The 72,089-nt window shown below is 37.3% G+C and overlaps 3 protein-coding genes across 3 annotated transcripts; 1 reads left to right on the plus strand and 2 right to left on the minus strand.

Moving 5' to 3' along the window:
* Positions 1-10,398: 10,398 nt before the first annotated feature.
* Positions 10,399-17,194, plus strand: LOC126690011 (TMV resistance protein N-like). The gene is made up of 6 exons (XM_050385159.1): positions 10,399-11,184; positions 14,133-15,231; positions 15,336-15,644; positions 15,736-16,749; positions 16,825-17,059; positions 17,148-17,194. Exons 1-6 carry the CDS (start codon positions 10,667-10,669, stop codon positions 17,192-17,194), a joined length of 3,222 nt encoding a protein of 1,073 aa, XP_050241116.1. The 5' UTR covers positions 10,399-10,666.
* A 37,173-nt stretch (positions 17,195-54,367) lies between these two features.
* LOC126733313 (probable serine/threonine-protein kinase WNK7) lies at positions 54,368-58,052 on the minus strand. The gene is made up of 8 exons (XM_050436551.1): positions 57,873-58,052; positions 57,427-57,541; positions 57,127-57,164; positions 56,693-56,920; positions 56,375-56,595; positions 56,004-56,161; positions 55,488-55,911; positions 54,368-55,392 (listed from the first exon to the last, which is right to left on the minus strand). The coding sequence occupies exons 2-8, from the start codon at positions 57,520-57,522 to the stop codon at positions 54,599-54,601; spliced, it is 1,959 nt and encodes a 652-aa protein (XP_050292508.1). The 5' UTR covers positions 57,523-57,541; positions 57,873-58,052; the 3' UTR covers positions 54,368-54,598.
* An 8,404-nt stretch (positions 58,053-66,456) lies between these two features.
* Positions 66,457-68,480, minus strand: LOC126689683 (uncharacterized). Its single transcript, XM_050384891.1, has 3 exons — positions 67,659-68,480; positions 67,096-67,574; positions 66,457-67,018 (listed from the first exon to the last, which is right to left on the minus strand). The coding sequence occupies exons 2-3, from the start codon at positions 67,561-67,563 to the stop codon at positions 66,503-66,505; spliced, it is 984 nt and encodes a 327-aa protein (XP_050240848.1). The 5' UTR covers positions 67,564-67,574; positions 67,659-68,480; the 3' UTR covers positions 66,457-66,502.
* Between the last annotated feature and the right edge of the window lie 3,609 nt (positions 68,481-72,089).

Below are 72,089 nucleotides of genomic sequence, written 5' to 3' on the forward strand. Positions count from 1 at the left end.
TCATGGGTTAACGAATTGACCCTTTTTTTCAAGGATTTTTTTCTATTGCTTTTTGTTTTTTTTTTTTTTTTCCTTCTCTTTTTTACCTAACTACTTGTAATTATTTAAAGAATTAGAGTATTATTATAATAATTCAAATAGTGTCCACCAACAACAACAAAAATTCCCAACATCACTTGCATTTGGAAGGGCCTAGACTTGGACGCGTCTTCATTGTATATTAAAATTTTGTATTTTAGATGAAAAAACTAACATAATTATTGACCAATTTTTCTATACCTAACACAAGAGATGAGACTACGGCTTCAACAAAAGGAGAACCGGTCTAGGTCCAATCAGGAGGACGATGGAGACAGTCATAGAAGGAGTGACCGTCGAAAGCCAACCACTCTAGATGGACCAAACTCGGATCTTCTCCAGGAAATGAGAAAAGAGATGGACGAGCTAAGGAGTGCCATTAAAGGGAAAACGGATCGAAGCCTGGATAGAATGGTCAGGATGACGGATTCACCTTTCATGGTAGCAGTCCTGGAATGCCCAGTGCCGTCTAAATTTCGCCTGCCTTAGCTTGAATCATTTGACGGGCTGAAGGACCCCCTAAATCACCTCAACACTTTCAAGACAACCTTAGGCCTTCAACAGCCTCCCAATGAAATACTGTGCCATTCATTCCCCCACCACTCTCAAAGGAGCTGCAAAGGAGTGGTTTACAAAGTTACCAACATCGTCCATCGATAGCTTCAAGTAGTTGGGCAGTTCCTTCGTACGCCACTTTGTCGGGGGACAACGCACGAGGAGGCCAACTGACCACTTACTTACCATCAGACAAGGAAAAAATAAGACCTTGAGGTCGTACATAAAGCGTTTCACTCGAGAAATGTTAGAAGTCGACGAAGTTGATGACAAGGTGCAGTTGACAACCTTTAAAGCTGAATTGAAATTCAGGGAGTTCGTGGTCTCACTCACAAAGAATCCTCCAAAGGCGATGGCAAAGTTGCTCCTAAAGGCGCAGAAGTACATGAACATCGAAGACACCTTAGCAACGATAAAAGACAGAGAGAAGGCCAATGAAAAGGGAAGGAAGGAGGACGATCAGAGAGGACAAAAAAGGGAACGTTCAGATCGTTAGAACAACGATGGGGGCAAAAGGAAGGACAATAAAGCTCCTCGAACGGTAAAATTCACTCCTTTAATTATGCCTCTTGACAAAATTTTGGCGCAAATTAAGGATGAGCATTACCTCAAATGGCCAAGGCCATTACATACGTCACCCGATGTACGTGACAAAAAGAAATATTGCTGTTTCCATAAGGATCACGACCACTACATAGAGGATTGCAAGGATTTGAAGGAGTAGATAGAGAAACTCATACGAAAAGGGAAATTGCAGAGGTTTGTAAAGAAGGGAGAACCTAGTAGGTCTGGGGATGATAACAAGGGCAAGTGTGAAGCCTCACCAAAGGACGAAGACCTCACTTCCCAACGTCCACCAAGTGTGATCAGGGAGATAAAGACAATCACAAATGGACCGTCCACAAATGGGTCGTTCAAATCCCTCAATAAATCATATCAGAGGTAGGTAAACAGCATCCATAGTATACCACCCTTGAAGCAAAGATGAACGAATAAGGACATGTTTTTCTCAGAAGAGGACGCCAAAGGAGTAAAGTAGCCTCATGACGACCTCTTGGTCATAATGCTCATGATAGAAGGGTTCAATACCAGAAGAATCCTCATGGATAATGGCAGCTCCACAGACATCATCTACCTCTCCGTTTTTCAACAACTAAAGTTAGATCCAGGGAGGCTACACCCTTTTGAGTCCCCTCTCGTTAGCTTCAGTGGCTGGAAGGTAGTCACATCCACCTATTGCCTGAAGGTAAAGTTTCCAACGAAAAATGGTGTAGGTGAAGTAAAAGGAAATCAAGTACTGGCTAGGGGTGCTACCAAGCAGTGTTGGTAGTAAAGAAAAACCATACGTGGATGATCGAGGAAAAAGAAGAGGAGAAGGTGGAAGCCCTAGAAACTTTGGAGCCGGTAGACGGAGAGCCAATGAAGACTACAAGAGTAAGGACAACCATGAGTACAGAAATGAAGAAGAAACTAATCCAATTCCTTAAGGAGAACTTGGACATCTTCGCCTGGAGCCACGAGGACATGCCAGGCATATCCACAGAGATCATTCAGCATAAGTTAAAAGTGGACCCTAAGAAAAAGCTCGTCTAGTAGAGACGACGAGTGTTTGCTCTAGAACGAAACCAGGCGATCATGGATGAAGTAAATAAACTACTAGTAGTAGGCTTCATCTGCGAGGTCTATTACCCGGACTAGCTGGCCAATGTCGTCCTTATAAAAATGGCAAATGGGAAATGGAGGATGTGTGTGGACTTCACAGACTTGAACAAGGCCTGCCCAAAGGATAGCTTCCCTCTGCTGAGGATAGATTAGCCGGTGGATTCCACAACAGGACACAAGTTCCTGACTTTTATGGACGCATTTTCAGGGTAGAACCAGATAAAAATGGCAGAGGAAGACCCAGAGAAAACTGCCTTTATCACAAGCCAAGGGCTCTATTGCTACAAGGTGATGCCCTTTCGGGTTGAAAAATGCAGGAGCTACCTACTAGAGGTTGGTAAAAAAAATGTTCAGTAAATAGATTGGGAGGAACATGGAAGTGTACGTGGATGACATGCTCGTCAAGAGTAAAGAAGAGTCTGCTTACCTGGATGATCTCCAAGAGACGTTTGCAACTTTTAGACAATATCAGATGAAGTTAAACCCCAGCAAGTGCGCCTTTGAGGTGGCATCCGGGAAGTTCTTAGGGTTCATGGTGTCCCAGAAAGGAATAGAAGCGAACCTAGAGAAGGTACGAGCCATACTAGAAATGGTGTCGCCCAAGACCGTGAAAGAAATCCAAAAGCTCACAAGGAGGATAGTAGCGCTCAACAAATTCGTCTCGAAAGCAACGGAAAAATGCTTGCCCTTCTTCAAGACACTAAAGCAGGCATTCGCTTAGACGGACGAGTGTGAGAAAGCTTTCCAGGAACTCAATTGTTACCTGAGCAATCCACCCCTCTTTAGCCCATCCAAGGAGGGAGAAAACCTGTATTTATACTTAGCAGTGTTAACTACAGCTGTGAGTGCTGCCTTGATTTGAGAAGAGGACAGAAGGTAGCTCCCAGGATATTATGTCAGATAGGCCTTCCAAGGGGCAGAAGCTAAATACCCATGCATAGAGAAGATTGCATTCGCTTTGATTGTAGCTTCACGCAAGCTATGCCCTTACTTCCAGGTGAACCCCATCTTGGTGATGATAGACCAACCTATAAAGAAGTTAATGAATAAGCCCGAGGCTGCAGGAAAGATGATCTAGTGGGCTATCGAGCTCAGCCAATTCAACATTAAGTACCACCCCAAGACAGCTATTAAGGTATAGGCATTGGCAAATTTCATCGCCAAATTTACAATCTCTGATGAGGAGGGAGCTACAGATGAAGTGGAAAGATGGACGATTCAGACTGACGGTTCGTTAGTCCGAAAGAGGGGCGGAGTAGGGGTCATTATCATCACCCCAGAAAAAGAGACGCTTAAATACAGAGTTCAGTTAGCATTCTCAGCCACCAATAATGAAACTGAATACGAGGGAGTACTAACAGGACTAAGGGTCGGGAAGGCCCTAGGAGTTAAGAACTTGCTCCTCCAGAGCGATTCAAAGCTCGTTGTAGGTCAGATAAAAAGGGAATTCAAAGCAAAGGAGGAAAGGATGCAAAAATACCTAAAGTTGACGAAACTTTTGACATAGGAGTTTGATTAGGTGAAGTTCACACAGATCCCCATAAGCTAGAATATGAGGGTAGACGAGCCAGCGAAAGAGTTGTCATCAGAAGCAAGACCAACGAGCACAGACCTGAAGATTGAAGTCTAGAAATGCCCCAGTATCAAAGAGGTCCACACCTTCACAATCCAGAGCGAAAGCAGCTGGATGACCCCAATCCTATCCTTCCTTCAAGACGGACGGCTTCCACAAGACGTCGAAGAGCCCAGGAAGGTCCGGATGAGAGTAGCAAGGTTCATGATCCTAAATGACACCCTGTACAAAAGAGGTTTCTCCATGCCTTACCTGAAGTGCGTCAACAAGGAGGAAGCCAAATATATTTTGAAGGAGATCCATGAAGGAATTTGCGGAGACCATGTAGGCCTGAAATCCTTGGTTAGCAAAGTTATCCGAATGGGTTACTTTTGGCCTACCTTGTAGAAGGATGCAAAGGAGTTCGTCAAGAAATGCGACAAATGCCAAAGGTTTGGGAACATCCAACGCATCCCATCTGAGAAACTGACGACAATAACCTCCCCATGGCTGTTTGCCTAGTGGGGACTTGACATCGTCGGCCCATTACCCTAAGGTAAAAGATAGGTAAAATTTTTACTAGTTGCCATTGATTATTTCACAAAATGGGTTGAAGCAGAAGCACTATCAACCATAACAAAGGCGAAGGTCCAGAACTTCGTGTGGAAGAATACAGTTTACCGATTTGGGATACCACAGATGATTATATTAGACAACGGGTTGCAGTTTAATAGTCAAGGTTTCAGGGACTTCTGCTCGGGGCTAGGAATCAAGAACCAATTCTTATCCCCTGGTCACCCCTAAGCTAATGGCCAGACAGAAGTGACGAACAAAACTCTGCTCAAGATCATCAAGGCTCGGTTAGACGAGGCAAAGGGCGCATGGCTAGAAGAGTTTCCCAACATTCTGTGGGCATATAGGACTACAGCGAGGACCCCGACAGGAGAGACCCCTTTCAGTCTCACTTATGGCACCAAAGCAGTAATCCCAATCGAAGTAGGGATCACCAGCACGAAACAAGAAGTTTCCCACGAAGGCAACAATGATGATCAACTAAGAATCAACTTGGATTGCTTGGACGAATCCAGAGACGAAGCATCCCATAAAATGGTAGAGTACCAGCAGAAGATGGCCGAGTACTACAACAAAAGAATGAAGCTCATACGACTTAACATAGGAGATCTTGTCCTACACAAAGTCACACTGACTACCAAGGACCTAACCCAGGGGAAGCTTGGCCCAACCTAGGAAGGACCCTACAAAGTAACCCATTATTCCAAGCAAGGCAGCTATCACCTGGAAACACTAGATGGAAAGAGATTGCCACGACCAAGGAATTTCGAGCATTTGAAACAATACCATCAGCAAATGTAATGGACAATTGTATTCATATTTGAAATAAGGCAATAAAAGAATTATTTAGCTAGTGTGATGCGTGTAAAGCTATAAAAAAATATTGGCTAAGTAACAAGATTCCACCTAGACGGATGTAAGTTACTGACGAAGCCAAATATGACAAGATCCCTTCAATGGGTAGAGTACCAGCAGAAGATGGCCGAGTACTACAACAAAAGAATGAAGCTCATACGACTTAACATAGGAGATCTTGTCCTACACAAAGTCACACTGGCTACCAAGGACCTAACCCAGGGGAAGCTTGGCCCAACCTAGGAAGGACCCTACAAAGTAACCCATTATTCCAAGCAAGGCAGCTATCACCTAGAAACACTAGATGGAAAGAGATTGCCACGACCAAGGAATTTCGAGCATTTGAAACAATACCATCAGCAAATGTAATGGACAATTGTATTCATATTTGAAATAAGGCAATAAAAGAATTATTTAGCTAGTGTGATGCGTGTAAAGCTATAAAAAAATATTGGCTAAGTAACAAGATTCCACCTAGACGGATGTAAGTTACTGACGAAGCCAAATATGACAAGATCCCTTCAATGGGTGTTAGTCACAAAGAATTTGGCTAAGTAACAAGATTCTGCCTAGATGAATGTAAGTTACTGACAAAGCCAAAAATGACAAGATCCCTTCAATGGGTGTAAGTCACAAAGAATTTGAATAAGTAACAAAATTCCACCTAGATGGATGTAGGTTAATGACGAAGCCAAAAATGACAAGATAGTCACAAAAGATTGGCTAAGTGAGAGATAAGTCACAAGAAAATTGGCCCACTATTGACAAATGTCGATCATTTCCTAAACAGACAAACCCCTGAACTACGGGCAAACAAACAACGAAGTAGATAGAGATCACATACAGTCAAAAAGTATCAAGCACGACAAGGCAGGAAAGTAAATAGGTAAACATAAAATAGTCAATAGAATTAAATGCCCAAAAACACTGGGCAAGAGACATTGTTCTTAAATTAGAATAAAAATATTGTTCTAAAAGTAGAATCAAAAAGCCCAAAAACACATTGGGCACCCAAAAACAAAAAAAGAGTAGGCAAACATAAAATAGGAACATGAGCAGGATCAGGCGATGGCTGCGTCATCACCATCAGGAGGAGGCAGAGGAGCATCTTCGGGAGCATCACCAACAGGAGCAGTGGACTGAGAGGCCTCATTTTACCTAGAAAAAAACATAATTGTATGTTTATTTTTAAAAATATGAAAAGCACAATACCATTTAATATTTTTTTATTTGAGGTGAGAGAAGTTAGTTTCTATTTTGTCTAATCAAGTGGGCTCCATGGTTTTTAACATATTTACAAAAGTGTTATTGAGCAACGTTATTTAAAAACTAAAAACTGGTAAGATGAATTTTCTAAATTTTGTGTTTAAATACCTTAAAATGAGCAATGTAACTCAAACACTCTAGTAAAAAAACACCCTTACCAAACGTGGTTTTTTTTTTTAGCTCACAGTTTTTAGTATTTAAACACTGAAAAACTATTGTTCAAACACCCTAATCAAATAGGGCCTAAGTCCTTACAAACCAACTCAAAAGAGCATTAGAGTTTCCAAACTCTATAAAAAAAAAAAAAAGAAAAAAAAAGAAAAGAAAGAAAGATGAGGATGTGGTTCCTCATACAAAATTGTGTGCTTTCCTCTTTCTTTCTTTCTTTTTTTTTTTTTTTTTGATAGCATCTAGGTATTTTCTTATACATATAGAGGTTTGCACATATGGCGTCAACGTGGAAAAAGCAGCTAAAGTTAGGCTCGATGGTCAAAGAAAACGGAAGAAGAAGAAGAAAAAGTGACTAATCTTACAAATTACCGATCACCAAAAAAAATATATATATATATTTATTATCTTATTGAACTAATATTTTAGTAATAACTTTTTTTAATAAAATTTGTCAATTAAAGTATCCCCAGATTTTAATGAATATGATATTGAGCGAGTGCATTTTGTATTAGATTTCGTGTGCAAAGTGGCCCTTACCTTCCAGCTGTTTTCCTAGCATTTTCCGTTTTCCCTTTATTTTGTTTTGGATAGCTTCCAAGTACTTTATTGTGCATATGTAGGTTTGCGCAGATAGAGCACACATCCACGTGAAAAAAGCAAGATAGTCAATACTGGAAAAAGTTTTTTTTTTAATTTTTTTTTTAATTTTTTTTAATTTTTTATTTTATTTAAGTTTTGTAATTTTTAAATTTTTGTTAGGGCTGAATGGTAACTTATTTGCATTAACTTATTAGCATTATTTATTTTCTTAGTATGCAATGGTAACTTTTAAGCTTTCTATTTTTTATATTGTGTTTTTTTTTTAATTGATATTAAATTCTAAAACCATGAATAATTAGTTCTGAATTGAGGAAATATTTTATGGTAAACTTTTATATTTATTATAATACACACACACATATATATATATATATATATATTTATTTATAAATATAAAAATAGCGGTAAACCCGAAACAGTACACTGGTATTGACCAGTATCCAAAATATATTGTATCACTGGCCAAATCGGTACAGTCTCCGGTACGATATTGACTCCCTTAAAAAAAAGCAAAAGTTGGTTTGACAATAAATAAAGAAAAAAGACTTTATGCGAAAATTTTTAATGGGATGCCCACCGTCTCTAATAAAAAATCAATTGATTGGTGATAGAAAATGAACTTTTGACCCATCTTTCACGTGAGGATGAGGTTCCTCATACAATTTATTTTTTATTTTTTTTGGAAAAGAAAAAATTATGGCCTGTTTGGATGGTCTGTTTCCATAACTCAATTCTCAATTTCCATAACTCATAACTCAAAAATGGTGGGACCCATAGCAAAAATGTTGTTTAGGAAGTCCATAACTCTGTTTTCATCATTCAATTCTCTGATTTTTGAATTATGAGTTATGGAAACTGAAAACACATTTTGGCTGTTTTCAGTTTCCATTACTCATAACTCAATGACAATATTGTAATTAAATACACATAGGAACCCACAAACAGTACTCAGCCGCACCTTTTGACCACCTTTTGATTTTTTTTTTCCTTTCTTCTCTTAGGTTGGCTGTTCGGTTCTTTTTTTTTTTCACTAGTTTGGTCTGTTCTTAGGTTGGATAGCTTCCGTGTATTTCCCTAAGCATACAGAGCTTTGAATGGAGCCCGCGCGGGGTAAAAAGCTGCTAAAATTGGGTTTGATAGTCAAAGAAAAAAAAAGAAGAAGAAGAAGACGAAGAAAGAAAAATGAAAAAACAGTGAAGCATAAGAAGATATATAGAAATACTTCGTTAATAATTTCTTTTCTACGAGGTATTATCTTATTAAGATCACCTCACTTATTGGCATAATAGCATTACTATATTATTGTATTGAAGAAATTATAGCTACAGAGTGGATGGCCACTTGATTAATAGAGAAGTACATATATCATTTCATCTTTATAGTTTTGTCTTGCTAACCATTTCCTTTTATTTTAGGACAAAGTTTGCCAAAGGCTCTAACTTTACTATTTTTTTTTTTATTAAATGTGAATTTTGAGTTATATGCCATTGTATAATATTTTCTTCTTGTATCTTTCATATTTGCAAAATTTTCAAAAGATTAAAAATCAATAACTATATCATCAATCAAATGTTTAAATTTCAAGTTTTTATAATCTAAAATTATGCATTAAAAATAAATTTATAAATCGAATAGTAAATAATTTCTGATCAACATGAAATTTAATATGCATATTAAGAACATAAAGAACAAGCACTCCATCAAATAGATTTTCAAAATATATAAACATGTTAATTTTTTTAGTAGAAGTTGTAGCCATTGACTACAAATAAACTTTGTCTTTTATTATTAGTTTTTTTTAAAGAGTATTATTTAGCAAAAATAACCTAGAGAGGGAGTGGCATTGACAAATAATCCATTCAAATAAATATAAGTAAAAATTCAATTTTATACTCAATTTTACAATACGTTTAACTGGTTGATAAGGTAGAAACTAGTTCACCATTTTTTACATCAACTTATCACCCTTTTTTTCATGACTCACGGTAGACCATTTTGATAAATTGTGAAAGTGGCCCTTGTCTTCCTCTTCCATATGTGTAAGTGTTTTCTTTTTCTTTTATTTTGGATAGCACATGGAAGTCTACACAAATGGAGCCCACGTGAAAATAGCTACAAAAGTTGCTGGTTTGATAGTAAAAATTGATAGTTTTTAGACCCCTTAAAAACACAATTGGATTAACCTAGGTAATTAGCCAAGTTGTTACTTAGTCCAAATTAACAAATCTAGGTTATCACAATCAAAACAATCATATCATGCAAAGCAGTGGAAAGATAAATAACACAAACATCCTCAAGGTAAACCTGAATCCATTATGAAAGAATCGAAGTTGTTCAACAGGACTTAGATCACTAACATCCTATTGCTACCCACCAGTAGAAACTTACTGATACGACCACGTGCAAGCTCCAAAACCACGGACTCCTTCTTTCTTGGATTCTTCAGCAAGTACAAGCACACCCGCTTGTGTTTCTTTAAGTTCTTATGGCAGCAACTGAATGATCATCAAGCTCTTGAAGAAATCTCCTTCTTGATAGTCCTAAGCTTGTGTAAAGGAAAGCTCCTCACAAATCTCACAAGAGATTTACACAAACAGCAATATGAGCAACACTAAAACGTGGCTAGGGTTTGCCTTATATACCTAGGGCAAATTACAAAACCCTAAACGTTTTAAAACAAACTAGGGCTAAGTTGGAATTCTGCAGAAAATGCATCTGACCCGATTTTCGATTGATCGAGCCTAAGCTTCGATCGATCGAACCAGTCCGAGAAGCATAATTAATTTCTACATCAGCTTGTTCCAACTTCACATAAATGAACCAACTTTGAGCAAGTCTAAACATGACTAAACATCTTGTTTTGATCATGGTTTGCCAACAATACACATTAGAGTTCTAAATACATAAAATCCTAAGACTTTAGAACCTAACAAAAATAAAATAAAGAAGAAACAAAAGGTAGTGGAGCCCAAGTGAAAATACACCAAATTTAGTTGGGTTTGAAAGTCCAAAAAACAGTGACAAGGTCACTAACTTAACTTGTCCGGCATGATTAGAACAAGAACAAAAAAGCCAGACTATGAAAATGGCCAACTTGATAGACAAAACAAAAGCAAGTGGGAAATTTCATAGCTGGTCTTCAACATAAAAAAAAGTTCGTAGCTGGTCACCTGGAAATTCACTCATTTTGACTACTTTTTCAAGACGTGGAAAGCAGGGAAACGATTGCATATATCACCAACCAAAGCCTTGCTAGAGAAACTTAGAGTCTCTTATTGTTGCTCCCATTCTCTAAGTCTACAACACTCTCTACTACATATCGCTTAACACGCTAGTAAGTTACCAATTGCTTCCATGGCCACTCAAGCAACTTCCTCCTCCCCTTCTTCAACTTCATCATCTTCTTCTTCTTCTTGCCCTCGATGGAAATATGATGTGTTCCTCAGTTTTTACGGTGTTGACACCCGCATGAATTTTACAGATCATCTCTATACTGCTTTGAAACAAAAGAGTATTATCACCTTCAGGGATGATGAAAAACTTGAGCGAGGAAAGTATATTTCTCCAAAGCTCTTGAAAGCAATAGAAGAGTCCAAGTATACTATCATCATTCTTTCAACAAATTATGCTTCTTCAAGGTGGTGCTTGATTGAACTAGCAAAAATTGTTGAATGCATGAAAAAGACCAGATTGACAGTTTTGCCTGTCTTTTATCATGTGGATCCCTCTGACATTAGGAATCGGAGAGGCACTCTTGCTGAAGCCTTTGCTAAACATGAGAAAGATACCAAAGTTAACACAAAGGATGTGCAAGCATGGAAAGCTGCTTTGAGAGATGTGGGTCATATAGCTGGATGGCATGTGCATGACAGGTAACATTTGTCTTTTTTAGAGTAATTTTGTTCATACTAATATCAATAGGGTTATAAATGAACTAAGCCGTTCATAAATAGTTTGGCCTTGATTTGATAAAAAGATCGTTTATGTTTGTTTGTTTATAAACAATCCAAACTTAAACTTTAGTTTTAGGCTTGTTTAATAAACGAGCCAAGCCTGAGTAAAAAATATTGTTCATGAACAAGCTCGTGAACACCGAGACTCGATACAAAAGTAACAAAACAAGTTAAGCCTAAGCTTATTTATGAGTTTGGTAATAAAATTGATACGAGCTTAACATATAAACTCACATCCTTCTAAGACTTTAATTAATTATAAGTTGAGACCACTCATCCAAACCAAATAAGCTAGATAATAAACCGGATATATATTTGATAATATACTTGTGTTGGATCTCAATCTCAAAAACATGATATTGAGCTTGATATAGAGCTTGGGTTTGGCTTGATTAATGAACCAAGTCAATCCAAGTAGAGCTCAAGCATTTATACTTTATAACAAGCTCAAGCTTGAACATTATTTATAGGCTCGTATCAAGCTCAATCTAAGCTTGAACATTCTACTTTTATTGTCGAGCCGAACTTAAACAGTCACTACTCGACAAAGCTTGGCTCATTTACCGCCCTAAATATCAAAATCATAATTTTCTACACTAAAAATTTGCCGACTTTCACATGGATTATCATGACAAATTTTATTTACTTTTTCTAGCCCAATCAAATCAGAGAAAATTTTGTCAGTGCCTTCTTTCCTGCGATACAACTCTTTCTTCAAGCATATAATCGATTTGTCAATGACTAAACATATATACTTTCCACAACTTTTTCCAAAATGCTTGGGGGAAAGGTCTCATTTAACATGCTAGACTTTATCTAAGGGGTAAGATATGATTACATGAACAAATAGTTTTTTCTCCTTTCATCTCAATATCTTCCCATTTATCATCTGTTTGGCTACTTTGACTTTCCATACAACGCCTTAATCAATTCTCGTGCCCCAAGATGTCTTTCACAGTACTTTGCCACAAATTAAAATTATTTTTCCCATAAAAAAGCTCCAGCTCAAACTTTATGCTCACTATGCAAAACTTAGCCGTTGTCTCTTTCACAAGACAAAACTTTTCTTCTAACTATTACACACACTCAACAAAGTTACATCACCACTCTATTTATAGGGACTAACACCTTCCTACTTCTTTTAATTTCAATGTAGGATTACTTCTTTTAATATAACTAGTCGCTTTCAATGTAGGATTACTTCTTTTAATATAACTAGTCGCAAATTCATGGATGTGTAAGAATAGATAATTATTTTGTAATTGTTATATAATGTACTATTATGTTTTTTAAAATTTGTTGAAAATAATTTTTTCTCCTTAAAAATTAAATAATTTCTAAAATTATTTTTCATCTTTCTATCTCTACCAATATATCATTATATTATTTTTGGTGTGTTTAATTAATATTATTCCTTTATGAGCTGATCCATATTCTTTGAAATTATGTTATAGTGTCTATGTTTTTTTTTTTTTTTTTTTTTTTTTTCCTATACAACTAAAGTTTTTAAGATTCAAATAAATTATTTAAATTCCTCATTCTCTTAAAGGAGATTATCATGATAATCATAACTCATAACAAAATTACTTTTTAATATTACTCATATAATTGATAGGCACATTCAAATATGTAGTCAATATTATGTTTTGATATAAATTCAAACTCTCACTTCCAAAATAACTAAGTATTAACTCAAACCAAAGATATAAAAGGAAGAAAGACTACTTGTGATGGGGAACTCAAAAATACAATACCAAAATGTATTAACCCAAAATAGAGTTATAAAAAAAAAACACAATGATTCGTCAACCTAAATTAAAGTTACAAGAAAGAATATAAAATTGAGAGAGAGAGAGAGAGAGACTTGGGCCTTACAACAAATTTGGCCCCTAATATCTCTAAAATTGCCCCCATAACACATCTTGCAATGAATTTCTTTGTCCCATGTATATTACAAACTTTGGAAATTATAATCTCAAATTGGACTGTCGGACCGTGTGCCTTACCAATCCATCCAACGACCAATTGATGAAGGATGAGGGGGCACAAATCTTTTATAGCATTCGATCGCAGACCAAGCCCATTGGTATTGGGGCAAATTGTGAAAATCCCTCACAATCCCTCCCTCACAATGCGGCTCCAACAACTCGAACCTATGATTGGGCTTTGATACCACTTGTCAGACCGTGTGCCTTACCAATCCATCCAACGACCAATTGGTGAAGGATGAAGGGGCACAAATCTTTTATAGCATTTGATCGCAGACCAAGCCCATTAGTATTGGAGCGAATTGTGAAAATCCCTCACTTTGGATTTGCATAGTTTGACATGGTAGTCCCTAAATTACCCAATATGAGCAAAAAGTCACGAACTTGGTAATCCTCATTTTACATGTGACTTATGGAGTCTACATAGCTTTGCTTTATATAAGCTACCCGCCCACCCGTAATGTTTTCATTCGAATTGCTACTTTATGTTTTTGGCAGAATTGTCTTGATAAGCAAGTAAAAATATCAAAAGCAAGTGGTTAGGTGAAAAGTAGAATTATACAGTTAAAGTTAATACATCATTTTTTTTATCTGAAGAAAAAAAATAAGCAAGTAAAAATGTCCAAAGCAAGTGGTTAGGATAAAAGTATAATTATACAGTTAAAATACTTCAATTGTTTTATTTATTTATTTTTTTTTATGAAAAAAGGGCTCTGAAAATAGCATTCAAGAAATGTAAAACAAAGAGGACTAAATATAATTAGGCATTCTCAATGTGGCTGAACGAATCTAAGATTATGATTATATGCTGAATGTTTTATCTTAAAATGTGGCTAGCTTTGCCTCATCAAAATTATTGTTTTGCAATTTTCTTTACAGGTATGAATCAAAAGTTATCCAAGAAATCATTGGAAGGATATGCATTGAGTTGTATCATAAATTCTCAAGTGTTTGTGAGGACCTTGTTGGAATGGACTCACGTGTGGAGGAAATGTTGGGTTCATACTTAGGTGAAGGGTTGGGTGATGTTCACTTTGTTGGGATATGCGGGATGGGTGGAATGGGCAAAACAACTCTTGCACAAGAAATTTATAGAAGAATTTCAAGTAACTTTGAAGTTAGTAAGTTTATTGCTAATGTAAGAGAAGAAACTAAAAATCAAGGTTTAGTTTCTTTACAAAAACAACTTCTTTCTAAGACCCTCATGGAAAGTGAAATAAATATATCGAATGTTTATGAGGGAATCAATGTTATAAGGAATACATTATGTAATAAAAAGGTTTTTATTGTTCTTGATGATGTGGATGGAGAAGAACAATTAGAAGCATTAGCAGGGAAACATGATTGGTTTGGTGCGGGGAGTAGAATTATTCTAACAAGTAGAGATAGTCATTTCTTGCAAAGAAATGAAGTGGATGGTGTATATAAAATTAAAGGGTTGAATGATTATGAAGCTTTGAAGCTTTTTAGTTGGAGCGCTTTTAAGAAACCCCATCCTAAAGAAAATTATGTGGATTTGTGTAAGTACTTTGTGAACTATGCTAAAGGCCTTTCTTTAGCTCTTAAAGTTGTAGGTTCTTTGTTGTATGCTAAAGGAAGGAATGAATGGAAAAGTGCCCTAGATAGACTAAAAGAAGAACCTAATAGAACCATTTTGGATATACTTCAAATAAGTTTTGATGGGCTTACAAATTCTGAAAAAGGACTATTTCTAGATATTGCATGTTTTTTCAAAGGAGAAAAAAAGGATTGCTTAAGTGATATACTGGAGAGTTTTGGTTATTATCCAGACTACAATATTGGTGTTCTTAAGGACAAATCTCTCATAACCATTGATGACTATGGAATTTTGTGGATGCATGATTTGCTGCAAGATATGGGTCAAGAAATCATTTGTCGCGAATCCCCTAGAGAGCCTGGTAGACGTAGTAGGTTGTGGATTTATAAGGATGTCATTCATGTATTGAAGAATAATATTGTAAGTTGACTAGTATAAATTTGAGCTTTAAGAAGTATATATGTTACTATAAAATTTTCTAAGAATTTACCAATTATTCTAAATTCATTGTTTTTATTTATTAGGGAACTGAGGCAGTTGAAGGCATAATGATAAAAGTTCCTATTCAAAAAATGCAACACTTACATGCTGAAACCTTCTCAAAGATGAAAAATTTGAGATTTCTCAAAATTGGTGATGAGAAATTTCCACAAGACTTCATAAATGGTACTATGCAACTTCCAAAAAGTCTTAATTATCTTTCTGACGAGTTACGCATTATAGAATGGCTCAGATATCCTTTTAAATCTATGCCAACTAGTTTTCAACCAAACAGACTTGTTGAACTTAGAATGCGTTGCAGCTACATCAAACAACTGTGGAAAGGAATTATGGTAAGATTTTCACTCAAGCAAATGTGTATTTTCTTCCTTTTCATTAATACTTGAGTTTATCTAATAATTTTTTTTTTTTGGTTTATAATAGAATTTAGATGAGTTAAGACTCATTGACCTAAGTGACTCCCAAAACTTGATTGAGATGCCAGACCTTAGTGGAGCCCCAAAGCTTAAGCAATTGATTCTTCAACGTTGTATAAGACTATCCAAGATTCATGCATCTCTTGGAAATCTCAAATGTCTTATTCGATTGGATCTAAATGGTTGCAAGAGCCTTGAGAGCCTTACACCTAAGATCAGCTTGGAGGCACTAGAAATTCTTGATCTTGTTGGTTGTTCAAGACTGAAGAAGTTTCCAGAAATTGTTGGAAATATGCCACGTTTGTCAGAACTTTGTTTGAGCGGGAGTGCTATAAAAGATTTATCAATATCAACAAAGTATTTAACTGGACTTATTAAATTGGATCTAAGAGACTGTAAAAACCTTTCAAGTCTTTCAAATGCCTGTTGTTGTTCGATGTCTCTAAAAATTCTCACTTTATCTGGGTGCTCAAAACTTAATGAACTGCCAGAAGATTTGGGGAATATCAAAGGTCTCAAAGTACTATCTCTTGATGGATGTAAAGGCTTATCATCTACATCATCAAATAAACTCATCAGTTTTCTTTTAATGAAAAAAAGAAGAGTAGACCCCAAGGGCATGTTAGAGCGTTCTCTTTCTAATTTATGGTCTTTGACCAAATTGAATCTAAGTTATTGCAATCTTCAGGCAATCCCTGATGGTCTTGGTTGTTTGTCCTCTTTAATAGAATTAGATCTTAGGGGAAATAATTTTGTTTGCTTTCCTGAGAGTACCGCTCGACTATCTAATATGAAGGTTCTTTTTCTGAATGGTTGCACACATCTTCGATCTTTGCCAAAGCTTCCATTTGATGTTAGGCTTATTTATGTAGACGGTTGTACCTCACTGGAAATATTACCATTAAGACCTGAAGATGGTCCTCATCCGTTCCTCTTTCTTCTCAATTGTGGTAAATTTTTTAACAATGAAGACAACGGTGATGTGTTATTAAAATCACTAAGACATCACACTCAATTTAAGGTCTCTCTCTCTCTCTCTCTTTCTCTTGCTTGTGAGGTTCTAAATATAATGATTTTGTAATTTTGTATGTTTCAGGGAGATGAAGACATTTATCGTATTATAATTCCTAGAAGAGAAATTCCAAAATGGTTTAGGCATCAAAGTGTGGGGACTTCAGTGAATTTGCAAGTGCCTTCAAATAAATTATGGTCTTTGACCAAATTGAATCTAAGTTATTGCAATCTTCAGGCAATCCCTGATGGTCTTGGTTGTTTGGCCTCTTTAACAGAATTAGATCTTAGGGGAAATAATTTTGTTTGCCTTCCTGAGAGTACCGCTCGACTATCTAATATGAAGTTTCTTTTTTTGAATGGTTGCACACATCTTCAATCTTTGCCAAAGCTTCCATTTGATGTTAGGCTTATTTATGCAGATGGTTGTACCACACTGGAAATATTACCATTAAGACCTCAAAATGGTCTTTCTTTGGCCCTCCGTCTTCTCAATTGTGTTAAATTGATTAACAATGAAGACTACAATGAAATGTTATTAATAGCGCTAAGACATCACATTCAATTTAAGGTCTCTCTCTCTCTCTCTTGTGAGGTTCTAAATATAATCATTTTGTAATTTTGTATGTTTCAGGGAGATGAACCCATTTCTAATATTATAATTCCTGGAAGAGAAATTCCGAAATGGTTTAGGCATCAAAGTGTGGGGACTTCAGTGAATTTGCAAGTGCCTTTAGATAAATTGAAGGGAGTCGCTGTGTGTGCACTTTTTGTACTCCGCCAACAACATCCACGTTACCTACTTCATGAGCTTCATTGTTACTTGAAAGCCAACAGAGATGAAAGCCATATGTGCTGCATTTTTGTTTGGGAGATATATGGTAAGATTGAATCATATCATCTTTACTTGGGTTACTATCCCTATAAATCATTCAATCATAAATTGAAAAGTCAAGTAGATGCTAATGGATTGGGTCAAATTGAGATTGCATTTAAAACTGACAGTCCAAGATTAGAGGTTACAAAATGTGGGGCCCATTTGATATTTGAACAGGAAATTGAAGATCTGAACTAAACCATGCGTGGGTGCAGCAGTAGCAGCAGGTGTAGCATCACTCCTTATGAGGATGATTTGGAAGATTCAGTAAAATATACCAAAACTGAGTGAAAGCCATGATGAGTATGATAGGGATGAGAATGGAACCAGTGGAGAAGGTATCTCTAATCTAATTGAAAGATTCATTCCACGTTTGGGAAATTGGATTGTGAATTTAAGCACACAAGGACAATGTAACTTTGATTGAGAGGAAGAGAAATCCTAGTGAAAGTGGTGGCTTTGATGAATCTGTATAGCTGATAATCTTTTTCCTCTGAATTTTTTGTAAGTCACTGATATCTTTCTCCCTTTTATGGATCTTTTTTGTTAGCTATATATTTCCTTTTTAAATTCATTAGCATATGCTTTCATTTGAGTTCAACCATCTGCATTTTTTGATTTCAACCATCTGCATTTTTTTTATTTTTTGTTCACTTATGTTGTGGGAAAAAGAAATCACATGGCTGGCCTGAGAAAAGGTGACCTCTTTGGTGAAAAATGGCCCAAATTTACTTCTTTCCATTTGATTTTACAATAATACTGGAATTGGAAAAATGTAGTAAATGCCATAAAGAGAAAACTCACCCCATTTAATTCATTTTTATTTTTTATTTTTTAATGAATAAGAATAATGTTACAATGCAAATGCTCTTAACTCTTAAGCCATATTAGTGGAAATATTTTGTGGACGAGGGTGTTCTTGTATGAGGAAGAGGAAGTGGACGAACACATAGACTGAAGTTGGAGACAGTAAGAGGGACGAGGTGGCCATAGAGGCCAAGAATGAGGCAGCCTAAGAGGAAGGATTCAGTGTAGAGAGGAGTGGAGGGGTCAAGGGAGAGAGTTGGGTTGGTGTTGGGGAGGAAAGTGGTGGGGCAGAGGCTGAAGTCCATGAAGATACGGTCGGTGATAGTGGTGTCAAGTGGAGGAGAGGCTAGTGAGGGTGGTGGCGGAGTGGTGGTGGTGAGGGAGAGTGAAGTGGTGGAGAGGAGGAGGGTGCAACGGGTGATTATGGGGTTGAGGTGGAGAGGAGGAGGAGGGTGGTGGTTGTAGGAGAGGAGGAGTTGGGGTTGGGGTGTTAAAGAGCGGGCCATGATGGTGGAGTGAACATGTTTTTTGTTTGTGGATGGGAATCATGATGGGAGGCAGGGAGGGAGGGAGAGAGGAAGAGTGAGATTGGTTTTTGCTGGAGGCTTGGGGTCTACTCATTTATAATTTGCATAGAATGTGAGCTATTCTAAACTTCTAAAAATTACACTTTTTTTCTATTCAAGTGTGGCATTGTTTTAATTTTTGTCTATAAAATCTGTTTCTGTTTTCAAAATATTCTTTTTGTCCATATCAATAACTAATATGGCTTAAGAGTTAAGAGCATTTGCATTGTGGTTCCAAAATTTTTTGTCCATCTAAAGAACCCTTGTTTTATTTTCATGTTTGTTGTATTAAGAAATATAGAGCCTAAGGTATTTCTTGTTGACAATTTGGAATTAGAAACTTTTCATCGTCTTACTTGTCTGTCACTAGCAAACTGATGTCATGCTGTTCCATCTAGGTGAATGGATGTGGGTGTCCTATATATCATATATATGGTGTGCATCACTTTCAGATTGGTTGAATCAATGCAGTTGCATTGAAGCTTTCAATTGCCAGCATTTGCCCAAGCTTTGCAGTAAAGAAGTGTGCACTTTGTCTCATAAGTCATAACAACATGATGATATGCAGAGTTCTAGCAAACAGTAAGGCACTGCATGGCTTCTTTATCTTACAAATGGGGTCTCATTTATTATTTTATAATTCATATTAGGGAAAGAAATAAGCAAAACTGTAATGGTGTAATAAGACCCAATAGAACTATAAGTTGTAATCGAGAATTATAACCTGAAAGACTGAAGATATCCGTTGATCCCATGCTTAGGGAAAATGGGAAAACAAGAATAATTTTTCCTCTACTTTCACTGCTTCCTTTGTGACTTTTGAGGTATTCTTAAGTTAATGGTATGTCATCCACCTCCTAGTCTTCTGTCAATAGACTTATTTAAAAGAGTTTTTTTTTTTAAGTAGAATGGTAAGATTTTACAGCTCTTTGTGACATGCTACAAACAAAAAGCTGGTTGTTGTGGCTTTTCCAAAAAGTGGATAGAGCACCCTAATCTAATTGAAAATTGGAGTGGGAATTTATGCACATAAGGTAGTTCTATTTGTGATGAAGAGGAATCCTAGTGAACCTGGTAGCTTTGATGAAGTTACTGGACTTTGTTGGGGAGGAAAAATTGTTAAACTACTAGCAGACAAGAAGAGTGCAACAAATTGTGAGCTCATCATTTTTGTTCAATTATGTTGGTGAGTAAAATCTACACTCTTGTTACTCTAGCAATGCCTATATATATATATATATATATATATATAAATAAATAATGAAATTTTCGTTTGCTTAGTTCAATTTGCATTTGATTAGATCTTATATGTGTGCTCTTCTGTTATGGACATCACAATTTGATTTTAGATCATAGACTCCAGCACTTTGCCTTATCGATTAATCATTGGTAGGATATGGATGTTGGTTATATAAGATAAGAAGTTTAATAAAATGGGAAATTTTATTGCAAAATGGGTAACCAAACTAGATAGATTAATATTGGCTATATTTATATATTTTCTATTCTTTTGGATAAACATTGAAAACTTAAAGAGGTTTGAGATCATTGTTATTTGTAGGTTATAGTTGAATTAGATTTGCACGAACATAAAAGAAAATGAATTTAGAATACATGATTACTAGCACTTCACTTTATTTTGAGTGGTCATAGGAAGTAACAAATGAGAGAAGCATATCGCTTTTGTATATGATCTGTGTGAGAGAAGCATACTGCTTGTGTATACGATGTGTGTGATACTGTCCACAGACATTTTATGGGACAATATCCCAATTTGGATTGATTGATCTCATGTGCATGATTTATTTCTTTGTATGTCAACCTATTACATGGACGGACTCAAGATTTTAAGCTAATGGGGGCCGAAGTATAAAGCAAAAAATCCAAATAAGTATCCATATAGTATTAAAAAATTATAAATACACAAAATTGTTATTTCTAAATACATTAAGATGCAATCATCTACCAAAAAAGACATAAACAAAAACAAAATAATGTTTTTTTTTTTTTTAATACTAGGTTGGCTAGGAGTTCTATTTTTTTATCACTTCATTTAAAATAATATAAACAACTCATTAAAATAATAAAGGAAGAAAGAGAATTTGAGGTTTTTAATAAAAGGAAGAGATATAATCTTAATAAAATATTGTATTTTATTTTTAACAACTTGTTATAGTCAACTGGTATTTATACCAATTTACTATAGTTGCAAAAAATTTAGCTTTAGCTTCTCCTATAACAAATGTTTTATTGGTTCTTTGGTGGTAAAATAGTTTTTTTTGCTAAAATACAATCATCATTGTGAATGTTTTTATTGTTTTTGTTGACTTTTTGGGTTGAATAGTTGCTATTTGGGTTAGACTAGCTAGGTTGATTGGGGAGAAGAGGGGCTTAAAGTTTTGGAAGGGGGCTCAACTATAGAAATAAAATATATAATAACTATATATAAATATATATATATATATATATATACATATACATATATATATAAAATTGGACCCAGGGGGGCTCAGGCCCCCACCTAGGTCCGTCCTTGACCTGTTCTGTATGTCCACCTGCACTGGAAAATATATCCTCAAGATTTAAATGAGCCCTTAATATTCCTTAATTTTCTTAAACTAAAATAATGATTTTTTCTAGTAAGTAAAAAAGTATATATAATGAGAAGCTTTATACTAGCCTTGATGCTAGTAAAACTAATGTTCTTAATATTCTTAATGTTTTGTTTCTTTCATGGTTTATTGAACATACTTCAGTAAATGAATGATAAGTAGGGTGGCTATTTAGGCTTGGTTGATTAATTAGGATGCAAGTTGATTAGAGAAGCTTATAGGTGGATAACACTTATGCAAAAAACACCCAGTTCTCTCAAATAGCACTCAAGGCTACATATTTCATTAACTTCAAAACTAATTGATTACAACAGAAGGATAAATGCCTATTTATATAGGCTGTATCAAAGTGAAGCCAAAAAATCAACCTGATATGATCTTATCTACTGTTGAACTAGACTAAATAACCACTTAACATCCTGACTAACACATTACAAAAAGTTCTTAATGTTTACTTTTCTCTAGCAACCTTTAGCCTACTGTTTGGTTGCAAGCCTAAATAACCTGCCTCTAACTTGACTGTTATAACTGAGACTTCCAGCCCTCCAAGCTCCTTCCAACTGCTTCCATATGAATTGGCAAAGACTCAGTCACTCGGTTAATCTCCTTAAGTGATCACCAGCTGGCTGCTGCAAATAACAAGTTTCATTAGGCTAGGTTGCTGGCTGAAAGAATGTACTACTGAACTAACCTTCCTGCTGGATTATTGTTGCTATTGTTGTAATTGAAATCAGACCTTTTGATGCTCCTGCATCAATGAAAAAGCCAAAGAAACTTTGTTTCATATGTATATTATAACTACAATTAATTTCCCAAGCATCTTTGTGTTTTCTGGTTTGGTGCTCCATTTTACAGGACATCGAATGGTTCTGCTTGCTGTGATTATTGATGTCCATGTTGTAAATTAGAAAATATTTACAATGTTATGCTAACATGTTGGCCCTTAAGCAGTCAATTGTTTTTGTTTTGAGGCGGGCTAGGGGGGGAGGGGGGGTGCAGATTGCTGTTGACATTGCCTCTCCTTCAAATCATGCTCATGTCCATTCTTCATAAGCAAGAGGAGTGAAAAACCATACGTGAGGCAGGGAAACCTCTACCTCTAGCCACTAGTATTAATAACATTGGAAAAGGGTGAACCATGAATCATATTGTAAGGTTGAATTTAATCAATCATGTGTTGGCTTTATTCCATGACAAATTTGCTTGTAATATAGCACTTAGAAACCTTGTATTTAGGTGGGAATCATGTAAGGGTAGTGTGTGAGAGAGTGTGAAGAAATGCTCAAGACAGTGCAGTGAAGTAGAGACTCGCGGCTAGGACTCTCGGGTGGCTCGCGGCTTGCAAGCCGCCAAAAGTTGCTCACGTGCAGAGCATGCAGGGGAGCTGAACAGTCACGCCACCTGGAGCACTACACGACAAAAATCCAGACTGGCCATTAAGTTAGCTCGCGACTTGAACTCGCGACTCAGTCAAGTCGCGAGGTCAAGTCGCCAGCCAGCCCTGTTTTTGGAAAAACTGACTCTTCGCATTCCATTCTCACACCAGTATAAATACCCCTCATTCCCACAAAATATGTGTGGCTATTCAGAAAGAAAAACCCTAAGAGAGGTTTCTTCAAAACACCCACCCAATTAGAGAGAGCTACTCATTCTTAGAGAGAAATCTTTGTAGTCTCTTCTCATTCCCTCTCTCATTGTCATACCTATTGAGAGGAGATTTCTATCCAAACACTACCCACACCCATTTAGAGTGTTGAGTGTTTTTGGAGTTTTGGGAAGCATTGGAAGATGCCAAGGATGGCGGATGCTATGGTCTAGTAGCGGAATCCGGTAAGCTAGAAAAGAAAAAGGTTCGGCGCAACCTCGTTGGAGCAAGAAGCTTGGAGGGCTTAGGTACATCGCGTAGATTAGGCTTGGAGGGTCTATTGCTGTTCATGTATCCCAACTACATTTTCTAGTGGATTATTGACCGCTTGGAGGGCGGCGGAGAGGTTTTATGCCGAGGGCTTCGGTTTCCTCTTTGATAACACATAGTATGTTGTCCTTGTGTTTGCATCTCTCTTCCCTTTATCTTTGCCTTTTATTTTCTGCTATGGATGTGATTTATAATTGGCTTAGATTGATTTCCAATTCTATTTATAGCTTATGTTAAGTTTCCGCACACTAGTTGTTTGACATAAAGCTTGAATTGGTTAAGTTGTAATTTGGGGGTCTAAACGTTCAAAGGTGTTTATACACATTTTTGAACTTTCACATATGTTCATGGATGCTAATGGATTCAGTCAAATTGAGATTGGATTTGAAATCGAAGGTCCAGGATTAGAGGTTACAAAATGTGGGGCCTGTTGGGCATACGAGTAAGACATTGAAGTTGAAGATTTGAACCAAACTATGCGTGGGTGCAGCAGTAGCAGTTGTAGCCTCACTCCTTATGAAAATGATTTGGAAGATTTAGCAAAAGATACCAAAACTGGATGAAAGCCATGATGAGTATGATAGGGATGAGAATGGAACTAATGGAGAAGGTACCTCTAATCTAATTGAAAGATTCAATCCAAGTTTGGGAAATTGGATTGGGAATTTGAGCATAGAAGGACAATGTAACATTGATTGAGAGGAAGAGAAATCCCAGGGAAAGTGGTGGATTTGATGAATCTATATAGCTGAATTTTTTGTAAGTCACTGATATCTTTCTCCCTTTTATAGTTTTTTTTTTTTTTTTTTTTTTTTTTTTGTAGCTTTCTATTTCATTTTTCGTTTTTAAATTCATTGGCATATATGCTTTCATTTGAGTTCAGTAATTTGTGATTCTTATTTCTGCTAGTTTCCCCATACTGGATACGATGAAGGTGTTGGACTTTGTAGTTTATTGGTGAGGAGAAACTGTGGAATTGTCTGGATCAAAGAAGATATGTGCAACAGATAGCACACTCATGATTATTAATTTTGTGGGGTAAAGTAGATACTATTGTTGCTCTCTTGGTATTCAAAAGGAAAGAAGAAAATTAGCGCTGTTTTTCACCAGAGGTTGCCTTCTCTTAGGCCAACCATGTGTTTGTGTTATTTTTTTCCTCACTTCATCAATCATTTCAAAGGTAGATTCAAGAGATTTTTCCTTTTGCTTCTTCTAATTAGTTTTTATAGAAACTAGTCGTTAACTTGTGCAATGCACGGGAAAGCACAAAGAATATCTACAAAATCTATATAACTTTATAGCTATATTGGTTAGGTTCAAACACCCTCTTCTTGAATTATCAATTTATTACAAAAAAAAAAAATTAACCCTCTTCTTCACTTTTTACTCAAACTTGTTTTCATAGCTCATATATAAACAATCGCAGTAGAGAATTTTCTATTAATAGTAAAATTTGTGTAAACACAAATTACAGTTTCATGTAAAGTGTATATACCCATTACTATACCTCTAAGGAAGGAAACATCACAAACACTTTACATATGTGGGTTACATTTAAAACAAATTGCATATATTCCAAGTCTGATAAGCCAACTCAATGGTAGAAAAATGTTCTTTAAAAAATTAGATAGTAACATATTTTACAAAAGGGGGCAATTTTTTGTAACTCTATCTTGCAGCTCATATTCTACAGTATGCAACAAAAGTCATTTATCTATCTAGGTACAATGGGCAAGAACATTGGCTGTTCTTAAGAACATGTGTTTGTGTTTTTCCCCTTCCTTGTTTTTGCAAATTGTGGCATCAATATGGTTCTTTGAAAGAGTCTGTATTGTTAAGTCAACCTCCTCTTTCCAGTACATCACCAAACCCCCTTATTTGTTTCTCCTAGGTGTAATAAATCTGTGCTTAAACTTCAAACGATCTTGAATTAAAATTAGCCTAGCTTCATTTGTCCATGTCTCGACTAAAAACACAATGGAGGGATCTTTTGCCCACACTAATTCTGCAAGCTGATTTTCTGTATGTTGGTTCCTAAGCTCTTGACAATTCCAACATAAAAGACTCATCGGTTTTGGCGGTGTTGGGAACCAGCCTTCGCCAATATCACATTGTCACCTTTGCCAACTCGAGAAACAGTCTTCTTCTTTTTCTGTAACCCCAACTGACCCCCATTAGGATGAGCACTCCTCTTTGATCCCACTACATCTGCCATAATGACATCCGTGCCTATGATGGACCTAGCCAAATGTTTCCAAGTAGTTGAATTCCCTGTGTTAATGTTTGAAGTATCAGGTAGAACAGAAAGTGGTACACGGGGACAACCATGTGATGTTGCATGTGATTAAGTGGACTTCAGAAAAATCTCATTAATTGTCATTGAGTCCAAATTATTTTCCTTACCCATGGGAGAGTTTGATTTTGAATGAAATTCTGTTGCTGCATCAAATTTCCTCAAATCACGATTTATTTCCTCTAATTTCTCTTCAAATAGCTCAACAGATAAACTCTCCTTATTTAGATCTGTATTAATAGCATTGATTTCACCTAAATCATTGTGATTTGTATGGAAAGGACTTGATTCCATCGGATTTGCCTTCTGAAAATCTGGGAATTTAATTCCTTCCTGATTTGGTGTCTCACTACCCTGGCCTGATCTGACAATCTTAGGCGCCAGACCTCCTCTTCGGATCACCACCTGTGGTTTTGCAGACGACTTTGGGGTGGACATTGTAGTTGGACCGATAAATTTTGTTTTATAAAATCCAAGAACAGAAACTGAGTTTCTTTTTGATTGCACGAAAGGTGGTGCTCTAATCCATGCACCATATTGTTGAGCCTCAGTTGGTAGCGTGCCCTCACTCTCAATCCACAACTCGCAGTCTCGTTCATCATGTGTGAGGCTGCCACACCAATAACACAAGTTTGACAGCCGCTCATACTTTCCATTCTCCAACGAAATCACTCGGCCTCTGCACAAAGGTTTTGAAATGTCCACCTTAACCCATACTCAAATAAAACTATCGCCCATAATTTCCCTTTCATCCGTGTTCTTGTCCACCAAACCAACAACGCCACAAATTTTTTCAGCTATAGCCCTTGTTCGAAAACAAACTGGTATGTTGTGTACCTGAATCCAGAAAGTAACCATATTAAAATCAATATCCAGTACGTCAACCTCTTTATCATACCGATGTAAAACCATAAGGTGCTTATCAACGCTCCATGGTTCTGTATTAAGGACTCGCTCCATGTCAGTTTGGTTATCAAAAGTAAAGAGCACCACATGATGATCACTCTCTTTAGTCACCCTAAATCCATTTTTCATTCTCCATATGGGTTTGAATGTTTTGGCAATAGCCTCCACGTTCAAAGCCCGCTTGGTGAGAAACTTTACAACAAGGACGAAATCTGAAACTGCTTCTTTCTCTGTAATGCTACCATGAGAACCTTCCACGTCCGAGAGGGTAAGACAACTCCCAAATTTTGCTAACTACTCCATTGATCAAAAACTAGAATAAAAAAGGGAAAAAAACTAAAAACAAGAAAGCGTGTTTCCCCACCCTCGAAAGAAAGGAAAAAACCACAAAACCTTGAAGGTAAACTTGTTACCTCAAGGTACAAAAACACCTTTAAGAGAAGGGACGGCTATTCTACGACCTAGGAGAAAATTAAATTCTACATAATCTATATCTATATATATCTAAAAGCTGAAGTGTAGCATTTATTGTTGCTATGCTCATATTGCACCACCTCATCCGCCATGTCATTGATTATGTAATCATTCTTTTTCTTATTTAATTTTTATTCCTAAATTTTGTTGACAATATTAAATATATAAATATTTTTTAAGAATATATTAAATATATGTATAAATTGACTTTACACATTTATCTTAAGCGGTTTTAACTTTATATATAACTTTGCCTTTACACATTCATCTACTTTAATTTAGATATTATAACTAAGCAATAAAATCAATGAAGAATCTAAAATAAAATAAAACAATGTCTATACATATCTATCTATACTATTATATAATAATGGAAGCATTAAAATAAATTTTACAAAAGCTCTTTTTGTGTCATGTCATTAACAATCTTTTTTAATTTTTTGCAATTTTTACTTTGTTTAACCATTCATCTTTTTCAACCATTGTCTTCTTAGTTCAATTTTTCATCTTCGCCAATTATTGGCTTCTTAAATTTTTAATTTGATTTCCTTTATAAATTCATAAATTTTCTCATTTATATCTTCATAAATTCTATGATTTCATTTTTTTGAACCTTTCATCTACTTCCACCCTTCCAACCTTTCATCTTCATAAATTCTACAGTTTCACTTTTTTGAATCTTTCATTTGCTTTTATCCTTCATCTTCCAACTGGATTTTCTTATAAATTTCTTTTACTTCATTTCCACCTCTCTCCCCTATTCCTTCCAAGTTGTTCATTGCAAAAAAGGTCAATTCTCTCTCTCTCTCTCTCTCTCTCTCTCTCTCTCTCCAATTTTGTCTCTTTTGATGCTTTTTTATTTATTTATTGCTTCAACCACTTTTTCCCCCATAATGGTTCTTTTTGTTATTGTTGATTTATTTGTCACTTCACATTTGTTTCTCTTTTTGGCAAATTTGTATCAACTTTTATGTATATTTAGGTATTCCAATTCCCGATAAAAAAAATTCCATTTTTTTTAGTGATTCAATTAGATGTTAAACCATGAGACTTTACTAAGTTTTGTTTACTTTTAAATCATTTTGTGTGAACAAAATTGTAGTTTTTGTGGAGAAAGTACTCTTAATAATTGTATTAGAAATACTCTATAGTGCCACTTATTTAGATAAAAGCAAAGGTTAATCAAATGGAAATAATTGAATGAGTGACATATTTTAGCTTTTGCAATTGTATTTTCATTATTATTTTTGTTATTGTTGTTGTTATTATTATTAATTATTATTATAATGATGCACATAGAAACTTAATTATGAGATTTTGCTAATAATTGTTTATTCTATAATCTTTTTGAGTGGACAATTTTGCAGTTTCCATAGAGAAAATAATCTTAATAGATTATAAATAAAAAGTAATTTTCCTAATCGATCAAATTAATCATTGTTAAGCAATGATTGATATGATATTTTGCAAAACGATGATTGATGAGACATCCTTTTTTTTTCAAAGCATCTTCATATAGGTATGTTTTGATTCGATGTATTTTTATGGATGTATTGAAGATAAGTAATGTATTCAAGAAAATAGATCATGATTATACTTCGTATACTTCAAAAGAGATAGATTGGTTTGGAAGTAAAGATAATATTAAAATAGGATGCTAGAAGTTGAAATTTATTAGTGGTGGGAAAAAGCTATTTTTCTCATTCTTTTCTAAATGTCATAATTGGAAAATTTTAATCCACACTATATTCTATTACTAGCAAATTGGCTCATAATATGAATAGATGAAATAATCTTAATATAAAAATATATATATAATTTTTTATTTATAGGGAACAAAAAATTCATTACTTAAAAAAAAAAGAAGAAGACCTTGCCCTTTGTTGGTTTCATAAATAGTTATTTAAAAAAAAAATTCTTAGTTAATAGTTTAATACATTTAAAATGAAATTCTCTTATGAGAAAACACTATTTTAGTCCTAATATATAATTTAATGAATAATTAAAAAAATAAATTATATATTTTATTTTATTTTAAAATAATTAGATATTTCTGTGCATTGCGCGGAGTTGAGACTAGTAATTTTTTAAGAGCAATCAAAGCACTGACGAGGTATATAACTTTTCAAGCATTTCTATACTTTCAACACTTTTATATTTATTCATTTTATCAATTTATTTTTAAGTAATCAAATTACATGTTCAAACTTAATGTACATAGATTTAATTAATCTATTGAATTTCTTGATTTTAATCTTGTTCTTAATCTTGCCCTCTCTCAACTGAAATCCTGGCTACACTACTGTGAGTAACTACATGATTGTCACAAATTCACAATACATAATCATAGGCAATTGCACAATAGAACTCAATTCCTTTATAAGTTGCTTGATTCACATGAGTTCACATGACATATGGGTCATGACTCCATATTTAGCCTTTTTCACTAGAGCGGGACACCACACTTTGTTTCTTACTTTTTCATGTGATCAAGTTCGCACCTAAGAAAAAGCAACATCCTGTAGTAGATCACATATCTGAAGGTGATATTGTCCAATCCAAAGCTATAAAGGCCTATATATACAAGCAAATGTCATAGCTATATATAAGAGTCCACAACTGGGATGACCTTAAAGATATTTCACAATTCCAAGGATAGCCTCCCAGTGTGGAAGGTGTGGCATTGGCATGCACATCTTACTACACTAAGAGCAAATGATACACTTGGTCAAGTGATGGTGAGGTATTTGCATAAGCTAGCAACTGCCCAAGATCCACACGCTCAACTTGTTTAATAGTTGAGTCAAAACTTAGGCTTAAACTTTGATCAGTTGCAAACTAAATGAACATAAACAATTTTCCACTCTCCTTCGAGTTGTACCTAATCTATTCACAAACATGTCAATTCATTTATAAAAAAAAAATGATAATGATGAATTTGAGTTTAAGTTGGACTTGTTAGAGAGATAGTGTTTCACTTTTTGTTAATTTTGGACTAAACAAAAATAATTTTATTTAAATAAAATGATAATTTTATTTAAATATTGTGTTGACATGGAAAATTATGAGAGGTTCAGATGTTTCGGATTAAAAAATAATAATTTTATTTAAAAGAAAATGATAATGATGAGTTTGAGTTTAAGTTGGACTTGTTAGAGAGATAGAGTTTCACTCCTTGTCAAGTTTGGATTAAACAAAAATAATTTTATTTAAGTAAAATGATAATTTTATTTAAATATTGTACTAACGTGGAAAATTGTAAGAGTTTTAGAGGTTTTGGTTATATATATATATATATATATATATAGACTAGTCGTAGGTCCACTCGATGCGTGAGAATATACAACTATTTTGTAACGTGTTATAATGTATGATTTATTTTCCAAAATGTACTAGAGATATTATTTCTAAAATTATTTTTCATCTCTCCATATTTACAAATATACCATTCTATTATTTTGAGTTTTTTTTTTTTTTTTGAAAAACTTAAGTTTATTTGATTGATATTATTCCATTTATTTATTTATTTATATTTTTATAAAAGATAGAAATACTATTCTTTTTTCAAGTGATCTATATTATTCAAACATTTGTATAGTTTGTTATGGTTTTTTTTCTACAACTAAAATATTTAATTCTAAAATTAATTATTTGAATTTCTCATTCTCTGAAGAAGATTATTATTGATGAAGTGAAAATCGTCAATAGTCATCCAGATGGAGTGAAATCCTCGTCTCTGTACCTGTAAATGTAGCGCAAAGGCTTTCCTCAGGTGGTCACCGGTGTGGTGCCTGCCATAATGCCTCCGATGCCAAAGTCAGTGTATAGAAACTTTTGGGGAAATAAGAGAGCTTAGAGTATTAGAATTACCTCTGCCTATGTATTTTGGGTGTGTATATATAGTTTTGTAGTTTCTAGCCGTTGGAGCCTTAATTGTGGCTTTAGTGCTCCTTCCATAACGCCTTAGGACTTTTTAATGCGGGTTTTGAAGAGCTATCAATGGTTTGACAGCTAATTGGTAACGGTCCAAGGCAATGAAGCTTCTCATTGATGGTTTGATTTTCCTCGTCCATGCTGTGGCTAGGTAGACGGAGGTATTTGATGAGGCCGTCTGGGCAAGGGAGCTCGTTGATCCCATCAACTGCCCCCCCAGGTTCTGTGGTCGTCATTGCGTGTTGTGATGACCACCAGAAGGTGAAAGGTTGTTTCCCTAGACATCACTCTTGGGGTTTCGTTCCGCGTTTGATGCAAAGTGGCCGCACATTAATGTGTAGTGATGGCTCCGTACACATCGTGGCCACATGGCATGTAATGGCTGGTGGAGTTAATGCTCCACTTGTGTGGCTCTTTGGGTTTCCCACTGGTTTTTAGTTTTTTGTGTTTGGTTTTTAAACTTCCCTTCTCTCACTTTCCTTTCTTCACTTTTTCTATTCCTCCACCATTGTTGCTCTATGCCTTTCCTTCTCCGAGCTATTCTCTCCTGCAATTTCTTGCATTCTTCCTTCTTGTGGGTGCCTTTTTTTTTTCCCGAAGGTATGGTTCCTTCTCCCCTCTTTATTCTTCGTAGCATAAGCAATTTGTAAAAATTTCTGATTTTTGTTCTCGTTTTGAGTTTTTAGGATTTTGTCCCCTTTTTTCGTTTTCTGGGTTCCATGGTTAGTAGTTTTGAAACTAGGACACTTTGCCCCTCTATTTCATTTCTTTTTGCACGTTTGGGTGCCTCTCTAAGTGCTTCTCATACTTTCTGCCCCTCACTTAAAGGTTTTGTGTTTGAGGGTAGTAGTTTAGGTGTAGTGTTAGCTGATCTGGTCCCTTTGCTTCATCAATTCGTTGATTGGTTCAAAGATTTGATGGGTGATTGAAGAGGGATGTCGGAGTTGAGATCTAGTGAACTTAAGATGGGGCTGTCATCTAGCGACGACCCTGTGGAAGTGGAGGAGGACACTGCGTCTTTTAGCCCAAGGGAGGTTAGGGCTTTCTCTGCCTTTGCGGAAGAGTGTGGCTTAGATGTTGAGACCTTCTCTAGGTTTAGCAATAAGTTCCAGTTTGCTAAGAGGGTTAGGGTTCGTTGTCCTCGTAAAGAGGAACGAGCCTATCATTTTTTGCCATAGGAGGTGTGCTTCTATGAGGCTACCTTCCTGCGTGGGCTTAGATTCCCCGTCCACCCTTTCATTATGGAGCTTTTAAACCACTTCAAAATTACTCCTGGACAACTTATACCAAACTCATGGAGGATAGTGATAAGCTGTATAGAGATATGATTCGCTACCATTGAGGGAGATATGATCAGGGTAGACAAGTTCACTTACCTGTATCGTCTGAAGGAATCCAAGGAATATGGGTACTATGAGGTAGTGCCTTAGGTTAGGGAAGCTAGGATCGTCAAGGGCTTGCCTTTGTCATTTCGATACTAGAAGTCCCGGTTCTTTTTTGTCTCTGAGGATGAGTGGGAGACCCCTTCTGGTGAAGTTTAGGAGGACGTCCCTAGGTAGCTCCGTCAGTGGGGAACCTCAAGTCTAGGTGCGTCGTTTCTCTGCCAGTCCTTCTTCATTCATACTTTTGCGTATATTTTGTCACCTTCAACTCTCTTGTTTGTTATCTCATGCACAGTTAAGAAGCAGCCAAAGCTCAAAAGCAGGTACAAGCAACGCGTTGAGGCAGCCATTGAGTACGCGAGGACGATTAACGATTTTAACGATTTGGTTGACCCGCAAACCCTAGCTCTTCACTGCCTCACCCCAGAGCCTTCTGCTTATGTCCTGTGCACTATAGAAATTAAGGACAAGAAGAGTAAGTGTTTGCTAAGTTCGTCGCTACTACTCTTCTCCCTTTTTTATTTTTTTTTAACAAGTGTTTTTCTTTCGCAGAAATGATGACGAAATTTAACCAAGGGATGTACGCAAAGATGAGGGCCAAGAAGAATGAGCCCCTTTCCAACCTTGGGAAGAAGACATTGCACGTTGTGGAAAAGGGGGCCTCCGTCGCTCCTCCTGCCCCTGTCATTGAGCCAACGAGGACAGCTTCCCCGGCTACCTCGGTCGAAGAAATTACGCCCCTCCAGAAGAAGCAACATGTGGATGACAAGGGGAAAGACAAGGTTGATTCCCATTCATCTAGCATTTTTGATGATGCTAGCCTTGCGTTGGTGAGGGCACAAGAGGCTTTCACTACTAAGGAGCTGAGGGTCTTCTTTAGCATGTCCTTTAACAAGGTTGGGGGTCATCATATCCACAAACTCGTCCAAGTAGTGTACTTGTGCAATTTCACTCTTTTCTTTTTCTTCTTTTTGCATCGTTTTGAAGGTGGATTTTCTTTTCAGGTACTGGGGGAGAGTTTTCACATTACTTCGGAGTACCTTACTCACAAAGCAAAGGTTGCATCGACGATGTCCAGGGTGGAGGCTTTGGAGGCAGATAATTCTAAACTGAAGAAGGATCTTATTTCTGCCATGGTCGATGCCAATACCATCAATGAGAAGGTCAAGGTCTTGGGAGACGACCTTAGAGCTGAGAGGCAACTGACCCTGGAGCAGGACAAGCAACTCTAGGCTGCGAAGGAGAAGATAAAGACTGTTGCTGCCAAGGCCGTTGAGGCTTTCCAGCAAACTGAGGAGTACAACACTGTGCTCTTCAGCTGGTACTACAAGGTCTTTGAGCTCCTTCTTTGGTACTTAGTCAAGCATCCCTCTGGAGTGGACCTGGAGAACTTAGACTTGGAAGAAGTGGACCAGGAGATGGCAGCAGATGAGGCCTCTCAATCCACTGCTCCTGTTGGTGATGCTCTCGGAGATGCTCCTCTGCCTTCTCCTAATGGTGATGACACAACTGCTGCCTGATCCTGCTCATGTTCCTGCTTTATGTTGGCCTACTCTTTTTTTGTTTTTGTTTTTTTTTTTTTGGGTGCCCAATGTGTTTTTGGGCTTTTTGATTCTACTTTTAGAACAATATTTTTATTTTAATTTAACAACAATGTCTCTTGCCCAATGTTTTTGGGCTTTTAATTCTATTGACTATTCTGTGTTTACATATTTACTTTCCTGCCTTGTCATGCATGATACTTTTTGACTGTATGTGATCTCTATCTGCTTCGTTGTTTGTTTGCCCGTAGTTCAGGGGTTTGCCTATTTAGGAAATGATCTACATTTGTCAATAGTTTGTTTTCATTTGGGCCAATTTTCTTGTGACTTATCTCTCACTTAGCCAATTTTTTGTGACTATCTTGTCATTTTTGGCTTTGTCAGTAACCTACATCCGTTTAGGCGGAATCTTGTTACTTAGTCAAATTCTTTGTGACTTACACCCATTGAAGGGATCTTGTCATTTTTGGCTTCGTCAGTAACTTACATTCATCTAGGCGTAATCTTGTTACTTAGCCAAATTCTTTGTGACTTACACCCATTGAAGGGATCTTGTCATTTTTGGCTTTGTCAGTAACTTACATCCGTCTAGGCAGAATCTTGTTACTTAGCCAATTTTTTTTTTTAATAGCTTTACACGCATCACATTGGCTAAATAATTCTTTTATTGCCTTATTTCAAATATAAATACAATCGTCCATTACATTTGCTGATGGTATTGTTTCAAATGCTTAAAATTCCATGGTCGTGGCAATCTCCTTCCATCTAGCGTTTCCAAGTAATAGTTGCCTTGCTTGGAATAATGGGTTACTTTGTAGGGTCCTTCCTAGGTTGGGCCAAGCTTCCCCTAGGTTAGGTCCTTGGTAGTCTGTGTGACTTTGTGCAGGACAAGATCTCCTATGTTAAGTCATCTGAGCTTCATTCTTTTGTTGTAGTACTCGGCCATCTTCTGTTGGTACTCTACCATTTTGCGGGATGCTCCGTCTCTGGATTCGTCCAAGCAATTCAAGTTGATTCTTAGTTGATCATCATTGCTACCTTTGTGGAAAACTTCTTGTTTCATGTTGGTGATCCCTACTTCGACTGGGATTACTGCTTTGGTGCCATAAGTGGGACTGAAAGGGGTCTCTTCTGTCGGGGTCCTCATTGTAGTCTTATATGCCCACAGAACATTGGTAAACTCTTTTGGCCATGTGCCCTTTGCCTCGTCTAACTGAGCCTTGATGATCTTGAGCAGAGTTTGGTTTGTCACTTCTGTCTGGCCATTAGCTTAGGGGTGACCAGGGGATGAGAATTGGTTCTTGATTCCTAGCCCCGAGTAGAAGTCCCTGAAACCTTGACTATCAAATTGTCACCCGTTGTCTAATATAATCGCCTGTGGTATCCCAAATCGGCAAACTGTATTCTTCCACACGAAGTTCTGGACCTTCGCCTTCGTTAAGGTTGATAGTGCTTCTGCTTCAACCCATTTTGTGAAATAATCAATGGCAACTAGTAAAATTTTTACCTATCTTTTATGTTGGGGTAATGGGCCAACGATGTCAAGTCCCCATTAGGCAAACAGCCACGGGGAGGCGATTGTCGTCAGTTGCTCAGATGGGATGCGTTGGATGTTCCCAAACCTTTGGCATTTATCGCACTTCTTGACAAACTCCTTTGCATCCTTCTGCAGGGTAGGCCAAAAGTAACCCATTTGGATAACTTTCCTAACTAAGGATCTCGGGCTTGCATGGTCTCCGCAAATTCCTTCATGGATCTCCTTCAGAATATATTTGGCTTCCTCCTCGTTGACGCACTTCACGTAAGGCATGGAGAAACCTCTTTTGTACAGGGTCTCCTTCAAATCCTTGCAATCCTCTATGTAGTGGCCGTGATCCTTATGGAAACGGCAATATTTCTTTTTCTCACGTACATTGGGTGATGAGTGTAATGGCCTTGGCCATTTGAGGTAATGCTCATCCTTAATCTGCGCCAAAATTTTGTCAAGAGGCATAATTAAAGGAGTGACTTTTACCGTTCGAGGAGCTTTATCATCCTTCCTTTTGCCCTCATCGTTGTTTTAACGATCTGAACGCTCCCTTTTTTGTCCTCTCTGATCATCCTCCTTCCTTCCCTTTTCATTGGTCTTCTCTCTATCTTTTATCCTTGCTAAGGTGTCTTCGGTGTTCATGTACTTCTGCGCCTTTAGGAGCAACTTTGCCATCATCTTTGGAGGATTCTTTAGCCCGTCAAATGATTCAAGTTGAGGCAGGTGAAATTTTGATGGCACTGGGCATTCCAGGACTGCTGCCGTGAAAGGTGAATTTGTCATCCTGATCATTCTATCCAGGCTTCGATCCATTTTCCCTTTAATGGCACTCCTTAGTTCGTCCATCTCTTTTCTCATTTCTTGGAGAAGATCTGAGTTTGGTCCATCTGGAGTGGCTGGCCTTTGACGGTCACTCCTTCTATGACTGTCTCCATCGTCCTTCTGATTGGACTTAGACCGGTTCTCCTTTTGTTGAAGTCGTAGTCTCATCTCCTGGTTCTGACTGGTGAGTTCTTCCACACTAGTTGTAAGTGTCTGGATTTGTAGGGCTAATGCTGCAGAATCTTGGTTGGACTCCATCTGAATTTGGAAATTGACTGGAACTACGCTTTCGAACCTAAGTGCAAAAATGTCGTCCCCATAGATGGCGCCAAACTGATGATGTAAAAATCGTCAGTATTCATCCAAATGGAGTGAAATCCTCGTCACTGTACCTGCAAATGTAGCGTAAAGGCTTTCCTTAGGTGGTCACCGTTGTGGTGCCTGCCACAACGCCTCTGATGCCAAAGTCAGTGTACAGAAGTTTTTGGGGAAATAAGAGAGTTTAGAGTATCAGAATTACCTCTGCTTGTGCATTTTGGGTGTGTATATATAGTTTTGTAGTTTTTAACTGTTGGGGCCTTAATTGTGGCTTTAGTGCTCCTTCTGTAACGCCTCAGGACTTGTTAATGCGGGTTTTGAAGAGCTATCAACGGTTTGACAGTTAATTGGTAATGGTCCGACGCATCAAAACTTCTCATTAATGGTTTGCTTTTCCTCGTCCATGCCATGGCTAGGTAGACGGGGGTATTTGATGAGGTCGTCTGGGCAAGGGAGTTCGTTGATCCCATCAATTATGTTAACCAAACCTCATCACAAATTTACAATTGATATTACTCAAATAATTTATTGACACATTCAAATACATAATCATGTAAACTGTATTTTGATATAAACTCAAATTCTCACTTCTAAAATATCTAAAAATTAACTCAAACCAAAACTATAAGAGGGATAGAGAGTACATGTGATAAATAACTTAAAAAATACACCACAAAAGTGTATCATCCAAAAGTAGAGATACAAAAATATATTTATATATATATATATATATATATATCAATCTAAAGTAGAGTTGCAAGAAAGAATTAATGAGAGAGAGAGAGAGAGAGTAATCATTTTTTTTTTTTGAAGAGAATGTGAGACAAATAACAAAATTATATAAAAGAAGATGAGTAGAAGAATATTCAAAAGAAAATGTATAGTTGTAAACACCAAATTATCCAAGTCATGCTATGTATTAGAATAACTTTAAATCATTCTGTAATTTCATAGGATAACATGTAACAAAAAAAAAATTAAAAATTAAAATGAAAAAGAAAAAAAATTAAAATATAACCAAATCATATCAATCTCAAGTAGAGTTATACATAAAAATTCATCAATCTAAATTAGAGGTGTAATAAAGAGTTAAAAATCCATCAAAAGAAAGAATATATATATATATATATATATATAGAGAGAGAGAGAGAGAGAGTATTCACCTTTTTGTGTGAGAAAAATATAGATTGAATGGAAGAGAATATAACAAATTTTTATAGTAAAAAAAATGCGGAGAAAAAGAGTCAAAATAAACGGAAGATGAAAGGATGAAGAAATTGTAAAGTTAAGGTATAGAATAGTGGGGAGATAAAAAGGTAAAAGTAAATAAATGTTGGAAAAAGTGTAATTGTAAAGTGGGAAATTATTATGGAGAAAAATAATTAAAAATGAGAGAGAAAATATTGAAAATAAGTTGATGATGTGACGCTGATGTGGTTCAACAGGAGCACAGTAACATTAAGCGTTACGCTTCAGCCTTTTTTTTTTTTTTTGAGAATCCACATCACAAAATTTTATTAACTGTGGCTATGAAAATCAGCCTGAAATACATTTGCAATCTCTAGTGGTACATCTTCCATCTAGACTTGTAATGAAGAAAGAAATTGCTCGCCTCGCAAGTGAGTGAGCTACAGTATTACAATGCCTCTTTACATAAGAATAAGAAATAATGGAGAACTGAGAGGCTAAGTGCTGTATATCATTGACAATGTGACCAAATTGTGAAAAGCTGTGAGAAATTGATTTTAGGGCATTCATGAGGATCAATGAGTCACCCTCCAAAACTCCCTTATTAAGGCCAGTTTCCAAAGCCAACTCCATTGCATGCCTTGTTGCCAACACCTCAACTTCTATGGTTGAATAAGGTAGGGGGATTCGCTGTGCCAAGGACACCATCACCTGCCCCTCGCTATCTTGGATTACCACCCCTATTTCGGCCTAATTCTCTGCCTTGAAAAGTGCCCCATCAAAGTTAATTTTGTACTATTGGTGTGCTGTGGGCTACCACTAAGTTAGAGGTCTTTCAACGGGTCCCACCTCTGCACTATTATGCAGCAAAAATTCCCTTAGCCTACTGCGAACTTGCTACACAAGATTTGGGAGAGTTTCGCAACTTTTCCCCACCCTCATGTCATTTCTTATCTTCCATACAACCCACACTACCATAGCAAACAAGTCTGGGTCCCTATTCTCCGCCAGAATACATCCCATGAGATGAACAAAACTCATCGTTTGCCGTAGACTGCACTAATTCCATGCTTGTATTGAGAGCCAAATTTCCTCTAATTTCGGGCAGAGATAAAGGGCATGGAGGGTGTCTTCATGTTGCGTTTGACAGTGATCACAGTAGTCCTTGTTAAGAACCTTTCTTTTGACTAAGTTCTGCTTTCTGGGGAGGGAGGCTTTTGAAGTTCGCCAAATTAAATTCTGCACTTTGCTTGGTACATTGAGACTTCATATCCCTTTCCACAGCGGCTTGAGCATTAGAGGTTTGAATTGTCCTGGTTGTTGGTTCTGGTACTCTGTAAGCACCATTAGCACTTTGAGGCCAAATTAATTCATCGGGTTGCTCAGTAAGGCAGAGGGGTATGCTTTTCACCATCTTTGCCTCAAAGTCCAGCAATGTTTCATCGATTAATTTCATCCTCCAACATTTTCTATCTTCATCTATCAAACTATTAACTTTAGCTTCAGCCAGCCCGCCTACTTGGGAGATAAAACCAGTGGTGAATGTTTTTGGGGCAGCCACCTATCCCCCCAAATATGAACTGACTTCCCGTCACCAATTTTGCAAATTGCTCCACGCTCTCTCCCCTTTATAATGCTCTTCCATGCATAGGATGCTGAGCTTAGACAAGTGGCTTCCATGATCGAACAATGTGCGAAAAATCTCGTTTTAAAAATCCGGTAAAACAGTGTGGATTTATCATGTAGGAGTTGCCAATTTTGTTTAGCGAGCAATGCATCATTGAAGCGTGACAAATCCTTGAAACCCATCCCTCCTTGCTCCTTTGGCTTACATAGTTCTTCCCACCTTACCCAATGCACCTTTCGACTATCTCCCTATTGCCCCCAAAAGAATCTTCGAATGAGAGCTTCAATGTCATCCAAAGAGTAACCGGTAGTTTGAAACATGACATAGTGTATGTAGGTAGTGCTTGAGCCACTGCTTTAATTAAAATTTCTCTCCCTGCTTGTGATAGGAGTTTGCCTCCCCATCCTTGAAGCTTTTTCCACACTCTTTGCTTGATATTGTCAAAACTGTTCTTCTTTTTTTGCCCTATGAAACTTGGTAATCCCAAGTACTTCTCATATTGTTTGACCACGGGTACTCCAAGGGCCTTTTGAATTGAAGCTTACATTTGTTGGGAAGTGGACTTGCTAAATAATAGAGTTTTTATCTCTATTTATTTGTTGCTTGGATGCTCGTTCATAAGTGGCTAAGATCTCCAAAAGCTTCTCACACTCATTTATTTTTGCCCTGCAAAAAATAAGGCTGTCGTTTGCAAAAAGAAGGTGTGCTAGTTTTGATGCACTTCGACAAATAGAAACACCCCTTATGTCTCCATTCTCCTCCGCTTTTCTCAATAATCCATGGAAGCCTTCCGTGCATAATAAGAATAAGTATGAAGACAAAGGATCTCCTTGGAGCAACCCCGTCGTGGGTGTGATGTGACCATGTGGCTCCCCATTAATCAAGACATAATAAGTAGCTTTGGAAATACATTGCATCATCAGATTTATCCAAGTGTCTCCAAAACCAATATTCTTCGTCAGTTTCTCCATATACAACCACTCCACCCTATCATACGCTTTGCTCATGTCTAATTTAAGTGCCATATACCCCGTCTCCCCCGAACTATGGTTTCTCATATAATGGAGGGTTTCGAAAGCCACCATAATATTATCAGAAATCAACCTGCCCTTCACAAAAGCACTTTGTTGTCCTAACACTAAGTGGGATAGAACTTTCTTCAACCTGTTAGCCAAAAATTTTGAAAAAATTCTATACAATACATTGCTAAGACTAATAGGGCGATATTGTGAAATATATTCAAGATTATTAACTTTAGGGATCAAAGTTATAAATGAATGACACAAAAATGGAGGGAGATTACCCGAATTTAGGAAATATAGAATATCAACAACCACATCACTACCCACCAAGGACCAATAATGTTGGTAAAAAAGGGTGGCATTACATCCAGTCCGAGCGATTTCAAAGGAGCCATCTACTTAAGGGTGGTCTCTACTTCGTCTACTTTAAATTTGGCCAACAAATCATTGTTCATCTTGGCTGTTACAACCTGAGGTATTTGTGCCAAAATCTCATCAAAGTTATCTGGCCTTTGGGAAGTGAAAAGAGCTTGATAAAAACTCTAGAACAATGTCCTCTACTCGGCTTGGATTAGTGCACCATTGGCCATTATTATTATACAGCCCCTTAATATAATTTTTCCTCCTTCTTTATGAAGCTATGCTATGAAAAAACCTCATATTCCTATCCCCATCTTTCAGCCATTGCATCTTTGCCCGCTACCGCCACATCTGTGCTTCTTTATCGAGGAGTTTGTTTATTTCTTTCTCCAGCTTTTTCATCAAAGTCACCAACGCCCCACTGCATGCTAGTCTCTTAGCCTAGGCAAGTTTTTTCATTTTTGTTCTAGCTCTCTTCTCACATTTCGAAAATATGTCTTGCTTCATTTGGTCAATCTTTTCCTACAGTTGTCAATTTTTTTTATCACTTTCTCACCCCTCGGATCAGCCCCTACCTGCTGCCATACCACTTCAATTATTGCCTCACACCCCGGTTCACTCATCCACATCTGCTCAAACCGAAAAGGCCTCTGTTGCTTGCATTCCATCCCATCTGGATTAATTAACAAAGGCTTATGGTTTGAAGTAGTAACATCTATATGATGAACTTGTGTATCCGAAAACAAAGAAAACCAGTCATTGGTTGCCATTGCCCTATCCAATCTCTCCCATATTGTGAAGTTATTAAAATGCTTATGCTAAGTGAACTTTGATCCCACAAAACCAAGATCCATAAATCCACATTCATCCAAGATGTCTCTAAATGCTTGCATCTGATTATGAGGTCGAGTTCTTCCACCCAATTTCTCCGATTGCTTTATAATTTCTCCAGGGGTCTCCCACTCATCCCCGGAGACAAAAAAGTACCGGGACTTCTAGTATCGAAATGACAAGGGCAGGACCTTGATGATCCTAGCTTCCCTGACCCAAGGCACTAGCTCATAGTACCCGTATTCCTTGGATTCCTTCAGACGATACAGGTAAGTGAACTTGTCTACCCTGATCATATTTCCCTTAGTGGTAGCCAATCATATCTCCATACAGCTGATCACTATCTTCCATGAGTTTGGCATAAGTTGCCCATGAGTAATTTTGAAGTGGTTTAAAAGCTCCATAATGAAAGGGTGGATGGGCAATCTAAGCCCATGTAGGAAGGTAGCCTCATAGAAGCACACCTCTCCAGGCGAAAAATGATAGGCTCGTTCCTCTTTATGAGGACGACGAACCCTAACCCTCTTAGGAAACTGGAACCTATTGCTAAACCTAGAGAGGGTTTCAACATCTAAGCCACACTCTTCCCTAAAGGCAGAGAAAGCCCTGACCTCCCTTGGGCCAGAAGACGCAATGTCCTCCTCCACTTCCACAGGGTAGTCGCTAGACGACAGCCCCGTCTCAAGTTCACTAGATCTCACCTCCGACATTGCTCTTCACTCACCCACCAAATCTTTGAACCAATCAACGGATTGACGAAGCAAAGGGACCAGATCAGCTAACACTACACCTAAACTACTACCCTCAAACACAAAACCTTCAAGTGAGGGGTAGAAAGTACGAGAAGCATTTAGAGAGGCACCCAAATGTGTGAAAAGAAATGAAATAGAGGGGCAAAGTGTCTTAGTTTCAAAACTACCAACCATGGAACCCAGAAAAAGAAAAAGGGGGACAAAATCCTAAAAACTCAAAACGAGAACGAACATCAGAAATTTTTACAAATTCCTTATGCTACAAAGAATAAAGAAGGGAGAAGGAACCGTACCTTCGAAAAAAAAGGCACCCACAAGAAGGAAGAATGCAAGAAATCGCAGGAGAGAATAGCTCGGAGAAGACAGAGCAACAATGGTGGAGGAATAGAAAAAGTGAAGAAAGGAAAGTGAGAGAGGGGAAGTTTAAAAACCAAACACAAAAAACTGAAAACCAATGGGAAACCCAAAGAGCCACACAAGTGGAGCATTAACTCCACCAGCGATTACATGCCACGTGGCCATGGTGTGTACGGCGCCGTCACTACGCATTAATGCGCCGCCACTTCGCATCAAACGCGGAACGAAACCCCAAGAGTCATGTCTAGGCAAACAACCTTTCACCTTTTGGTGGTCATCACGACACGCAATGACGACCATAGAACTTGGGGGGGCAGCTGATGGGATCAATGAACTCCCTTGCCCAGATGACCTCATCAAATACCTCCGTCTACCTAGCCACGGCATGGATGAGGAAAATCAAACCATTAATGAGAAGCTTCAATGCCTTGGACCGTTACCAATTAGTTGTCAAACCATTGATAGCTCTTCAAAACCCGCATTAACAAGTCCTAGGGCGTTACGGAAGGAGCACTAAAGCCACAATTAAGGCTCCAACAGCTAGAAACTACAAAACTATATATACACACCCAAAATACACAGGCAAAGGTAATTCTGATACTCTAGGCTCTCTTATTTCCCCAAAAGTTTCTATACACTGACTTTGGCATCGGAGGCATTGTGGCAGGCACCACACCGGTGACCACCTGAGGAAAGCCTTTGCGCTACATTTGCAGGTACAACGACGAGGATTTCACTCCATCTGGACGACTATTGACGATTTTCACTTCATCAATAATAATCTTCTTCAGAGAATGAGAAATTCAAATAATTAATTTTGGAATTAAAAATTTTAGTTGTAGAATAAAAACCATAACAAACTATACAAAAGTTTGAATAATATAGACCACTTGAAAAAAGAATAGTATTTCTATCTTTTATAAATAAATAAATAAATAAAAGGAATAATATCAATCAAATACACTTAAGTTTTTCAAAAAAAAAAAAAAAAAAAAACTCAAAATAATAGAATGATATATTTGTAAATATGGAGAGATGAAAAATAATTTTAGAAATAATATCTCTAGTACATTTTGGAAAATAAATCATACATTATAACACGTTACAAAATAGTTGTATATTCTCACGCATCGAGTGGGCCTGCGACTAGTCTATATATATATATATATATATATAACAAAAACCTCTAGAACTCTTACAATTTTACACGTCAGCATAATATTTAAATAAAATTATCACTTTATTTAAATAAAATTATTTTTGTTTAATCCAAACTTGACAAGGAGTGAAACTCTATCTCTCTAACAAGTCCAACTTAAACTCAAACTCATCATTATCATTTTTTTTAAAACAAAATTATTTTTGTTTAATCCAAACTTAACAAAGAGTTAAACTCTATCTCTCTAACAAATCCAACTTAAATTCAAACTCAAATGTTGATAATTTATCTCCAAATTTGCGAGGTTAATCATGAACACTATAAAACAATGCAAACCCCAATATTTTTTTTAAAAAGAAAACCGAGTAGAGGTATGAGCTTTTCTTATGTTATTTTCTTCTCCTCTTCTTTGTTAAAATAAAATTTTATTTTATGGTTTTTCATGTATTTTTTTAAAAGTAATTTTCGTACTTGAACCACCAAACTCTTTTTAGCCTTTTTTTTTTACAATATTAGGACATATGTGGATATTGTTAGAGACATATGTTATGTAAATTTGCTAATCCTTTGACAAAATGCATTTTTCTTGTAATTTGGTAGATCTAGAATGGGTTTAGTACTTCAAAGGATCGATAAGAGTTCAAGTTTAGTATTGAAGTCATGAAAATCTGTGCAAGAAACAAGTGAAGAAGTGCTGTTCATTAAAGTTCAACAGATAGCTCGACAGATGACATCTATCGAGGTTTAATGCTGATGCTTGATAGCAGCTCAACAGAAGCTGTATCTATCGAGACTTACAAGATTCAGATTTCCAAATCTGATTTCATGCAGATCCATGTGTATTTGTGTAGGGTTTCTTCTCTCACAACCCTAGACGTATATAAGGATTATTTTAAGGGCCGTCAAAGGTGATGCAAAGTGATGCAACTCAATGCAAATTGATTGTGCATGCAAATTGTGATTGAAGACAAAACTTGCCATAGTTCATCATATTCCTTGTAGAAGTTACTGCGTCTTTGCGCTAAGGGTTTTGTAACCAAGGAGCTTTTTAATTTTTATCGTTAGATTAACTGAAGAACTTTGCAGCCAACATCTTTCTCAAGTTGGTGTGTTAGTCACGTACTTGGATCCGTGCACTATTTGGTTAGTCACGTACTGAGAGCCGTATATTGAAAGGAGCGATTGTCACTACATTACAAGTCCAATTGGGTATTGGGTTAAGGGTTCAACTGTAAGTTGGTATTAGATACTGGAATTCCTTTTACTTGTAACTGCTTGTTTTGATAATAATAGATTCTTGGGAGTGGTGACCTTAAATTCATCCGGTGGAGTTTTGCCTTGGTGGTTTTCCCCATTCATAAACAAATCACCTGTGTTAAATTTATTTTCGGTTGCATTTAACTTAGTTAGTGATTTGTTTGTGCTACCATGCTTATTGCATGTAATTGAATCTAATTAATTTGATTAAGTTACCAAAGGGATCAATACATTTTTGGCCTATCATACAAGATAAAAAAGCTTCCAATAATTGAAATTATTCTTTTGAATATAACTCATCTTTCTCTTATATTTCTCTATTGTTTAGTCATATATATTTTGTTTTGTTTTAATAATTCTTAAACAGTGAATCATCTGATTCTTTAATATTTTTTGGTATTTTAGAAGTTTTAATATCTGAATTTTTGAGTTATTTTTTTGTAGTATCTGAAATTGCCTGACAAATTTTTTTTAAACCATTGCACGTTCAAGCAATGGTTTCTTCATCAAATTGTAACACAAATTGAAGTCATACAAGAGCAAATCATGCAATGATGTAGTTTCTTAATCAATTTAAGATTTTATAAAAATTATTATAGTCTACCTTACAAATAAATAAGTTCTCGTGCATAACACAAGTTAGCAATTAGTTATTTATAAAACTTGAGTAGCAAAACCCTAGAGTTTAAAAGTTAAAACTGTAAAAGAGTCTACGAATTGAAGTGAAAAAATTAGTGAAGAGATGGAGACATTAGATATTATTCGGTTTGTGTTTTTTTTTTTTTTTTTTTTTTAAAATGGAAATATGGCACCCGTATAGTGAGGAAGATAGAATTCTATTTGAACTTAAAAATATAGTTGTGATATGGAGAGAAGACCACAAGTGCCGTGACTTTTTTCTTTTTTAATGTTATATCTTTGTTTTGTTTTATCCTTTATCATATATTATACTTATGCTTATCAGTCCTTTAATTTTATGGCGGATCTGGGAATTAGAAACAAGATTTGAATTGGAAAAACTTGATTAACATAATAGAGATAAGTTATAAAAACTACACTCAATACTCATGTGGATCAAAATTCTCTCAAATAAAAAATTGTGTAAAAAAAAAAAAAAAAAAAAAAAAAAAAAAAAAAAACTCAATCAAGGAAGGGTTTGGATATAGCGTTTTAAAGTTTGCGTTTTCAAGCTGCGCGTTTTAGCTTTTTTTTTTTTTTTTTTTCCTGGACATGCGTTTGTCGCTGTTCATTGTACATGAACAGTGGTTTTAGGCTTATGAACAGTAAAAAAAGAGTAAACAGTAATTTTTCACACATTAAAAAATTATTTTGTTACAGTATTTTCAGTTTTCAGTTTTTAGTTTCAGCAAAAATAAGTTGTATCCAAACGGATCCTAAGTTACTGAGTATTCAAGAAAAGAAAGGTTACGGAGTTATCTCTTTGAATTGAAAGAAAAAATTGTTAAGAGTCCAATGAGGTTACACTAAGGTGAGGTTATCCTTATTGCAAATTGTTTCGGTAAGGGGGCAACTATACTCAATCTCCTATTTTAAAGGAGTTTTTGGAGGAGGTAAGGGGGCATTTGCCCCTTTGAACCCATTGGCTCCACCCCTGGTTATTCATATTGCTTCCAACACAATGTTTCATGAAAGTATCAAGCATATAGGGGTGAGTTTTGATTTTGTTCAAGAAAAAGTGGAGAGTGGTATAATTGCTACATTGCATACCTCTAAAGGGGATCAAGTTCTTAATATGGTCATGAAACCATTGTGATAAACTCATGTAGATTTGTTGAGTAACAAGTTGGGGTTATATGGATATATATGCCCTAGCTTGATATGCCCCAACTTGAGGGGGAGTGTTATGAGTAAAATTGGTTTAGCCGTGAGGGCAATGGGATCATTTTGTATTGTGAGGCTAACGAATATATATATTATGTGTATTAAGATTAGTCAGATTATTCGGGTTGAGGAAATACAATTAATATTTCTATCCACAATGGAAAAGGTATAAGTTAAGCAAATACCTCGTGAACAATCTTGAGCTTGTTTGACAATAAAATGAATCAAGTTTAAGTATGTAATTTAGTTCGATGATGAGCTTGGGTTTGACTTGTGTTCTATATAATAGTAAATGAACAATATTTGTTTAAAAAAAAAAAATTCACTCATCTCTACTTGTTTATAGTTGCGTGGATCCTTTCCAAGAAAATGCTCTTTGGACCTAACCCTATTGACTAAACCTGAGATGCATGAGCCACCCACACAGACCCATGCATCAGTTAAGTTTAGAGAAATCCCTAATTAGGGGTTGAACCTAGGACGTTTGGGTATACAATTCATCCTAGCGCATCCCCTTGACCATTGAGGCAACCCGTAGTATTATTATGAAATATATATTAAATAAAGAAATATCCTATTAAGAATTTAAGATTAGACAAGTATGGTAAATACAAAATGAACAAGTGTGTACACTTGAATTCTTCGACTATATACTATTCAAAAGTTGTAGGAAGAGAGTGAAGATTGTGTGATCTTCTATTTTAGAATAGGCTATGTAAATTATTATAAAACTAGTCGCGAACCCGAGTGATGCGCGTGATAATTATTTTTATGGTGATTTTATTAAAAAAAATTTACAATTTAAACTAATCTAATAATGAGTAATGTATTTCATAATTATATTTTTATTTATTATAGGAACAATCATAAAGGTAATATAGGAACAATCCAAAACACCAAAAAAATGTAAACTAAAAAAAATTAATAACTTAACAATGATTAATTGAACCAATATTAGGATAAAATTTTGTTTTTGATAATCTATTAAGGTTATTTTCTTTGTAGAAATTATAATTTCGGCCTCCCAAAACATATTATCAAGTAAACAATTATTGGCAAAATCTAAGAATTAAATTTCTATATATGCATTGTTATAAAATAATAATAATAAAAGTAAAATTGCAAAAGTTAAAATTTGTCACCTATCCGATTATTTTCATTTGGCTAACATTTGCTTTTCATTAAATAAATGGCATTATAGAGTACTTCTAATACAACTATTATGAGTGCTTTGTCCACCACAAAGGATTAGAAAATAAACAAAAATTAGTAAATTCTCATAGTTTAACATCTAAATTGAGTACTATAAAAAATCATGCTAAGTAATAGAATAAATACCAAATTATCCAAATCATGCTATGTAATAGAATAATATTATATTTTTATATGCTATATTTAATTCTTTAGAACGCAATAGGATAACATTTAACAATCAAAGAGAATAAATAAAAAAATAAAAACTAAATCACAATTTAAAAAACAAAATTAAATCGCATTAACCCAAAATAGAGTTTTAAAGAATATAAAAAATTATCAACCTAAAGTAGAGATGCAAGAAAAATAAAAAAATTCATCAAAAAATTTAGAGAGAGAGAGAGAGAGAGAGAGAGAGAGAGAGAGAACCTTTTTTTGTGAGGGAAAACTATGCATAGAATAGAAGAGATAGTGACAAATTTATAGTAAGATGGTGTGAATAAGAAGAGACAAAAATAAAGGAAGATGAAGGAAAAGAGGAAGAATGATATTAATGTAGAAGGTAGTGGAGAGATGAAAAGGTAAGGGAGGGAGAAAGATTGAAGAAGTAGTGGGGAGATGAAATGGCAAGGGAGAGCGAAAGGTTGGAGAAGTGTAAATATTAAAAAAATAAATGTTAAAAACAGTTATAAGAAAATTGGAAAAAAAAAAAAAAAAAAACCCTAAAGCTTGAAAGGCTTCAACGTTTTGTTTGTTTGTTTGTTGTTGTTGTTGTTTTTTTTTTTTTTTTCCTTTAAGCCGGAAAGGCTCACACAAAACCCTAAAGCTGAATTGAAAAGTTTTTGGGTTGGGCTTGATAGTGGAACTAAATAAATAAGAGATGGGCTGGATTAATTATATAGATTTATTATAGGGTGATAGTGAAAGTAAATAAATAAGTAGTGGGCTAGATTTATTATAAGGTGATAGTGGAAGTAAATAAATAAGTAGTGGGCTGCATTTATAGGGCTGAAAATTGTAAAAATCATTTTAAAATTGTAGGACATATTATATTTTAAAAAAGAAAAGAAAAAAAAAAATGACGTGGCAGCTGATGTGACGCAACGTGAGAGCAGCAACATTAAACGCTACGCTTCAGCTTTTAGTAATATATAGATGGCTACCACTTCAGTTACGTATGAGACTACTGGTTTAGGAACAAAAATGGAGTATAAAACCATTCCTTGTTACAGCCATTGACCAATATTAGACATCATTGTTTGTTCCTGCCAAGATGGAATTCTCAGCTTGTTGCAAGTCTGCACTAGCCTTTTGTTGTTGCTCAAGATCAAAATATGGCTAAATCCTAGTTCTTTGGCTTTAAGAATGGCTTTTACCAAAGCATCCTAGACTGCAAGTAAACAAGATTTCCTTCCATTGCTAGCACCACCTTTGAAGATTGTGATCCCTTCTAGATTCTTGGCTTCATAGGCATAGCCACTTCTCTTAATTCTTCTACTACTGAAACCTACTATTTTGATGAGAAGCTGCCAATCGGTCTGCATGTTTTGCTGTGTTGAACGGGTTCTAGAGACCCTATTCTAAGGCTGATCTGCTCATTGACTTGCAAAGAAAGCTTCCTGATACCAGCAAATAAGTGTTTGAGATGTGAGTATAACTTCCATAGGATTAGGCATTTTCCCTTGGTGAATAATCTGATTTCTTTGATTCCATAGTGTCCAAAGAATGGTGAACAAAGATTGAAGGAAACTCATCCTATTGTGATCCATTAAATTGTTGGCAACAATGCTATTTGCTATCCATTTTTTAGTATGTGTTTAATAAAGCTCAAAGTTTCTGATTTCAAGATTAGAACCATGCCAAACAGCTCTTGCAAAAAGTACACTGCAAGAAAAGATGATTGATGGTTTCTGCCTCCTCATTACACATAGGGCATTCATTGATGGCTGGAATCCCTCGGCTATTCAGAATAGAGAAAACTAGTAGGCTATCATGAAGAAGTTTCTAGGTGAAAGTTAGGATTTTCATGGGTAGTTTGACTTTCCAAATCAGGTGCCAGGTGTTTGTTGGAATGATAGAATTTCTGTGATTTAGATGTTGAGAAGTGGTGCGGCTCTTATGGATTAGGGAATATGTTGTTTTGACATAGTAGTCACCTGAGGAGGAGTGCTTCCATAAAATCTTGTCAATGTTGCCATTAGATTTTGGAATTGGGAGATGCAATATATCCTTACAAGCAGGGTATTGATAAAGCTTTCTGACCACGTTATGGTTCCAGGACTTGGCATTGGAATCAATCAAGTCTGCAACAGATCCTTCATGTAGGTTATTCTCTTCCAAAATATTATTTGGGCAATGAAACCAATAGGGATGAGTGAAAGGGATTTGTTGGCCCTTTCCTATTAACCATTGACCATGGTGAAGGAAAGTATGTTATGGCTTAATTATAATTTTCCATATCCAACAGTGGTGAGGTTTGGGTTCACATTCATAGATTGAGGTTCTCGGAAAATATTTGGCCTTGAGGGTTTTAGCAAGAAGAGAATTGGGGTGTTGTGAGATCTTCCAAAATTGTTTAGAAAGCATAGCTTGGTTAAGATGACTGAATTTTTTAGGTCCAAGGCCACCCTCTCTCTTAGGCTGGCAGATGGTATCCCAATTTACCCAATGAAGTTTCCTCTCGCCAGGATCATGTCCCAACCAAAAAGATTTAGTGATGGAGTCCAGTTTGTTGCAAATAGTTTCAGGTGCTCTAAAGTAAGAGAAGGAATAGAGAGACATGACTTGCAAAACAGAGGAGATAAGGGTAGTTATGCCTATTTAGGATAAGAGTTTGGCTTTCCAACCTTGGAGTTTGGCCTGCATTCTATCAACTAAATCATGGAAATCAACAATTCTTTTCCCCCTAAGTTTAAAGTTAATACCCAGATATTTGCTTGTGTTTTGGACAAGATTTGCCTGAAGATCATGAGCTAAGGTTTCTTGCATCTCAATTGTAATGTTAGGGGAACAAAGGAGGTCAAATTTGTTAACATTGATGCTCTGTCCAGAGATTGAGAAGTACCAGAGAATGGTTTTTCTGAGGTTTGAGAAAGAATGTTTGTCATTCAAAAACAGGGAATCATCTGCAAAAAATGAGTGAAAGAGACTCTATTCGTACCCACAGTGATGCCTTTAATTTTCTTCTAGTTTTCAGCTTGGATAAGGGCTATAGAAAGTATATTGGCACAAAACAGGAAGAGTTTTCCTTTATCCTTCACCAGTCGAGTCTCCATAAGAAAAATCAAATCCAGTCTAGACTCTAGGACCTTTTTGTTACACTAAATAATTGGAGAGGGAGTGCCCAACCCTCTGCAATTCCAGTTTAAGATCCTCATGGCTGTTGGGGAAGCTGTTGTGGGCCAGCTTCCCGATGCTCTTTAGTAGCCTATGCATGGTTGTGGACACAACGGGGCAAGTCAGAGCCGCCATTCCGCTAGCGGTATAGTGCCTAGAGAAGCTGTTTCATTCGCCAGAGCCACCATTCTGACTATTGGTTTCGGCGGTCTGGTCGCCGAAGCCACAGTTATAGGTGTCAATTCCAGCTATTTGGTCATCGGACCTTTGGCACCAACAACTCCGATGGCTAAGCCACCAATTTTGGTAATTTGCTTGAAAAATTTTAGATGTTACACCAAACACTTGAAAATATTTTACTTCAAATGTTTTATATATAAAATCTTTTACTTCAAAACGATCATAAATAACAAACTCATTAGCCTTCAAGCTTTGTGAGAGATGAGTTGATAGGAAGAGCGAGCCTGCAAATATACCAATAAGAGCATTAGCATCCGATTTCTCCTCAATATCCCGTTTTACCATCTTAAAAGTTATTTATTTATTATACTATACCATTTTAAAATACACCCAACATTCCAACTTTTATTTTATCATGCAATATATTAAAATAATATATCTACACTATAAAATAATATAACTCAAAACCCACAAATAACCAATAAAACTCACTGCCTCAACTGCCCATCACCCCACCACCACCTCAATGCCCATTGTTGATACTCATTTTCGCGACACATTCTCTACAAGCTCGACTTAATCAAGCCTGACCTCATTATGGGCCCAATTCATATATTAGATTATATTTTATTCTTTTAAGCATGGCCCAAGCCTATGTGATATATTAGGGAAAATTGAGGAAGTGTGGTTTGGAAGGTATGAGTAAATTTCTTTTAAATCTTTTGCGTGAGCCTAGCCCATGCATGCTACCAAGTGGGCAAAGACACTGATAGAACCTTAGGCTCATGGAGAAGGTCTTGTACCTAAAATTTCCATCCCAAAAGAGCTTTTATGCTCTGGTTGACTGTGGCCCAAAGTCTCTGCCCGAACCCAGTTTTCCCTTTAAAAATAGTTGGCTCTCATTCACCAACTCCAGCTGCTAGCTCTCACTTAGGTGAGCCTTCCAAGAGTCTGAAACAATTAAAAATGAGGAGCCAATGCGGGGTTAGTCAAATATTTCCCAAATTATGCATAAAGCAAGTTAAATCTTTTACCCAACTAAAGCAAATATGAACCAAACATTAATTTAGCACCTGGGAGGTCCATAGCCTCATCTTTAGCCTAAAAACCAGTCATTAATGACACCCAAATGCTGCTATAAAACTCTCCTTTTAGTTCAAAACAAAGCCAACCACGTTTCCCCCACAGAGTTTAAACTTTAGAAATAAAAGTCCATTCAGCCAGTTAACATCCTCACAATTCTAAAGTTTGGGGATGAAAATATAGGTATAAGGGAACCTTCCCTCTCTTCCTCACAACCTCTCTCAATTTTCTCTTCTTGCTAACTGTGGGTTGAAGTTTCGGATCTGTTATGTTTTTATGCATTTCTTGACATTTTTGTTATTGGCATTTTGATTTCTCTTTTGTTAAAACACCAATAGTCTTTTGTTCATTATACATTTAGAATTTTGGGCTTGATTTTCGACAAATTAACACTTCTAAAGAACCAAGGGGAGATTCGGGCTAATCTTGCATTTTTGACCCTTGTCGCAAAACGTCCCTGACACTCATCATCCACCACCACCTCACTACCCATCACCCACCACCGCCAAAACAAAACCCCCAAATGATAATATAACTCAAAAACCACAAATGACCAACAAAACCCATTGCCTCACTGCCCATCACCTACCACCGCCTCCTAGTCACACCACCTACCACCGCCGAGCATAGAGAGCCACCATCGAAACTCAGCCCTAGACCCACCACGCCGCCACCACCCACTGACCTAAAACCTACTTCAATCCACTGATCCATGTTGAGAGGGAGAAACCCATGCCGATCCACTGATCACACCACCACATCCACTAATCAAGTCACCGCCTTCAACCAAAGAGAGAGAGAGAGAGAGAGAGAGAGAGGCTGAAGCCTAAGATTAGAGGAGAGAGAGAGAAGCGAGTCACAAAGAGAGAGAAGATAATGTTTGAGGAGAATGAATCAATATTTTATTTTTTCAAATTTAGGATGGTATGTAGCATAATTGTAATTTTTTATTTATTTAATAATTGGAAGACTGAGTAATGGAGCTTTTTGATGCTTTGATGCTAAAATATACCAACATATACCATTTGAGAAACCGGGTACTGATACTCTATGGCAATAACAAACCAAAGGCGAAGACCAAGGATTGAGAACGACTTTCATAGCTCTGTTTTCGCTCGTGAATGTGGCATTGTGTATCAACACAATTCAGGTTCACACACAAATGAATTATTGGAAGGACGATGGTCCATTTGAGTGAAAAGGAACACATGGGTGGGTATATGTAAAGAGTGAGGATGATTAGTTTCATACCAACCCATCCTATGGACTCGGGTAACAAAGTTGAACGAAGGGGTTAAATTGAGAACAACTCAACCTAAACTTTAGTATTAGCATTGCCGAAATTGAAACTATAGAGACCAAATTGACAAATGCTCACCTTATCAATAAAAGTAACTACAAAACACCAGAAGTAAAATGAATCACCTCTTTTTTTTTTTTTTTTTTTGAGATGATGAAGAAGAATATGAATCACATAATTACTCATTTCATTCCTATTTGACATTTTGACTAGAGTCGATCTTTAGCTCTAGTTAGCTATTTTGAAAAAAATTAAAAAAAATGTGTTTAATTACAATTAATTTTCTCTTCTTAGAAAAAACTATCTACACTTTCAAGAAAAAACTATTTACACTTTCAAGGAAGAGAAAAGGAGGAAAAAGAGGGAAGGAAATAAAACAAATAACTACAAGAATTGACTAACAAACTGACTCTATTTTTTTCTGAGACAACCTCCTCCTCCTTGTCTCCATGATAGCTTCATGTCTTCTCTTGGATATTTCTCTAATGGCCTCCTGGTACTGCAGCTCAATCATTTCCATCTCCATTCTCAACTCCTCATCTCCATCTTGATCATAATGAATTGTATAAGCTGGGAAAGTCACTAAACTGCTGCTTTCCAAATCTATAACCTTGCTACTGTGATCAGGGGATGCACCCATTTCCGCTTCAAATGGGGATTCCCTCACTCTTCTGTCCAGCCCATACCCCATCTCTGCAGACGTGTATGAATCAATAGAACTATTTTGATCATTCAATTCAGAAGAGGTTGCAGAAACATATGATATCTCAGAACACTGATCTTCAGTCGTGGTTGCACTTTGAAGACCAAAATTATCATGAGACCTGATCTCTTCAAGTTTGTCATTGGTTTCCTGTACTGGTTGAATGGACCCACCAGAGGAAGTAGAATTGGTGAAACCGGCCTCACATGCATTTCGGTGTGATTGTACTAAGTTTCCATCATGTTTTAGCAACTGAGAGACTTCTTGATGGGCTTCATGAGTTTGTATTCCATTTGGAGCAACCAGATGATCAATGTGAACACAAGGCTTCCATTTAGGCACTAACTTCATCAACAACAAATCAATCAACTCAGCTATAAACATAACATCCTCATCAGCTAATTCTAGTTGCTCAACCATCTCACTTGAAACTGAGTTGGCTGTATCACTATCAAGGTAGAATAGGAAGTGGATATTCCTTGCACGACCTGCATGTAAATAACAGAATATATAGTTCTCTAGTAATAAATTAACAATAAAACTTAATCAGAATGGCAATGAACTATGTTAGATATATACATACCATTCCGATCAGCTATTCGAAGTATTAATGAGACCGAGTGCTCATCATTTCTTTCACCTTTTAACCAAAAGGAATTTTCTTTTTGTGCTCTTTTTACCTCCACACACAGAGAATGGGACCCATCATCAATAGTGGTGATAATGGGTAGATTACCATCATTGTCAGCATCTATGGAATGGGGTTTATTTCGTGTGCTAGCAGGTCCTTCTGACATCAACCAACGATCTCCAAAAGCTCCCATTTTGGGAAGAACTATATCTGGAAGTGGTAGAGAACGATTCTTTGCCAATTTGTTTACTTGGAGAAAAGGGTCCATCAAAAGCTCTTTTGCTGACAGCCTTTGAGATGCTGGGACCAAACATTTCTCGATAAATTGTTTCATTGCTAGGTCTTTTACTTTAGAGAGTGCGACAGGCTTTATTCCCTGTTAGGTCTTATAATTTTAGGATTGACCATGACTACAGCTAATACTCATAAGTAAGAAGAAACAAATTTAATTAATCATGAAAAACTTACAGATGAAACTTTCTTGTATATTTGAGCTGAATTTCTACATTCACTGTAAGGATATTCAAAAGTCACCATCTCTAGCATGCACATGCCAAATGAATATATATCGGCCAACTCATTGTAATCCTCATCATATAGTTCAGGTGCCATAAACTCAGGAGTTCCTATCAAGATCACATTCACAAGTTAATGGCAAACAAATAAACCATACACAAGACCAGACTATTGCAAAACAAAAAGGCATATTCTTTAAGACAGCTATCTGAGCAATAATATCCACATTGTTTTAAGATTTATTACTCCAACAATCTATGGCCTGGCCATGAGTATCAGACAGTGAGTATCAATAAGGTAAAGCAAGAGCATGGAAAATGTACCAATTACACTTTTGGCAGTAGCCTGCTCCATGACAGTTGCCAACCCGAGATCTCCAATTTTAACTTCTCCTTGGTTACCGTTGATAAATATGTTATCACACTTGAGGTCCCTATGTATAATTGGTGGGTTGTGACTGTGAAGGTAGTTCAAACCTGTCAAAATCTGCCTTGCCCATCCCTTCACAGCCTTCATCTCAATCTTTTTGTGTTTCTTACGATACCTAAATCACGGATTACATCCACTAACTACAAGGCTGATGGCACCATAAAACAAAACAAGAAACTCAAGTAAAGTTGTAAGAAGGAAACTAAACTTACTGTCTAAGGTTGCCAGAGGAGAACAACTCAGTGATAATATTAACAGTCTTGTTCTTATCATCGATCCACGAATTGTAAAACTTTAATATATTGCTATGTTTCAGTGATTTTAAGAGATGCACTTCTGAGTACAGCCTCTCTAAGTCATCTGGTGACTGTAGCACATCATCAATTCGAATTTGGTTCCATGCTACTTCAAGCCCATCAACTTCATCAAAGGCCTTGTAACTAGTTGATTATAAATTTAAGGAAGACAGACAAATACAACAAGAAGATTAACTCAACTCAAGTAAAATAAATATATAATCGTTGCTTATTTTTTCTACATCCACTAACACTAAGTTTCCCACTTGATACACACATACGCATAACATGAAGAAATTAAATAAAGGCCACCAACATAATTTTAATTTTAAAGGAAGAATGAAGGATACACTGTCTTGAAGGCACCTTTACCAAGGACATCTTTATACTGTCAAAACCCAAAACCAAGATATAAATGCAATAATCAAAGCCCTTGAAAATAATATGAACATCGAGTTTGGTTGATGTTTAGACTACTTTTAATCCCCAAAAAAAAGAAAAAAGAAAAAAAAAAAAAAAAAAACCACATCACACAGAAATGTCACTTAGTTGAGGGATCGTAGCATGAAATTTAAACCATCATTACCTTTCCCTTTTCCTGAATTTTCTCATTAATCAAACGCAAACTAAGCAGAAAGACAGAATTTTACCCGAATGTAGCGACAAGTTGGATCAATCTCAAGAATGTGAGGAGGCTCTGCATAACCTGAACCATCTTTGGAACTCTCGGTGCCAGCCATGCTCATCTTTACCAATCTCTATTATCTAAAAACTCTTGACAATAATTAAATATTAAAGCTAAAACAAATCAACATTTTTACTTCAAATACAACAACACGCAAGCCCTAATTGTATGATCACTAAAAAAAAAAAAAAAATCAAAACCAAATTTAATTCAGCAAAGCAACGAATGTTAAGACTCAATTAGCATTGGGGGGACAAATTAAAAGCTTTTTTTTCAGATATAATTCTGAGCCAATTAAAAAAAAAAACACTACAAACGATACCTGCAAAAACATATTTCTAAAAAAATTTTTTTTTACCCAACAAAAAAAAATTAACCATTGAGAAAATTTGGGAAAAAAAAAATTTGTACCTGGAGAAGGAGCTTTCTGGGGGAAAAAAAGGAAAAAAAAAAAGAGCTTGAGAGAGAGCGAAATCCTAACCTAGATTTTGAGGAGACAGACAGAGTCGGACAAGTGTCATATTAGTCACCACCTCGTATTGAAATTCTCTGTGTTTTTGTTTTTTTTACTAAAAACTCAATTCAACACATAGAGGAGAGGAGGTATATATTTTTTTTGAAACTCTCTCAACAATAGAGGAGGTATATAAAAGGTCTGTTTGGATAGAATTTATTTTGTTGAAATTGAAAATTGAAAACTGAAAACACTGTAGCAAAATAATTTTTAAATATGTGAATAGTATCGTGGGACCCATTTTTAATGAAAAAGTTGCTGAAAAGTGGAGTTTGTGGGCCCGTGAACAGTAAATAGGACCCACTAGTGTGCATTCCATGGCTTATTTTGTTGTGAACAGTACTGAGTTTGATGAAAAGTGTACAGTGAATAGGCTGAAAAGTCAAAAACAACGGCAGAAAAAAAAAAAAAAAAAAAAAGACACAAAAACGCAAACGCAAACGTAGAAAAGTTGAATCCAAACTCTGCCAAATACTTATACTTATCCTGCAACTTATAAATATTTATGACTTACTACAAGTTTTTTTAATATTATTAATTAATTTTTTTTTTTTGAAAAGATTAGTTTTTTTTTTGAACAATATTATTAATTAGTTATGACTTATGACTTATGAGACCGTCGAAATCCATGATATAAAAATCTTAAAAACTTTAGCATTTACTAATATTTATTTATCTATCTAGGAACATAGCATATATTTTTTTTATTCGCGAGCTTCTGAGGTTTGCTGCAGGTGACTTTTGTATCTTATTATGGCTCCGTTTAGATTGAGCTTATTGTTACTGAAATTGAAAACTGAAACTGAAAACACTGTAGTAGAATAAATTTTAAATGTATGAATAATATCGCAGGACCCATTTTTAATGAAAAAATTGTTGAAAAGTGAAATTTATGGGTACATGAACAGTGCACGAATGCACTGTTCAAGGAAGACTAAGTCAAATGTTGCGGCTGAATCCAAAAAAAAAAAAAAAAAGGCAAAACATGAAAGGTAAAACGCATCGCAACTTTCAGTGCTCTCCAAACGGGCACTATGTATCTTCAATAAAGGAGTTTGAATAATGTTATTTTTATTTTTTTGAAGGGAAATGTTAACGAGTGTCATACGGTATTAGTTAAGAATCTAATTAAAAAAAGTTTTATGGAAAAAGAAAAAAAACAATTAATATTTTGACAGTTTTTTTCATTTCCCATAAAAGTAATGTCAAAACTTTCCTAAAATGGATTCTTAATCAATGCCGCACGGCACTCGTTAACATGACCATTTTTTGAAATATATGTGGATGAAAATGTGTATTGAAATATGTGTAATTTTGTTTAAAAACTGAAAATGTGTATTTAAGATGCTCTATCATCAGAGCCTTAAGGTTTTTTTTTTTTTTTTTTTTTAAAACGAGAATGAATCAGCATTTAAGTTTGGTTATTAAAGTTGATAGAGAAGCGGAAAATAATCCATCTCCAGCTCGTCCAAAGGGTTCGTCCAGAGCCTACAGCGCAGATTGATCCAAGAGTCAACCCAGAAGGAGAGACGTCCATTAAATAATAGCACCACTCCATAAGTTTAAGTCTCCCAAGGACGAAAAGATCGTCCATGAGGTTCGTCCATGAGAAGTCGTCAAATATCCTTGGACGACTAAGCCACCCTACACCAGACGGACGAACCCTCAACACTTAGACTTTCAGCAACCCTCAACTATCTCAACAAACCCTTCGAATAAATTAACCTCCATTTAGCAGTTACCATTTTATATTCGTTGAGGGAGGTTACTCCGGAGTTGTTGGATTCCACAAAACCTGGGGAGGTTATCGAACAAATAACCGCCCCTGGCTCCCTATATAAGAGACCGGTCTGGACCCGACAGAGGTAAGTCTTTCCTCTCGGACACATTTCCAAAACACTTGGAACTTATTCTTCTACAAATCTAACTTCGCCGTCGGAGGGGGTTCGACCGGTCTTCTCCGGTCTCCTCTTTTGATTTCATTCTCTTCCTTGCAGGCCATCAACCGCTTGAACAGCCCACCGAAGCCAGGCCATTCTACCTTACTGATTTCGAACATTATCAGTTGGCGCCGTCTGTGGGAAGCGAAGGTTGTTTTGCGATTTTCTTTTCCGCGACAAAAAGGTTAGGATGGTCAGGACCAGGTCGAGGGCTACTAGCCCTGGCCGTCAGGGAAGCAGAGGCGCTTCAAGTGATCCTCAGCGTGATCGCCAATCCGCACCAGTCATGCAAACGTCTTCCGTTCAAAATATGCAATCCATGGCGGCTGCAATGGCGGAATTGACTCGCCAAAACCAGGAGTTAAGGATGGAGATCACTCACAGGAGACAGACACGTGAGGAGCATGCAGGGCAGACGCAAGGCCATGGTGACACACAGAATACTGAGATTGGAAGTCAGTTTAGAGGCACCACTTCACGGACAGTGCCACACCTGAAAGAGGAGATGGATCAAATGAAGAAAGTCATGGAGGAGATGAAGGAAAACATGAGAAGAACGAATCCTATAGAGGATTTGGTCCACAGGACTGACTCTCCTTTTACGGCTTCCATCAATGGCCACCCTCTACCATCAAAGTTCAAACTACCTTCCCTGGACTCGTATGACGGGACGCGTGACCCCTTCGATCACATTGCAACATTCAAGACAACAATGCACCTTCAGGGGGTCCCTGATGAAATCATGTGTCGAGCCTTCCCTACTACCCTTAAAGGCCCGGCACGGGTTTGGTTCAGTAAAATCCCCCCAAGTTCCGTAAGTTCTTTCGAAGAGTTAAGCAAATTGTTTGTTAACAACTTCATCGGGGGACAGAGGCACAAGCGCTCTTCGTCCAGCTTACTGACCATAGAACAAGGGGAGAACGAAAGCTTGCGGTCATTCATCACTCGCTTCAACAGAGAAGCCCTTAGTGTGGACGAGGTGGACGACAAGCTTCTACTGGCAGCCTTCCACAACGGGATTAATTCGGATTTATTTATCCACAAGCTATATGAGAAGGAGCCTCAAACCATGGCCGAGCTCGTCCATTCGGCTCAGAACTTCATGAATGCAGAAGATGCAATCATAGCCAAGAAGAGGAAAAGAACTGAAAGGATGGAAGCGCACCCAGCTCGACACTCAGAACAAGCCCCTCGTCCAAAGAAGGGACGGACGGAAGATAGGAAGGAACGAGATAGCAGGAAGACAGGTCCCTCGGGAAGAAGCCAGAACTATACGCCCCTGAATGCTCCACTTAATCAGGTGCTCATGCAAATCAAAGACGATCCTGCTTTAAAATGGCCAGAGAAGATGAAAGGGGATCCCAACAAGCGCAATAAGAACAAATATTGTCGCTTTCATAGGGACCATGGGCATGACACGGATGAGTGTTATGACCTAAAACAGCAAATAGAGAACCTTATCAGACAAGGAAAGTTGAAGCACTTTGTTGGAAGGGATCGTACAGATGAGAAGCTGAAAGGCAAAATGGAGGAATCATCCCGGCCCCCACTAGGAGAAATAAGGATTATCGTTGGGGGGAACTCGACGGGGCAGTCTTCCAAGTCAAAGAAGACGTATCTCAAAGCGGTACAAAGCGTCCAGCTCTCTGGACGATCACCAAGGACGAGATCAATGGACGAGCCAACCATTTCCTTCACCGACGAAGATGCTGAGAGGATCCATCACCCGCATGATGATGCGATCGTCATTACATTGCTCATTGCAGATTATACAACCAGGAGAGTGTTGGTTGACAACGGAAGTTCAGCAGACATATTGTATTACCCCGCCTTCCAACAGATGAGGCTTGGACGAGATCAACTTCGTCCAGTATGCTCGCCACTGATAGGATTTGGAGGAATGAAGGTGCAGCCTGTGGGTACCATTACATTACCAGTTGTGGTAGGGTCGTACCCGCAGCAGATAACCAAGGAAGTCAATTTCCTTGTGGTAGATTGTGCATCTTCATACAACGCCATTATTGGAAGGCCCACTCTTAATAGTTGGAAGGCGATAACTTCGACCTACCATCTATCAGTCAAATTCCCTACGGAGTACGGGATAGGACAAGCACAAGGAGATCAGTTGGCAGCTAGAGAATGCTACTTAGCCATGGTGGCTTTGGACGAACAGGTGCAGACAATGAGCATCGAAGAAAGAAGAGTTATTGCAGAGCCCACGGAAGTGTTGGAAGATGTTATTTTGCAGGAAGATGATCCAGAGAAATTTACCAGAATTGGAACATGTATGAAGGATAAGGCAAGAGAAGACCTCATCCAGTTCCTGAGGAAAAGTATCGACGTTTTTGCATGGAGTCATGACGACATGCCTGGAATCGACCCAAGTGTGATCACTCATCGGTTGAATGTATACCCCTTTTTTAAGCCCATTCGTCAGAAGAAGAGGGTATTCGCTCCCGAGAGGGACAAAGCAATCAAGGAAGAGGTTCAAAAACTGACCACAGCAAAGTTCATCAAGGAAGTCTATTACCCGGATTGGTTAGCCAATGTGGTGATGGTGAAGAAAGCTAATGGAAAGTGGAGAATGTGCGTAGACTTCACGGACTTGAACAAAGCATGTCCCAAGGATAGTTATCCTCTACCACGCATTGATCAATTGGTGGACTCTACTGCCGGCCATCAGTTGCTGAGTTTCATGGATGCCTTCTCAGGATATAATCAAATCAAGATGGATGAAGCTGATCAGGAGAAAACTTCCTTCATTACCAGCCAAGGCTTGTTTTGCTACAAAGTAATGCCCTTCGGCTTGAAGAACGCAGGGGCAACTTATCAGAGGTTAGTGAATCACATGTTTCGTCCACAGATAGGACAGAATGTGGAGGTTTACGTCGACGACATGCTTGTGAAGAGCATAGACGAAGGAAGCCATCTAGATGACCTACAGGAAACCTTTGAAACACTTCGGCGATATAAGATGAAATTGAACCCAAGCAAGTGTGCATTCGGAGTGTCGTCGGGAAAGTTTCTGGGGTTCATGGTCTCGCAAAGGGGAATTGAAGCAAATCCGGATAAGATCCAGGCTATATTGAACATGGAGCCACCGAAGAGTATCAAGGAAGTCCAATCCCTCACAGGACGAGTTGCCGCTTTGAACAGGTTTGTTTCAAAAGCCACAGATAAGTGTTTACCTTTCTTTACAGTCCTCAGGAAGGCATTTGAGTGGACGGACGAATGTCAAAGGGCCTTCCAAGACCTGAAAGATTATCTTACAACGGCCCCATTATTAAGTCCATCTGTGCAAGGAGAAGAACTGTACCTATACTTAGCGGTGTCCCCACATGCCGTAAGTTCAGCTTTAATCAGAGAAGAAGGGAAAATACAAAAGCCAGTGTACTACACTAGCCGGGCACTCAGAGGAGCAGAGGGAAGATATCCGCTCATGGAGAAATTGGCTTTCGCACTAATAACGGCTTCAAGGAAGTTAAGACATTACTTCCAAGTTCATATCATTAATGTCATGACGGACCATCCGCTTAAGAAGGCAATGAACAAGCTGGAAGCCGCAGGACGACTCGTTCAGTGGGCAGTCGAACTTAGTGAATTCGACATTCGGTATCAACCGAGAAGTGCAATAAAGACTCAAGCCTTGGCAGATTTCATTGCGGAGTTCACTCCACGTTATGAAGACCTGGGGGAAGGCGAGTACAACAACAAATGGGTCGTCCATGTTGATGGATCGTCTACATTATATGCTGGCGGAATAGGAGTTGTTTTGCAGTCGCCAGAAGGGGACAAATTCAAATACAAGGCCCGTCTGCAATACCAGACTACTAACAATGAAGCGGAGTATGAAGCCCTTTTAAAGGGGTTGGAACTGGCCAAGTCTGTAGAAGCAGACTCAATACTTGTCTTGGGAGATTCTCAACTGATCATAGGCCAAGTCAATGGGACATGTGAAGCGAAGGAAGACAGAATGAAGAAATATCTAAGGAAGGTAGTACGCCTTGTGAAGAAATTCAAAAAAGCAGATTTCGTTCAAATCCCAAGGGAAGAGAATGTGGAGGCAGATACTCTGGCGAAGGAAGCATCTGCGAATGAGGCCTTGGACGAGATGAATGATGTACACTACATGCCAAGCATAGACCTTCCAGAACTGATGCAGATAGAGGGAGAAGGAAATTGGATGACCCCGATAGTGTCATACTTAAAGGACGGAATGCTTCCAGAAGAGAAGGATGAAGCTAGAAAGCTCAGAGTCAAGTCAGCAAGGTATGTGCTTATGGACGAGGTGTTATATAAGAGAGGTTTTTCCCAGCCTCTCTTAAGATGTTTGGCTCCAGACGAGGCAAATTACATGTTGAGGGAGGTTCACGAAGGAGCATGCGGGAACCATTCGGGAGCCAGGTCACTCGTCCATAAAGTCATCCGAAGTGGATTCTATTGGCCAACCATCCAAGCTGACGCTAAAGCATATGTCAAAGTCTGTGACCAATGCCAACGCTTTAGCAACATTCCCAGACAGCCAGCAGAATATCTCACGCCAATGATGGCCCCTTGGCCTTTCGCACAATGGGGGCTAGATATTTTGGGGCCCTTTCCGACTGGAACTCGGCAAATGAAGTTTCTGGTGGTGGGAATAGATTACTTCACAAAATGGGTGGAAGCCGAACCCTTAGCCAAAATTACACAGCAGAATGTCAAGAACTTCGTCTGGAAGAACATTGTATGCAGATTCGGAGTACCTAGAGTACTAGTGTCTGACAATGGACGACAGTTTGACAACACACCCTTCAGGGAATTTTGTGAACAGCTTGGAATGAAGAACCATTACTCCTCACCCTCCCACCCACAGGCCAATGGCCAGGCAGAAGTAGCGAACCGATCCTTGCTAAAGATCATCAAGACTCGGCTCGAAGGGGCAAAGGGGATATGGCCGGATGAATTACCAGGTGTTTTATGGGCTTATAGAACTACAGCGAGAACTCCAACAGGAGAAACTCCTTTTAAGCTAGCCTACGGAAGCGAGGCAGTTATACCAGCAGAAGTACACATGACGAGCCACAGGGTCAGGAAGTACCAAACTGAAGAAAACGACGAACAGCTCCGTCTTAACCTTGACCTTATGGACGAGGTCAGGATGGATGCAGAACAGAGGACAGCAAGGTACAAAAATCTCATGGCAAGACAATATGATGCTATGGTAAAGCCTAGGCGTTTCAACATTGGAGATCTCGTCTTGAAGAGGGTTACCTTGGCAACAAGAAACCCGGCCTACGGGAAACTTGGCCCAAATTGGGAAGGACCTTATAGGGTTGTCAACTGCAAAAGGCAAGGATCCTATTATTTGGAAGCTTTGGATGGGCGGAGGCTGGAACACCCTTGGAATGTTGAGCACCTCAGGAAGTACCATCAGTAAGTGCTGACCCTTCACCGGTGTCCTTGGACGAGATGTATGGACGAGAAGAAGTATTTTACTACTGTTAAGTGTTTTTAAGTATTTTAATAATCCCCTAGAAGGTACATTAGTGTTTTCACTTTTGTGCTATTCATGGACGAATTGGTTTGTATTTTAAATTCAATAAGGCACTAGCTAATAAGCATGTGCCATGCCTGTGGACGAATGATTACATAAGTTTGGGTTTTCAAATATATATATATTGTTTTCAAATATATTATTGGAATCCTTATATGTTCATTCAGATTGATCCGCAAAAAGAAAGCATGGACGAATGAAATCCTTGGACGCAAGGATATATCGTCCATGAACCTTTCTCCAAAGGAAATATGAAAAGTTTCATCCGTCCAGAACATGGGACGAGGTGAAACCTAAGCTAAAATACGGAGGTTCATCCGTCCAGAACATAGGACGAGATGAAACCTAAATACAGAGGTCCATCCGTCCAGAACATAGGACGAGATGAAACCCAAATACATAAGTCGATCCGTCCAGAACACAGGACGAGATGAAACCCATGCGAAAAATAAAGCATGATTCATCCGTCCAGAACATGGGACGAGATGAAAAGGGCATACTCGTCTAGACCCCAAGACGAGATGAATTCCCAAAAGTATTCGTCTGAAACGCAGACGAGCCAAGACTTCAAAATTAGCTTAACAATCCATTACCTTGGACGAGAAACGCTAAAAGTCTAATCATCCAGGACGACAAAATGATCGTCCATAATTTCGGAATGATGGAAAATCTAGCCAAAGGAATCAACATACTTTATCTTGGTGATGTAATGAAATTCACCCCCATGACCAAGATGAGGTGAACTGAATTCCTAGATGGACGAACCACATTGCTGATATAATAATAAAAAGTTCATACATAAAGCTGAAAACATATATATTCAAGCAGCAATGGAAGTGAAAATAGAATTATTCATTTCTTTCATTTAAAGGGTGGACGACCAACGTCCAAAAACCCATTTAGTTTTGAATGTATATAAAGCTCGTCCACAATCCTGGACGAGATGATTGTACTTGCATGAGCTTTAAAAAAAAAAAAGGAGAAGTAAAAAGCCCAAAACAACGGGCACTTCCATGAAAAGCAAATAAAAACAAATTCTCTAAGGAAATAGACTTCACTTGGGTTCGTCCTGAGTAACTTCAGTGTTAGCATCGTCCATGATGTTGACGTCCTCGGAACTCGTCTGCAACACAGAACTCTCTGTAGCAAGAGGAAGCTTGAACGAGTTAAAGTCCAAATCAGGATACGCGTCTTTGGCATCAGCACGGAAGTCTTCATAACCAGCTGCATAATGACTGTCTAGACGATTCTTATACTCGTCAGACTTCTTAAAAGCAGCAATTGCTTCTTCACGTGCCTTCTCCAAGGACGAGGTAAGCTCTGCAACTTGTCCTTCTAGATGGACGATGCGGGTATCCTTCTCTAAGTTGTCAGCTTTGAGCTCCTCAACATCGTTCTTCAGCTTCGTCTCGCTTCCCAGCAGACGATTAAAGTCCTCGGTCAACCTAATGACCTCCCCCTTCTTGGATAAGACCTCATGGCTTAGCTCCTTAGCCTTATCCTTGGCAGTCTTGGCCTCTGTAGCAAGCTCCTTGGCCTGGCAAGTCGCTGTATAAAACTTTGACATAGCCTGCATTTGGACGAAAAGGAGTTAGACATTTCATTCAAAGTTAAATGTTTACACACAAGGACGAGGAAAAAACTTACCTTGAAAAGGTCATGGATGCCAGAACGCTCAAACTCCTTCACTGACATGTTGTAACATTCGTTAACTTCATGATCAGTGACGATCCCTTTGAACGTCCTCCATGCATAACCCTCGTCCAGAACCAAATTAGAGGGACGATCAGAAGGCTCAGACGGGCTAGGCTTGTAAGAAGTTTTGGGAGCAGGGGGAGGATCAGACTGGACAGGATGAACTATTTGGACGGGCTCCACGTCCACAGGCTCGTCCAAGTTCACTGTTGGTGGTACGAACTTTGGAACCTTGGGAAGGGAATTCTTACTTGGTTTTTGCTTCTTGTGGCCACGACGACTGGGAAGGTCGTCCAGGTCCACATTGCTTGAAATACCCTTGGACTTCCTCTTCCCAGCCTGGACGGAAGCCACTTTGGGAGTTGGAGCAGCAACATCCTCGTCCCCGCTAGCCACTGTTTTTTCCTTGTTTTCCCTCATTGTGCTTATCCCTATGACGAGAAAAATTAATCAGAAAAAATTTAAAAAAAAAAAAAGAAGAGCTGAAATAATAGAATATTATGGACGACACTTACTTCGACGAGTGACCTCCTCGTGACTTAGGTTCTCAGCCGTAGGAAGTGGACCAAGTCCCCAAGTTGCTAGACGACTAAGAGTGACTAAGTCGTGGAAAGTCCTTCCTGGAAAGGTGCGAACCACGTCTATCCGGTCCAAGGAAAACTTGTCCAAGCGTGGACGAACAACAGCTGCATCACCAAGATAAATGGTTAGACGAGTAACAGATAAGAAATTTTAAGGGACAAACAGGGTAAAATGGAAAGAAAGACATACCCTCAGGACGAAGACGACCTAGAGGGCTGGTAAAAGGTGGGAAGAGGGGAATACCCACATCAGCTGGGTCCCCAGCCCAATTTCCAGAAATAATAAAAAATTCTTTTTTCCAAAGCCGGTCAGACGAACTACGGCCCGTTATTAAACTGTAATATGTACCTCTGGACGAAAACTGGTAGAACCCAGCAGATTTTTTGATCTCTGAGGGCTTATAGCAGTAAAGGAACTCGTCCACTGTAATTGGACGGTTCCCTTCCAATGCCTCACGCCATAATACTTGCATGGCAACAATCGTCCTCCAGCCATTGGGGTTGAGCTGGTTTGGCCCAATACCCAACCTTTGGAGGAGTTCTCTGCAGAAAGAGTTTAAGGGAAACCTAAGGCCAGCTAATAGGTAAGAAGTATATACCCCTAAGCCAGAGGAAGGGGAACAACACCATTCACCAGGCTGGGGTAGACGAGGGTTAAGCTCTTTAGGGATTTGGTATCTATCTACAAGAGTTTTTAACTTAGCGCCGTCTAAGGTGGATGCTACCTCTGGGGCACAACTATAGATTACATCCTCTTCGTCCTCCTCCTCGTCTTGAGGAGGACTAGATGGCTCTCTGGACGAACTAGCCTTTGATCCAGAAGCTGCCCTACGTCGTTGTTCCTGAAATTCCTCTAAAGGAATGCCAGGAACCCCAGACGAGTAATGCTCGTCTGAGGAATCACTACAGGACGAACTACCTATACTACCCTCACTCTCAGAGCCGTCCAGGTAGTCGTCTATCTCTCTCTCTAAACTAGACGATGAAGACATGTTTGGAATGTAGAAGACTTAAAATGAGAGCCTAAAAAAAAAAAGAAAAGAAGAAATACCTGATGAAACTAGGACGAGAGCTAGACGAGAATCTTGGACGAATTGGCAGAAGAGAGAATGAGGAAAAAAGTGAGGGGCATGAAAGAGAATGTACTATTTATAGGCCCCAGCAACAGGGTCAACGAAACGACGTTCGCCACTCAGAGACAGACACGTGGCGATTCTTTTGGGAAACGAGATCGACAGGACTGGCCAACCAACAGTCTCGCGACACGTGGCGTACGAAAAAGTGAAATTTAGCCAAAATCACAACGATGTCCTGGACGACCCTTTGAACAAAGGGGCAACTGATAGAGAAGCGGAAAATAATCCATCTCCAGCTCGTCCAAAGGGTTCGTCCAGAGCCTACAGCGCAGATTGATCCAAGAGTCAACCCAGAAGGAGAGACGTCCATTAAATAATAGCACCACTCCATAAGTTTAAGTCTCCCAAGGACGAAAAGATCGTCCATGAGGTTCGTCCATGAGAAGTCGTCAAATATCCTTGGACGACTAAGCCACCCTACACCAGACGGACGAACCCTCAACACTTAGACTTTCAGCAACCCTCAACTATCTCAACAAACCCTTCGAATAAATTAACCTCCATTTAGCAGTTACCATTTTATATTCGTTGAGGGAGGTTACTCCGGAGTTGTTGGATTCCACAAAACCTGGGGAGGTTATCGAACAAATAACCGCCCCTGGCTCCCTATATAAGAGACCGGTCTGGACCCGACAGAGGTAAGTCTTTCCTCTCGGACACATTTCCAAAACACTTGGAACTTATTCTTCTACAAATCTAACTTCGCCGTCGGAGGGGGTTCGACCGGTCTTCTCCGGTCTCCTCTTTTGATTTCATTCTCTTCCTTGCAGGCCATCAACCGCTTGAACAGCCCACCGAAGCCAGGCCATTCTACCTTACTGATTTCGAACATTATCAAAAGTTGTCTCTCTAAAAAAAAAGTTTGGTTATTAAAGTTTGACTTTGAGAGTGTTGAACACGTGGTGCTATTGTATTATTTAAAAACTAAAAATGTGCATTTAAGATGCTCTACCATCAGGGCCTTAAGGTTTTTTTTTTTGAAACGAGAATGAATCAGCATTTAAGTTTGGTTATTAAAGTTGTCTCTAAAAAAACAGTTTGGTTATTAAAGTTTGATTTTGAGGGTATTGAACGCGTGGTGCTACAGTGTTTGGGTTTCGTGAACTTTTTTTTTTGGAGAATGGAGCTTCGTGAAACTTAGGTGACAGGCCGTGGGACCCTATATGGGATTCCTTATCCAGTTAAGGTTCTAATTAATGGAGTAATATTCATAAAAAAAAATAATAATAATAATGGAGTAATTAATACTTAAAAAAAAAAAAATTGATAATGGATAAGTACGTATAAAAGTGGTTTCGCAAAATAAAAGTATGTAAAAAAGAAAAAGGAATAGTTCACACTTTCTTTTTTTGATAGGAGGAAAGGAATAGTTCATACTTTTTTTTTTTTTTTTTTTTTTTTGATAGGAAGGAATAGTTAACACTTGTTTGAGTGTTTGGTTAATTTGTATTTCCTATCTCGTTAGGATTCTACCAACAAAATATTTGAAAATATAGTTGCTTTTTTATGGATGAAACTAGCTTATTTGGTAAGGCATTTTAAACACACTTTTTAGCATTTTAAACACACTTTTTAGCATTTTAAACACATTTACACATTTTTTCATCCACAAGTATATCAAAAATACCCAAACAACATTACTCAAATTTCGCCCGAAATTTATCACCATTTTGTACTCAATCCATAATTTTCCGTTAATGTTGTTCTTCTTAAGTGAAAAAAAAAAAAAAAAAAAAAAAAAAAAAAAACAACAACAACAACAACAACAACAACAAAGGAAGAAAAACTTTACTACAAATATACAGCAACAAAATTATAGGGGTGGCCTCAATTTGTGTATGCATTAGAAAAGAAGGATGCCATCTTCGTTATCATGATAAATTCATGAGTTAGTTATTAGCACCATGTAATTATCACTCCATTTAAGATGTATAGTTGATTGGGCAATTCTTTTTAAATCTTTTAAACTTTTCCACCTTATCAATTTTTACATCTCAGAGGTTTCTCAAAAAAAAAAAAAAAAATTACATCTCGGAGTGATAAATTGCATGGTGCAATAGTCTTAGTTATTGCACCGGGTCTCAATCCCTTTTATTTGTCTATTAAAAGGAATATGTTATTGGGTAGGCAATCGTTAAGGAGAATAAAATGTGTCTTTACCCACAATGGGAAGTAGCAAAAGTTGCAAGTTGGACTTTTTAACAGAATGTGACTTGACCGCCTAAAAAAAAGTAGCTTGACTACATTAGGAATTTTATCTTAACAATTGCCATTAGGGCATTCGATAACAAGATCCATATTAGTTTGACTACCTAAAAGATTGCGGTTTGACTGCATTGAGAATTCTACCTTAATAATTGTCATTAGGCACCTATATTAGAAAGTATTAAAGAGGAGTTTGAACTATTTTTTTGTTGAGCAAGTTTTTTGGTGAGACAAAAGTTAACATGCCTAGTTTGAAAACTAAGGAAAACTCATTGCTACAGTGAGGAAAAAGACTCATTTCATATCGAGCAAGAGCTTATGAGAGAGAAAGGAGATAGTGCAAAGGAAAGTTGGTGACAAAGATATATAGCATAATGACACATTGAGAACACAGTGGATTTCGATTCATAAAATTTGAGATAATTCTCATTTCAAATAATTTTTCAAATACTAGTAAGAACTTATATTACCACTAGATGAAACATATAAATGGGTTCTAAAGTAAATTATATGGTTTTTTTTAGGGTCAGCTCAATACATTTTGAGGACAAAGGAAATAATTTTAAATGAGTTTTTTTTTTTTTTTTTTTTAATTATTATTTTAATTTAAAAAAATACTTAAATAAAATTTAGTTAATTTCTATATGATATATTTTTTAATTTAAAGTCTATTATTCTTACTTTTTAATATGACTAATTCTTTTTTCCTTTTTTTATTTAGGCTAATCATGACCAATTCACTTAATATTGGATATCCATACATTTTCTTTTGGGAAAATAGTAAAGCTATTACAAATTTTATTTCAATATGCTTACAAGCTATTGTGGTAATGAATGTAGCACTAAAAAAAGAAAAATAGAATTTAAATTACTTGTGATTTGTTACACATCAATTTGCAAAGCTTATATAAAATAATTTGTAGTATTCAGTTTTTAAAACCATTGCCTAGACCTAGGGTTGACTCTGCTTCTTTACAATTTTTAGACCTTTGAACCTGTTTGGAACATGTGTCTTTATACTTCA

Source organism: Quercus robur, chromosome 6 (assembly GCF_932294415.1).
Source record: "Quercus robur chromosome 6, dhQueRobu3.1, whole genome shotgun sequence".
NCBI lineage: Eukaryota > Viridiplantae > Streptophyta > Magnoliopsida > Fagales > Fagaceae > Quercus > Quercus robur.

Bases quoted from the DNA above. Each gene is read 5' to 3' on its own strand.
- LOC126690011 (XM_050385159.1), top strand. From the start codon at position 10,667: ATGGCCACTCAAGCAACTTCCTCCTCCCCTTCTTCAACTTCATCATCT. The intron at 11,185-14,132 runs GTAACATTTGTC...TTTTCTTTACAG, and splicing joins GGATGGCATGTGCATGACAG to GTATGAATCAAAAGTTATCC. The intron at 15,232-15,335 runs GTAAGTTGACTA...TTTATTTATTAG, and splicing joins ATGTATTGAAGAATAATATT to GGAACTGAGGCAGTTGAAGG.
- LOC126733313 (XM_050436551.1), bottom strand. From the start codon at position 57,522: ATGAGCATGGCTGGCACCGAGAGTTCCAAAGATGGTTCAGGTTATGCA. The intron at 56,162-56,374 runs GTACATTTTCCA...TGATCTTGATAG, and splicing joins TACTGCCAAAAGTGTAATTG to GAACTCCTGAGTTTATGGCA. The intron at 55,393-55,487 runs GTATGTATATAT...ATTTACATGCAG, and splicing joins TCGAATAGCTGATCGGAATG to GTCGTGCAAGGAATATCCAC.
- LOC126689683 (XM_050384891.1), bottom strand. From the start codon at position 67,563: ATGAGGGAAAACAAGGAAAAAACAGTGGCTAGCGGGGACGAGGATGTT. The intron at 67,019-67,095 runs GTAAGTTTTTTC...GTCCAAATGCAG, and splicing joins GCATCCATGACCTTTTCAAG to GCTATGTCAAAGTTTTATAC.